This window comes from Lissotriton helveticus, chromosome 1_2 (genome assembly GCF_964261635.1).
Source record: "Lissotriton helveticus chromosome 1_2, aLisHel1.1, whole genome shotgun sequence".
Taxonomy (NCBI): Eukaryota; Metazoa; Chordata; class Amphibia; order Caudata; family Salamandridae; genus Lissotriton; species Lissotriton helveticus.
In genome coordinates this window covers 329,493,350-329,565,438 of record NC_136058.1, presented here as the reverse complement: position 1 = coordinate 329,565,438, position 72,089 = coordinate 329,493,350, and positions in this window count along the sequence as shown.

Below are 72,089 nucleotides of genomic sequence, written 5' to 3'. Positions count from 1 at the left end.
CAGATCCACACTGCTGGACGCTAGTACAAATTACTTTAATGAGAACTCTGGCACGGCCAGCTCCAGACAGATCGAGTGGGACGCCTTCAAGGCTACCATACGTGGAGTGGCGATGGGCACTAAAGTGGGCATTAAACACCTGGTGTTGGATAAGTTGCGGGCGGTGGAGGACAGCCTGTCAGCGCTGGAAAATGAAGCCGCGGGCACGGACGGCGCTCTCACGCAACTCCAGGAGGCCCATATACAACATGCGGAACTCTTGAAGGAACTGAGAGTACTGGACTATAGGGAATACACCACACGGCAACACACACAAGCAGATAGAGCGGGCGCGCTTTTGGCACTCCTGACACGAGATGCCCCGGTGAGTGCCCCTATCATAGAGGTGCGGAACGAGGCCGGGGAGCTACTTCAGGACCAGCGGGAGATCAACGCTGCGTTTCAACATTATTATTCTGTTTTATATGGTCCACACGCACCACTTTCGGACCAGGCTTTCGAGGAATTTTTCTCTGACATATGTGTCCCCCAACTGAGCGCGGCACAAAGTGCGAACCTTGCAAAGCCTATTTCACTGGCGGAAATCAGACTGGCCATTAGGGCACTGCCGAGAAACAAGGCGCCCGGGACCGACGGACTACCGGCAGAATTCTACCTGAGGTACATTGATCTCTTAGCCCCCCGCTTACACGCACTATACGGTGAGGCGATGAAGAACGGCGGTTTCCCGGGCACAACGCTACAGGCCCTAATATTATCACTTCTGAAGCCTGGGAGAGACGCTTTGCAGTTGGAAAACTACAGGCCCCTGTCGCTTTTAAATACAGATTCTAAAATCCTCAGTAAGATACTGGGGATGCGCCTCTCCGGCTATATCCCGGACATGATACACCCCGACCAATGCGGGTTTGTACCGGGCAGGAGCACGGCTCTGAACTTACGGAGACTCAGTCAACTGATGTCCCCGGACGATGAGGGTGGCGACGCAGAGGGTTGCATCTCTCTGTACCTCAGACAGGCCTTTGAATCCCTCCGGTGGGACTACATGTTTGCGGCTATGGCCAGATTTGGGATCCCGCCGGAATTCATAGCTTGGGTGTCCCTACTCTACCGGAAACCCACAGCGTGGGTTCGGACGAACAGATGCATATCGGACCTGATTGGGATAGCGAAAAGGCATGAGACAAGGGTGCCCGCTCTCACCCTTACTGTTTATACTTGCTCTAGAGCCTTTGATGGTGAAGGCACGATCAGTTGCTGCCACGGTGGGGATCACTAGACTCCGCACTCATCATGTCATATTGGCGTACGCCGACGATATATTGCTGTTCCTGAAGGATGTGGGTGGGTCGATGGCACCGCTACCGAAGATCTTTAGCGACTTCCGAGAATTGTCGGGCCTCGCGATTAACGAGGCGAAATCGTACGGGTTCGGTTTCCATGGTCCGGGGGTAGAGTCGCACGTCCAGTTCCCGCCGTACAGCTTCCAGGTGGCGCCCGCGACCTTTAAATATCTGGGTATCCAGGTGTACAGACCGACACAAGATCTGATGGACGGCAATCTGGGTAAGGCCCTGGCCAATCTGAAAAGGCAGGTACAGTTCTGGAACCCCCTGCCTTTGTCGGTGGCAGGCAGAGTGGCTATCTCGAAGATGGTGGTACTGCCGAGGCTGCTTTATTTTTTCACGAACTTACCGATCCTGGTGCCTATGCCCTTTTTTAAGACCCTGACCGCGCTGCTGACGGAACTGGTGTAGGTGAAAGGCAGATGACGTATAGGCATGGCCAAGCTGCAGCTCCCAACGGGTGAGGGCGGCCTGGGAGTGCCTGACCTGTTTGCCTATAGCTGTGCGTGCCAACTCCAGTGGCTGCCATACTGGATCGCGGGCCGCAACCTTCAAGAACTGAGTCTGACGGAGGCGGATCGGGACCGAGGAGTGATACATCGATTACTGCTTTCTAAGGCCAAAACACCGTCCACGGCCCCGCCCCTCCTTAAACTGGCAATCGCATACTGGAGGAGAGCGACCAGGTACACGAACGGGCGGACGGCGTATGCGCCTTCGATACCGCTACTGGGCATCCCACTGGGGACAGGCACGTTAACGGAGCGGAGTTTGCGGTCCTGGCACGATGCAGGGGTTGTACAAATCGGGGATTTTTTCTCAGACGGCAGGCTCCTAACGAACGCAGATTGCACCAGGTTACACTAGACACCGAGAGCATTATTTATACAACATGCGCAAGTAACTCATTACATAGGTACACACTGGGCGCCAGACGGAACGGAGCCTGACACAAATACGTTGATCACCATGCAATACCTTATGGGGACGGGTAGTCACCTGACGAGGTGGCTGACTAATGGTATCCGCACAGGCAGGGCTGTTTCTCTACAGCCCCTTAAATGGCAATGGGAAGAAGACATGGGGAGAGAGCTCAGCGATAAGGAGTGGGAAAAGGTGCTGAAGTTGACCAAAAAAGTGTCCCGTAACCCCAAGTTCAAATTCATCCAGCTCATGATTGTACATAGGGCATACTTAACCCCTCATAGACTACATGTCATGTTCCCAGATGCAGCTGACACCAGCCCCAGATGCCACCGGGAAGATGCGGGCCTATTACACATGTTCTGGGACTGCCCTAAATTGGGACATTATTGGGGAACGGTCCACCATATTCTGGATGCGATAGCACCGGGTAGGCCTTACACCACTGCATCCTACTGTCTACTGGGGTTGGGCCACAAAGAGAAGAAGAGGAGTGTGGCTACTAGATTTGTAGACCTGGTGTTGTTGTTGGCAAAGCGGGCGGTGGCTACGAGATGGAAATCGGCTAGACCACCAACGGTGGAGACTTGGAGTGGGGAAGTGGTGCGATGGGGTAAAGCGGAGGGGCAGGAACTACACAGAGAAGAGCGCAGAGGCCTTAGAAAGCCTCCCATTTCGTTAGATTGGAACGCACTTCTACTGGAGTTTGAGCAGGGGGTACAGGAACACAGCGATTAGATTTCATAGGATGGACTGTGCAGGGGGACACCATGCAGAACTGGAGGCGCCGCCTGCGCCGAGAGCCACACACGGATTCTGAGTCCGGAAAGACATGTCCCTTGTGCGAGATGCAGACCTTGATAACACTGTATGTTTTTTGATTATGTTTCAAAGTAGGGGGTCGAGAAACCCAATAGAAGCTATGTGAATCATTATGATTGGTTCAATGCCATTTTCAATGTTTTCAATTTATTGTACGGATTGAGAAAGTGCTGTGGGAGGGGGGGGAGGGAGCTTAGGAGTTGGGAGTTACACCATTTCACACGAAAACGGAAAATAGAAATGTTGGTACTATATTCTTGTGGACACCGTACTTATGTTATGATCAATATGCAATAAGACGTACGTTATATAAAGGTGAATTTTGAGCTGTCAATAAAGAAATATTCAACAAAAAAAAACTTCCATCCTAGAATTGCTGGTACAAAGTCCGTCCAGAGTGTGACCTGCTATATGCGTAGGGTCGCACACAATTTATTTTAATCCAAAACTAGCAAGGATATCTAAAAAGTGGATGGTGTCTGAGTTATTGGTATCCTCCAAATGAAAATTGAAGTCTCCAAGGATGGTAAAGCTATCAGTGTCCGTACAGGATTCTAGGAAAGTCTGAAGGGAAAGGAGAAACAAGGATCTGGGACCAGGGGGCCTATAAACCAACATACCAGCAAAGGTTTCTAAATTATTCGATTTTAATAAGAATGACATTGCTTCCGCGCCCACTAAGGACTCAGCAGTGATCATAACTGAGAAGAGGGCGCATTAGATTATCACTATTCCCCCCTCCTTCCCCCCTTTCCTGCCAATGTTGGCAATGACATAACCAGTAGGAACAGCGAGTTGCCAGTCAGGATCACTGCTTTCATTAGCCCAGGTTTCGGTAAGAAAAACAATATCAGGGTCCTCCACTTGGAAGAGACATTCTAGATAGTATTTATGTTTCACCATAGATCTAATATTGAGTAGGATACCCTTAATAGCCTTCATATTACAAGTTGAAGTAAAAGAGGCTCTTTCCGCATAAACCATAGGCTTATTGCTCATTTCCTGACGGTTGTTGTTACCGCTGCTTGTGGTGGTCATTTGTACGTCATTGCTAATGGAAGGTCAGCTCCTCGCCCCTCCAGATGCATCGATTACAGTGAAGGTACAAGGGAGGGGTAGAACTCAGCCGAACCTCATGAGAAGTACAAGTGCCAGAGTTAAGATGTAGTAGTTGATCTCATGTGAAACGGGCAGGGGTCCTGGCGCTGGGTGCATTTTGGGCTCATACGGGCTTGCCTTTGGTGCGCCACCAGCGCACCCGCTGCGCGGTCCCTGCATCCGGGTATTTATGCCGAGGGAGGGAGGGACACAACAACTAGAGCGCTAATCTTCAAGTGGGTCCGCACAAAATGGCCGGGCACCGCGTTAGCGTTCCAGGTAAGATAGCAAAATAGCAGAGTCACGCTTCAATTTAAAATAATGCAGGAACACCCACAAAATGATGAGTACAAAGTAAAAAATTCCCGATCAAAGCCTGTCAATGTACCCCACGCCCTCCTTGCAATTATAAATGCTCAAAAAAGTAAATAAATAGAACGCAAAGGCAGGCGGCCAGCTGCACATAATGCTGCATGGCTGAAGTACTTATGAAGTCCCAAAGGCGAGACCAATTGCATTGCAATTGCTTGTTCTTCTCTGAGGGTGGTTCTGTGGGGCCCAGGGGAGAGAAAACTTTACCTTCCATCCAGGAGGTCGTGGTCTTTGAATGAGTAATGGCTAGCAAAGGGGATAGATTAGGGGGATCTACTGTAAGCGCAGATGGAAGCTCAATAGGAGTGCGCTCACTTGAGAGGTCAAGAGCTCCCTGGTCCCCCATGGAGAGTCTGTGCTCTGCATTCTGAATCTCCTTGTCCAGGGCAGTAGAGGCCCTCATGACGAAAAAACCCAGTGTATTAGTGAGCTCACCTCCATGTGTTGTGATCTTCCGTTTCTCCATCTGCGAGTCAAACTGTGAGGCTGGGATTGGTCGTGTTAGAGGGGGGGCCCAGCCCAGCATCCGATGGGGGTTTATGGGCCTGGACTTTGCCGGGTGCGGCCCGCTCTGTGGGCCGATGACGTACTAATATGCAAGAGGGCTGGACGCAAGGGCTGGCGGGAATCAAAGTCTCCCAGTGGAGCCTCTCATCAGCAGGCTCAGCTTCCCCACCGACTTGCCAGGTACGAAGTCCGCCCGGTCAATTTCTAAAGGGATGTGGGGCTGGAAAGGAGGGGGTGGATCCAAGTGTAGAAAATGGGCTTGCGCACACAGGGCCTATATCGGCATATCAAGATCCCTCAAATCCCCCTGGGCAAGCGGTAAGCTGAGGAGATGCCATGACACGCGTTGTTGTTCGCCTGCCCATACTAGGGCAACCAGGGCAGTCTTTAAGCATCTGACAAACAGCACCATGAGAGGAATAGGTATGTTGAGAAAGATGATCTTCACTATAGCTATGTATCCCGCTAGGGACAGGGGCAACTTGGTCCACACTGTAAGTCTATCTTTAATCTATGCAAATGCCCGGCCGTAGTTGGCACATCAGAGTTCTTCAGGATCCCGGCTGAGCCAAATGCCCTGGTACCTCACCGGGTCAGTCACCCATTTGAGAGGGAATGCCGAGTGAAATGGTGGTGTGGCTTCCGTAAGAGGAAACGTGACCGATTTGGACCAATTAATCTGTATAACCGGATAACCACCGAAATACACCACCTCGCGTGTTAGGGGGATAAGGTTCTTCTGGAGGTCACAGAAATACAGAGTGATATCATCCAGGTACAGAAAGACTACCTGGCCTCTTGCTCACCGCCAGAGGCTCCATTGCAATCGCGAAAAGGGTGGTCAATGGCGGGCAACCTGTTGTGTACCTAATGTTGTGTACCTAATGAGATCATAAAAGGGTCTGACAGCAGCCAGTTCCAACAAATTTGCACGGTCGAAAGAGTGTAGAGGAGCTTAATGTGGCAAATGAAACGCTAACTGAGTCCAAGGTGTGAACGCTCCAGGGTATCAAATGTCTTAGTGGCACCAAGCAGGGCAGCTAATGTGGTAAATTGGGGGTCGAGGTGATGCATGTCCACGAAGATGGTGTGGAGGTTATGGGACTTTGAAAGGCCTGGAATGAAGCCGGAAGGGTCAGGCCGAACTATGTGGGGCAGAAGTGGCAGTAGTCAATTCACCTGAATTTTTAGCAAAGATTTTAGTATCCACATCAAGGAAAGACGTCTATAGGAATCACATTGTGTACCCAACTTGTCTAGTTTGAGAAACATTACAATGACTGCCTGTCTGAGCGAGGGGGGCCGGGAGAAGATCTCCAGGGAGTCCCCAAACATTGGCAAAAGATGCAGCGCTAGCATGGGGGCAAACTCCTTGTAAAAGGCAGCAGAAATGCCGTCTAACCTCAGAGACTTGTCTCTAGAAAAGCTGTGAATAACTTGGACTATCTCTTCAATGGTTAGTGGGGAGTCCAAGTAGACTCAGTCAAGCCATAGCAGCTACAGATTGTCCAGATACGCAGACAGCTCAGACAGGCCTAGGACAGGGGTGACGGAGCATAATTTGGAATAGAAATAGGATATCACATGAAAAGTTTGGAGGGGGAGAACAAATGGTTGTATTTTTTATCCAGCAGTTCCGTAACATTGGATGACGCCTGCGGCGAGCGGAGCAGGCCCGTAAGCTTCCTTCCCAGGTGATAACCCTCGCCATAGTCACGGGCCTGCACGTCACGGTGGAGGAAGGAGCTCTCCCTGTTAGCCTCCTCCATAAAATTGGTTACTGTGCTCCGAATGGTGACCAACAAGGCCTCATCATAAAACTGGAAGTGTACGGTTTCCAGGGCCCAAATGTCGCTTTTAAGCTTTGACTGCCTCCCTTGTATTGCTTTAAGCACACCCAATTGTTTCGTGACGCACGCCCCGCTTAAAGCTACCTTGAAAGCCTCCCAGAGCATGAAGGCTAACCAGACCAAGCCCTCATTGTGTGAAAAGTAATCCACTATCTCTCTGAGGATTTCCTCAGAGAATACCTGTAGGAAACTGGCTCTGTATATACTATACCAAAGTGAGGTATAGTGTGTACAGAGTCCAGTTGACCCCCAAAGATAGGCAGAGGTAAGAGTAGATAGCACCTTACTATTTGTGGTAGTGTGGTCGAGCTGTAAGGCTGTATCTGAGGGTAGTGCTAAGCATTTGTTGTACACACTCAATCAGCAAATAATATCACACACTCAAAGACTGAATTCAGACCAATGGGTTTTGTATAAAAATTTTCTTTTAGTTATTTTATTTTTCTAGAACCAAGCAAGCCTGGCACAGGTAAGCAATAAATACTTTACAGTAGTAATGCAGTTTGTCAACAGTTTGAATTGCAATTGTATGTGCACTTTGATTTGATTACAGTTGCGTTACTGGTAATGCAATGCTTTTGATATACTGTACATATTCTTTGTATAGGCTTTTTAGTAGAATGTCAAGTAGATTACTTTACAGATTACTTTTCTTACCCAGTGCAGTACATATGGATACTGCACTGGGACATTTCCTGTAAACAGGTAAGTAAAAGAGTTTTGGTTATTTAGTTACGGTTTTAAAGGTTTTCATAGATTTCACACTTTGAGAGGTCCGAAGTGAGCATGCTCTTGGTGACAGATGATGGGGTGGAAGAGGAGAGTGAACCTCCTGTCCACCAAAGAGCATGATGGGTCAGTGGAAGGCGTGATACTCTCCCATACACTGATCCCGGAGCAGCAGGGTGACTGTCACCAGTTGTTGGAACAGTTTGCCACACTGTTCTCTCTGACACTGGTGTTACTCACTGGTGTACCCATGATGTGGACACTGGTGACAGCCCTCCTGTAAAACACAAGATTTACAGGTTGACTGACCGGGTCAGAGCTAGCATCAAAGAGGAGGTCTCTAAGATGTTGGCATTAGGGGTGATAGAGCCCTCCAATAGTCCTTGGGTCAGCCCAGTGGTCTTGGACCCAAAGGCTGCTGCACCTAGTTCCACTCTCGAACTGCGGTTTTGTGTGGACTACCGTGTGCTCAATGCCATCACCAGGACTGACGCACACCCATCCCCAGAGCTGATGAGATAATTTATCGGTTGGGGGATGCCAAGTTCCTCAGCAAGTTTGATTTGATGTCTGTGTACTGGCAGATTGCCTTAACTGATGAAGCTCAAGGAGAGGTCAGCATTCTCAACCCCAGAAGGATATTACCAGTTCCGGGTGAAGACCTTTGGATTGAAGAATGCCCCTGCCACCTTTCAGAGGTTGGTCAACTAGGTGTTGGCCTGACTGGAGGATTTCAGAGCTGCATACCTGGATGACATTGCAGTGTTCAGTTCCAGCTGGGAAGAACACATGCAGCACTCTAGGAAGCGTTGAAGGCTCTGCAGAGGGCAGGCCTCATGATCAAGGCCAGTAAGTGCCAGATCGGGCAGGGTTCTTTGGTGTACTTGGGACACCAGGTAGGAAGTGGCCAGGTGGCGTCCCCACAGCCCAAGATTGACACCATTCTGGCTTGGGTACCCCCCAAGAATCAGACAGAGGTGAGAGCCTTTTTAGATCTCACCGGTCACTACAGGAGATTTGTTAAGGGCTATGGCACCAGTGTTGCTCCCTTAAGAGAGCTGACTTCCAGGAAGCAGCCCAAGAAGGTGATCTGGACTAGGTCCTCCCAGAAAGTTTTGATGCCTTGAAGGCAGCCATGTGCATGGCACCCGTGCTAAAGGGACCGACTTCTTCAATGAATTTTTTGTGCAGACTGACGCTTCAGAGCATGGTGTGGGAGCGGTACTCTCACAACTGAATGAAGAGGGCCTAGACCAGCCTGTATTCTTCCTTAGCAGGAGACTACTCCCCAGGGAACAAAGGTGGAGTGTTATAGAAAGAGAAGCTATTGCAGTGGTCTGGGCATTGAAGACGCTAAGAACCTGTTTTTGACTCACTTCTGAGCTCAGACAGACCACAGGCCCCTGAGATGTTTGATGCACATGAGGGGTGAGAATCCAAAACTGTTGAGTTGGTCCATCTCCCTACATGATTGGACTTTACAGTGGAACACCGCCCAGGCACAGAACACGCCAACGCATATGGTCTGTCCAGGTTCTTCCACCTTAGTGAAGAGAACTCCCAGGAGGCTGGGTAGGTCTCCCTACTTTCAGCTGGAGGGGACATGTGTTAGACTTGGCATCTTTTGCCATGTTTCCCCAGTCTTTTTGCTTTCTGACCTCCCAGTTTGGACTCTGTTTTTGTTGGTTTTGTGTCTCTGCGCACTTTCTCACTGCTGTGCAAGTGCTCCTGTTGTAAATTGTTATGAATTGGTGAGTTCATGATTGGGTATTTGATTTACTACTCAGTCCCTAGTACAGTGGACTGTGGGTGTCCAAGGGCCGGTAAATCAAATTCTGCTAGTGGGTTTACAGCACTGGTTGTACCACCTGCCCAAACAGCCCTTCAAAGGTAACTCAGATCTGTGGGCAGTCTAGTACTGCCATGTTGACTTGACAAGTGCACCCACTTGCCAGGCCCTCACCTTCCCTTTCCTTACACAGGAGTTACCCCTAAGGTAGGCACAAGGTACCCCTGTGGGCAGGGTGCAGTGTATTTGAAAGGTAGGACATGCCCTTGTGGAAAATGATTATTTCTCGTAGGTTATGTCCCATCATATACCCTCTTCAGTCACGTCCCCGAGTCCATCATGCCGGAACACGAGCACACGAGCACACGAGCACGAACCGATCACATGCTCACAAAGTTGCACACGCACTCTCCTTCCCCAAAAATTCAAAGGTACATCCTTATGGTCAAAGCAATTCCGAGAACCAGCTACCTCACTCAAACCGTACATTTCTGTGGTCAAGCCGATGCCGAGAACAAGACCCCCCCTTCGTAACCATTTCCCTATAATCGGGCCGATTCCGAGAAATGCGCCCCATTCTGTTAGACCACGACAACCAATTCCGAGAAGAAGAGCCCCCGAATGCTGAAACACGACAAACAGACATCCTGTCACGACCATCTCTCTCTTATCTAAGGAACCAGCCTAGTGTTACTTCTCCACATTTCTGTTTCTCTTGTGCTTCCTCATTCCAATCATAACGCAGCCTCTTTTTCTAGTCATGACTTCTGTTTTATTGCAACATATGATCCAGGCCTGCATTGAAGGGAAGCTCCTTCCTCTTTTCTGTATATAAATACTGTGTGTTCCGATAATAAAGTTAGAGATTCTTCCGATCCTCCTCAGGTGACGGAGCTCTCCCTTAACTCGAGTTACTGAATAAAGACCCTGAATTCGAACCACCACGGACTCTGCTCTTCATACTTAGCCTTATTGATATAGAAATTATGATCAAGGTAAATTACTAAAATATTTACCACTACAAATTGGCGCCCGAACAGGAACTTCCCTTTCTCCCCACACGCCGAGGATGCGGACCTAGACCGGTCTCTTCAAGACATCGACAGACTTCTACGTGCACACTGCAGGGTGTTCCTGCATGAACTCCTTCATGTCCAAGAGAGGCTGTACCAAGATCTGAGCATCCATACGAGGCGGTGAGGACGACAGCGGAAGTCTCGACCCAGAGCCCGAAAATCTGTGAAGCTTGCCGAGTCCGAGGTTGTCTGAAACCCGACCAGTCCCTGTCCACGAGCGCTGCGTAATCAAGTGTCCAGATCTTCAAGGTCTTCAAGTTCTCTGCACCTCGGTGAGTACTGCTGGGGGTGTATCAAGACGGGTTCTGATTTTCAGAGCACGGTCAAGACGGGTTCTGATCTATTCAGAGCACGGTAAAGACGGGTTCTAGGTTTTCTAGAAAACGGTATGTTTGTATTCTGATACTCAGAATATATCAAGTTTTTTCACGTGTAAGCTTTATTTGTATCTAATACAATGCCTTTGTTCTCTAAACTGTGTAAACTGGGACCGGGAAGGGGTTACTGGAACAAGCTGTACCAGTCCCCCCGAAGGATACTCCTGGTTACTTCATGTATACAAATATGGAATTGGTGCCATCTTGTATTTGGATCTTTGGGAAGGTTATACTAAAGATTTAGAGATTGCGGTTAGATGGCCAAAGAGTGGTACATGGGATTTGAATTGTATTATGGCCATAGAGAAGAAGTGTTGGGAAAGGAAAGCAAGACCCTCGATGTTAGAGAGTATAGAACTATGGCGAAAAGCAGCACATCAAAGGGAACAGAAAGAGCAAGGTAAAGTTGAGAAAGCACAGAGAATGTCAGAAGAAAGTAAGATGAAAAAGTTACAGGATCAGAATGATGAAATTTGTTTTGAACAAAAGAAAAGGGAGGTCTCGGCCTCAGTAACGGGTATATATCCTATCCTCTCACCAAAAATAGGGTCAGAGGCTAGCTCAGACTCTAGTACCCCTACAGCACCTCCACGTCCTAAGGTTCCTTCCGTACCCGGCGATTTTATTACTACCTACTTAATGGAACCTCCTCCCGCTTATACCAATCAGATAATAGCTAGACGAATAGTCGCCCAGACTGAACCCACCTCTGACACCCCAAGCGAAGTTCCACCCATGTTAGAGTGCGATTACGACCCAACTACAGGGGAAGGGTCACAAGCAAATATCTCCCTTCGCCTACGAGAGGCTCTAGAAGGTTTACAGGAGGTACCGAATGTCACAAATTGCCTAAATAAAATTTACGAGGCTCTTCGAACAGGAGAACATTTAGAAACCTTACAGGAAGCTATTAAAAATAGACCCATAGCACATAAAAAATGCCTCTCACGATTCATGATCACTTGTTTTATCTGAATGATAGCTAGCACAGGAAAAAGAGTCCCTGATGATTTACTACAATTAGATCAAGCAGTAGTCGCAGGAAATTACAATAAAATAAAAGAAATAGATCTTTTTATTCCACTCTTCACGAGCAAGGTTTCTGATTACCATTGAAAAGATGCCCATACCCGGGAAACCGAGAATGAGAGTACAAGCGAAGACAGGGAAGAAGGAACTACCTTTCATGGTGCAGTACGCTCCAGTATCCCTCGTTTTCAGAACAATGGACAATTCAAACTTAAAACTAAGAAATTGTCAGCCCCTACAGATAGGTTGTTCCAACGAACACAAGAAGCTCTAGATGATTGGATGGACGACGAGCCTCCACTCACCACACAAGAGCAGGAACTCGCTAGAACAAGCACCCATTTGGTATGTTAATACTCTATATATGGCCCTGATATAGTTGCTCAAATGTTTTTATCGATCCCTCTAGCATCTCAAAGGCTAGTTAGCATCTATATGGTTCAACACCTCATTACAATGTACGAAGACACTGGTTTTCCACCCAGAAAGTTACACTCTCTCTTACGAAACTGTTCAGAAGGGAGGTGGGTGGCCAGGGGACAAGAGTTTCTTAATACCTTCCTAGAACTACGACAGCGGTATATTCAATGTTTTACAGACAATTATGATGCAAATCCCCATCACTATGACCAAGGACAGTTCCCTCTCCGAGAAGTACACCCCGTTGCAGATTCCGCAGGAAAGTTACAACAAACCTTTGTTTACACTCCCCTGACAAAACTAGAAATACTAGAAATGAAGAAAATGGTCCATTCTCATGAAAAAGACCCCTCGGGTTTCCATAGGGAACTCAAGGATATTCTTCAAATGGGTTCCTTTACCTATAAAGACCTCAATATTCTCCTCAAGGTCCTGCTACCTCAAGGAACGTATGACAAGCTAAAGGGAAAGGATTGGGAGGTTGAAGGGAAAAAGGTAGCATGGGCAGATTTAGAGAAAGAAGACATTACTCGTAATCCTGGACAAGGCTTGGGACCTCTAGTTCAGGAACTCCCTCGCCTTCTCCCTAAAATACTATCCCAGTTGCTGACCACTAAGAAAGAAGATTGGGATGCTATCTCTGCATGCAAACAGAAACCAGATGAGGATATAGGGGACTATTATACAAGATTAGAGAAATGTTTTCTCATCAATAGCGGCCTCTCCTCAGGTGGAGACGCCTATAGTCAATTATTTGTCTCCAAACTCGAAGAAAATGCTTTGCCCACGATCAAAAATAGAGTACTGAAAGTAGAAAGTACTTCTCTTTTCTTCTCTTTTTTTTTTTTAAAGATTTTTATTGCAGATACACAAGGGGCCGATAAACAATCTGTCAGAGATAACAGTCATGCATCACAGTTGGTGCTACTCCCTGACAGGTAATGGATACACGGCCATTCAGCCCACATCCCGGAGGTCGGGCGGCAAGCATGATTAGTGCAGTATATTTACCAAGGTATTACCCAGATGCAAACATTCCATAGGCATTCCAAGTTTCTGCATTTTTGATTTTGAAACGGAAAACAACCCCCCCCCCCATCTCCCTGTGGTGAACAGTAGAAAACCCAAGGTAAGATCCTTCAAAAATACATACACAAAAATTGCATCAGTTACGCTTTCTTGTCCCTCCCCCTCCTCCCCAGTACCAGCCAAGGTCATTCACTGTTCAAGGCCCGTATCAACGGGTGACTCACGGCATCATATAGGATCAGCAGTACTAGTCGTATCCCTAACGTATACCCCAGTAGTCCCGGCGTCTTGTCCTACTCCCCCCCTTGCTAAACCCTTCTACAGCCCCCCATCCAGCCCATGATAATGTCTCCACTTTGACCAAACTCTACGGATTTTTTTCGGGCAACCCCTGGCCTTATAGGTGACCCTCTCCGCTGCCATATATAGGTCTAAACCTCTTCTCCACTCCTCCAGGTCTGGGGGCTCCGGTGTTCCCCAGTGTTTTGCAATGTCTCGTTTGGCAACAACTAATGCAAGGACCAGGAAAGTTAGTAGAGGGCGGGTCAGATCAACCTCGTTTGTCATTCTAAGCAGTGCCAGCTTGGGATCCCGAGGGATCGGAGCCTCGAGGACCTCCTCCAATTCCCAAATATCTGGGTCCAGTACCTCTGTATTACCTCACAAGTCCATACAGTATGAAAAAAATCTCCCTCTCCTTGAAGGCAACGAAGGCATCGTGGGTCCTCTAGCATCCCCATCTTGCACAGACGCACCCTGTCAAAGTATGTTCTATGGAGAAAGTTAAATTGAATAAGTCGTAATCTAGATTTGATTGCCACTTCCCGGGGATGCATCAAGACTATCTCCCAGTCCAGATCCTCCATTTCCCCCACTTCCGCCTCCCAGGTGTCTCTGAGTCTTGTCAAGTCACCTAGCATATGGTTAGTCAGTGTTTTATAAGTTAGGGAGACCGCCTTTCCCACCATCTACTCTTGAAGGAGCCTCCCTTCCAGTGGCACATACTCAGGGATATCTGTAAGCGTAATACTTTGGGCTATCCAAGCGTGCCGTAGTTGGACATATTTAAACTGCTGCGTGTTATTTAGCCCATACTCTGATTGAAGGACTTGGAACGATTTCAACTCCCCCCTGGCTATTACGTCACCTATGGTGGAGATGCCGATGTCGTCCCATCTCTGGAACCCACGTAGTTTATGTAACTCTGTCAACCATTGGCAGTGCCACAACGGTGTCTGCCGTGTGGGCTTCTTCTCCCAGCCCATGCGTTGTGTAGCCCTCGTCCACGCACTAAGCGTTATAGAGGTGGCAGGGAGGAGGAGCGCCCTTCCAGCGCTCCCATAAAGATACCCCAATATGTTCTTGGACTCCAGTTTAGTTCTTTCCAAAGTGTAAGTTGGGTGATCTGCCGGGGCATGTAACCAGTCATTAGTTGGAGTCAGATGTTCCGCCCAATAGTAAGCCTCTAAATTGGGGAGGGAGATCCCTCCACTATAGTGGTGCCTCTGAAGCGTGGACAGGGCCACCCTGGCCTGTTTGCCCAGCCAAAGGAAGGATCTCAGATCCGCGTGGATCCTGTTGAAGACCGCCACCGGTATTGGGTAATATTCGTTTTGTAGGGCTGTAGCAGGGTGGAGGGTTTCCCTGCTAATACGGACTGGTGGAATCCTAACGTTAACCACGCCTTCTTTGCCACAGACTACATGGGGACCGGAGACGGACGAATGGTGGACCCAGTAGGAGGACTGCGCCTTTAACCACGTCGATGATGTGTGGGAAGACACACCCCCCTATGACGTACTGGTGACCGTCGGCGAATGCGGTAGGGGACAAGTGGACACGCCTTCTAATGACGTGTGGCGAGGAGGAGACAACAAATAACCGGAAGGAGAAGGACGGGTGTGTCCCGACACCGCGAGGACGGAGACGAGAGGAGAGAACGACCCGAACGGAGAGGACCAACGTGGAGTAAGGACGGAGGAAGAAGACGCGAGGAATCCAGGAGGAGCGGCGCCAGGAGGCCCGCAATACCACGCTGCGCCCAGCCACACTCCAAGAGGAGGAGGAGTGTGGCTCTCACAGGTGCGTGATCGGATAGCAGGATGGTGGGGAAGGCGGGGAGCCGCCGTGTAAATAGTGTACAGTGTCACGACCCACTCCAAACACCCCTCCCCTTTATATAAAGCCCTGTGAACGTCCTCCCTCACGAAGACCCCTCACTCTTCCTGCACTTTACATAGAACTAGCACTCTCTCTCACTGGTGTCCTCACTAACCCTGGTACCCCAAGGGAACGCTTGATACAGGACCAGTAAACCTGAGAGCCTATCTCTTTTGTCTTCTATGTGGCAGTGGAACCCGGCCCGGGACAGAGACTCGGAGGAGGAAGACGGAAGATCCAGCCCCCGTAGAGCCCGCGACCTAGCTGCAACATTGGATCCAGCCACTCTAGCAAGGGAGAGGAGGTCCCAGCGCAAGACATTCATTAAAATAAAACCCCGTTTACCTCACCCTTCTGAACCGCCACAAGGGCGTAGAGGAATTTAGGCAGAGTGATCATTTTGTATATGGCCGCCCTGCCCAGGAGTGTCAATGGGAGCTGTCTCCAGCGGTCCATATCCGCCACCGCATTAGTTATGATCCGTTTCAAATTTCTTTGGAACGAGAGGGTCGCATCCGTAGTGATATAGATCCCAAGGTATTTGAAGCCCTCTGCTGTTGTCAGCAGTTCCTCTGGTAGTCTCCCCCATTGATTGCGTCCCCCCGGGTCGTAGAGTACTGATTTGTGCCAGTTTGTTTTGTGGCCCGCCATCCCTCCATACCGTTCTAGTTCCCGGAAGAGCTCCGGCACAGTGGTCTCTGGTTTAGTGATGTAGAGCAAGACATCGCCCGCGTAGAGCGAGACCTTTTCTGGATTCAGTGCAGTATCTCCACTAGTACAGCCATGAATGTCCTTATTGTGCCGGATTCTGGCCGCGAGCACCTCAATGGCGAGCGTGAAGAGGAGAGGGGACAGGGGACAGCCCTGTCTAGTGCCTCTCTGAATGAGGAACTCACGTGAGAGTATCCCGTTCACCCTCACTCTAGCCCTCGGGCCAGTATAAAGCAACCGGACCCATTTAATAAACTTTGGCCCGAAGCCAAACCTATGAAGCACTGCAAACAAAAAGGGCCAATGGACCGTGTCGAAGGCCTTTTCGGCATCCAGGGAGAGGAACCAGTGTGGGTCACTTCTCCCCCTCACCTCCTGTAGCCAGTTGTGGGTTCTCCTAAGATTAAGCTTCGTTGCTCTATCAGGTAAGAAGCCCGATTGGTCCAGCTGCACAAGGTCCGTAATGACCGCCCTCAAGCGGACAGCCAAGATGGTTGCCAATTATTTCACTTCCGTATTAAGTAGGGAGATCGGCCTGTAGGAGGCACAATTCTCTCGTGGTTTGCCCTCGTTATATATGGGAATTATCGTGGTCGTGGCGAGATCCGGAGGAAGCTCTCCCTCCTCGAAGACGCTAGCAAAGAGGCCCTTAAGATGGCGGGTCAGTAGGTCAGCCGTGCGCTTAAAAAGCTCTGCCGTAAAACCATTCGGGCCTGGGGTTTTGCCCGGTCTCAGCCTGGCAATGGCATCCGTGATGTCATCAGACGTTATGTCTGCTTCCAGAGCCTCCATGGCCTCTGTGGGGAGGACCGGTAGCGTTGTATCGTCTAGGTATTGGAGAGCCACCTCATGGGTAGCAAGGTCTCGGGCTGCGTAGAAAGTTTCATAATGGGTGGCAAAAACCTCTGCTATCTCGGCGTCGGTGTTGACCACAGTCCCCTCAGCCGTAGCGATACTGTCTATCCACCTCACCGCTAGCTCTTATTTTCTGAGCCATGCCAGGAGCCTCCCCGACTTGTCCTCCACGTCATATAATCTATGGAGGGTGGCGAGGGATTGGGTCTTGGCCTCATTGGTTACCAGTTCCCTATATTGTTTCTGGGCGTCAAGTAACCGCCGTAGGGTTTCGTTGGTCTTATGGGTTAAATATTCTCCCTCCCATCTCAGAATAGCCTGTTCCAGGGCTGCTACCTCGGCCCGGAGTCTCCGTCTTTCCTCGCCCAGTCTAGATCTAATCCTGTCACGTAGGACCGGCTTTAGGGCTTCCCATAAAGTGACTTTCGAGTCTACCGAGCCCTCATTTTCTGCAATATATATCTTAATGTCTGCCCTCACGCCCCTCAGAACCGCCGCATTTTGGAGATCCCAGGCCGTGAGGCGCCAGGAACCCGCATCCCTACCTCGGTCGTGTCCCACTTTCACGTATAACGGGGAGTGGTCGGAGATGCCCCTGGCCCTGTAGTCTGCGATATCCCCTGCTCTCAGACACTGTCGGGACATAAAAACATAATCGAGGCGCGAGAACGTCTTGTGAGCCCCGGAATAGTATGAGTAGGTGTGTTGTGTCGGGTGGAGCCATCGCCACACGTCTGTCAGGCCTATGGTGGTCATCAGGTTGAACAGCGCAGTCCGGTGCTCCCCCACTGTGCTTCCAGATCTATCTAGGTTTATGTTCATGACGTCGTTGAAATCTCCCCCACCACCTGTTCCGTGTCTGCTGTGTCTAAGAGTATGTTTGCAAGCGCTGTACTAGTGCGTGACTGTAGTTTAGGCGGTGCGTAGACCGAAATCAGGGTATACGTGTGTCTGTCCCAGGTGCCCTGCACTCCAGCGTACGTTCCCTGCGGGTCAATCCAAGTGCGAGTAGTGGAGAAGGGTGGGGATTTTTTAACAATAACTGCCACTCCCCTAGAGTCGGATGTGTATCCCGCATGAACCAATACCCTGTACCGACCTCTAGCGATGAAGGCACATTGGGTACCCTTGAGGTGCGTTTCCTGCAAGAAAATGATGTCTGGGTCGACCCTTTTTATATAAGCGTTCACTAGGCCCCTCTTAATCTTAGAGCCTAGTCCATTGACATTCCATGTCAGGACACTCAACCTTCTGCCTTTCTCCCTCGGAGTGTCTACGGTACCTGCCATTGGAAGATGGCTTAACTATGAACGACCTGACCCCAGCATGCGCAGGCGATGCGAAGGCGCAGTGTATGCAGCTGAAATCTTACCTGTGTTTTCCTTCCCCCCCCAACTGTTCCCACCCAGTCCCCTTCCCGAACAAACTTGAAAACCCCTTCCCCCCTCCCCCTCCCTACCTCCCTCCCCTTCCAGATGTGTCCCAAGACAGGACATGGCTTTCCGTAGGAGTAGGCCTGTCGCCCACCCACCAAACCCTCCCTATCAAACACTAAAAAACACCACAAACGTGTAAAACAAAACAGAAGGGCGTGCCAACTTGCGTGCTTCCCTGTGCCAGGCTGCCACTCCAGTTCTCCAAATCCACCAACTTTCAGAGCCTCTACCAGAGTGTCCCTGTACTAGGACTTGTCGCTTGCCCAGTGCTCTGGGCCCTTATCCATTAGGATTTGTAGTCTTGAGTCTCAGATTCAGGCGCACTGTGGTGTCCTGACAAGTCCTGTTCCAACACACGGATCAGGTGTACCAGCGGGTGGTCAGATTGTCTCTCTTCCTCTTCCTCCTCTCCGCCTGACGTGCGGCTATCGAGAGCCTCCTCGTCCTCGCCCTCCGAGCGTGCCGTGGTGCGCAAGGCTGCAAATCTCGACCCCGACTCGGCTGCGCCTTTTGGGGAGGCAGAGCGTCCTTTTCCCGCCAGCCCAGTGCCTCGACCTCTGTACGGCGTCGCGGGGGTTTGCCTCTTGGATCTCCTGGATTTCAGTCTCTGCGCCTTAGGGATTTCCCAGTGGGTTGCGTTCTTCAGGGATCTGTCTAGCAGATCTTGTCTGGCGATCTCTCTGCTGTTGAGGATCGGACGCTCCTCTAGCCATTGCCAGGCGTCCTCCGGGTGTGTGAAGAAGAGTGACTGGTCATTGTATATCACCTTGAGTTTCGCCGGAAACAGTAGCATGTATGCAATTTTCAAGTCTCTAAGTTTAGCCTTTACCGCATCAAAAGATCGTCTCTGTTTTTGTACCTCCTGACTGTAGTCTGGGAATATCATGATGTGTGAATTTTCCAGCCGGATCTCTCCCATCTTTCTCGCCTCTCTCAGTATCAAGTCTCTATCAGCAAAGTTTAGAAAGCGTGCAATAACCGGACGCGGTCTCGCCCCCAACGGCTGTTTTGCGAGGAGGGCCCTGTGCGCCCTCTCTATTGTGAAACATGGCAAAAATTGTGCCACAGGGAAGGTTTCCATTAACCACGCGTGGAGGAAGGACACCATATCAGCCTTCTCAATCCCCTCTCTATATCCGACAAAGCGCAGGTTGTTGCGCCGGGCCCTGTTTTCGGCGTCATCCACCTTCCAGAGCAGCTGTCGATGGGAGGCCTGAAGTTCCGCCATGTCTTTTCGGAGGGTCGTGATTGAATCTTCGGCCTCGCCCATCCGCGCCTCCGCGGAGGTGACCCTGTCGGACAAATTTCGAAAGTCCTGTCTCAGGAGTGTCACTTCCGAACCCACCTCGCCGATCTTGACCTCCAGGGCCGCCCTGGACTCCTGGATATCATTGCGCGAAGCCTGGATGGCCCCCATCAGTAGGTCAGTGTCCGAGCGTGGGCCCGGGGCAGCGGGAAGACAATCCACCACCTGGCGCGGCGCAGCGAAATTGTCCATCGGACCTTGTTTGGGCCCTTTAGGCTGGATATCCTTTTTCCCCATGTTCTGCAGAGGTGTCGCGACCTGACCACTCCGCAAGCAGTTTGCCCCCCTCCGCCCTGGCGCTGGACGTGGTCTCAAGGCGATCGCTTGCGTACCGGGGCCTCCGCAGCCCATACCCCGCCGTGGATGGCGATCAGGTCTCTGTCTGGAAGGGCCAGAGGGGGGGGACTGCCTGTCTCTCCCCTCTCGTCGTCTCTTCTCAGGCGTCGGGCCCCCGGACTCCCGGCTTGACACCGCAGCAGCGATGGCCACGCCCATGGCCCCGCACCTCTCAGTGGCTCCCTCAATCCACCCTATTTGTTAGGCAGGCCTATGGGTTTTCAAGCCCAGCCAGGAACGTTTCCAGGTCCGATATGCCATCCAGTCCGCCACCCAGGAGGGAATGGGGGGCTCGTGCTGCACCCTCACAGGTCCCGAGGGGGGCCCACACTTCCACCGAGCCCCCGGTCTCGCCAGCAGTCCCAGCGCCGCCACTCACCACCGTGACGTCTCACCAGCTCGGCGACAAAGTTCTCCCATCCGCTCAGGTCGCCACACTATCTTGCCACCGGTCTATCGGTGTGGGAGGGGGAGGGGGGAGGCTCTCCGGAGCCCCGGGGCCCAGATCAAGGGCTACCAGGGCCCGCTGTTATTGCCCCAAGTAGCGTGACCCTCGTCCGCTTGCCGGAGTTTGCAGCCGGACTATAGTACCCCGGTTCAGCTCCTTCGTCGGCGATCCTACACCGCGGCCGCCATCTTGTCCGCGGCTCGGCTCCCAGAGCGATGTCGAAAAAGAATCCGTGTTTGTGGCTTTGCGGACCATTGTTCCTTCCGGTTTTTTTCCGCCTACAGAGGACACAGAGCGTTTCCGCTCAGTCCAGAGTTGTCTGCGGCAATTTAGGAGATATTAAATCATCGGATTGTTAGGCAGCCCTCCGGAGCTCCGGAGCCGCACGTCTCAGCCCGCCATGGTGCTGGCCACGCCCCGAAAGTAGAAAGTACTTGGCAAGCAAGCTCCCCTTCACAAGCACTTCAGATGCTCCAATATCACCAAAATAGAATTAGGGACGAACAAGAACAAGAACAGAAAAGGACAAAAGATACTAAAATGAAGGTTTTGGTAGCACAAACTAATACGATCCAACAGAACCATAAACAACCCCAAATGTCACAGGAAAAAGTTACTTGTAATTATTGTAAAAAGCCAGGTCATTTTGTGCGTGACTGTCCAGTATTACAACATAATATTGCCACTGGGAAAACACAACCCCGTAACTATGCCCCTCGACCTTCTGTTCCCACGTCAGCTCCTCCAACTGATGCTAAACCTACCACCCAACTCTATCAGTACCCAGTGTCATCCTATCCTGAATTCCCCACGATTTCATGAGACAGCTGGGAGGAACAGGATAGTCGTCCACTGATCCCGGTCCCAGTTGATCAAGAGGGTCCCTATGTACATGCTAAACTCCTAGGTAAAGAAGCAAAATTTCTGATCGACAACGGGGCTAGTAGGACGACAGTACAACACAACGAAGTTCCCAAGGTACCCCTCTCTGGCTCAAATAGTATTTCCTTGGGTTTTTCAGGTACACCTGTCATCAACAAAGTTTCGGAACCAATATCACTTCAAGTTGGTCCTCTTACAACTTCCACCGACTTGGTGCTTACAAAGTCCTGTCCCGAAAATCTCCTTGGCATCCAGACACTAAAAGAACTAGGTGCTATAATATGTTGTTCCCCGGAAGGGGTCCGACTGTTTTTGCGAGATTTCAAAGGTCATTTCACCACACGAGAACTAGATGTCAGACTAAGAGACATTCCTGTTACGCTATGGGCTACTGATCCAACAGATGTAGGATTCATGGATATTACACCACACCTAGTAACATTGAAGGAAGGCGTTGTCCTACCCCGTGTCCGTCAATACAAATTACCTCCAGATGCAGACCAAGCCCTTATTCAGATTATCGATGATTTGATAACAAAAGGAGTAGTCAGAGAAGTACCTTCCAACATATGTAACTCGCCAGTTCTGCCAGTCCTAAAGAAAACTGATGATGGTGCGCCACCAGTCTACAGACTCGTGGTTGACTTACGCGAACTCAATAAATGTGTAGTACCACAATACCCCGTGGTCTCAGACATCAGTACTCTGTTAACAGCTATAGATCCTGAGGCCACAAACTTTACTGTAATCGATTTGAAGAATGCTTTCTTCAGTGTACCCATTCACCCAGACAGTCAGTACCTAGTCGGATTTTCCCTACAAGGTCGTAGCTTCTGTTTCACAAGAGCTCCACAAGGATATACATAAAGTCCCAGTATCTACAGTCAGGCACTCAAAAGACAGTTAGATGACATTGACCTGCCCGCCAATACGACATTGTTACAATATGTCGATGACTTGCTGATCACCGCACGCTCCGAACCAGAATGTGAGCAAGCATCACGAGTTGTCCTAATGTTATTTGCACAACATGGCCACAAGGTGTCACCCTCGAAGTTACAATTATGTTTACAGCAGGTGGCCTACCTAGGACATCTACTGTCAAAGGAGGGTAGGGCACTCACACCTGAAAGAATTCAACTCATTTTTAACATTCCTGTCCCCAAAACACAGAAAGAAGTCCGTGCCTTTATTGGCCTCACTTCCTACTGTAGACAATGGATTCCCCAGTTTGCATACTTGGCCAAACCCCTGATACAGCTAACGACCACATTCTCTTCCCCATTGCCATGGACACCTGATCATACTTTTTCTTTTGACACCCTCAAACAAGCATTATGCTCTGCACCTGTCCTAGCTACACCTGATTATGCCAAAACTTTTGTCCTCTTTGTCACAGAACAGGAAGGTACAGCCTTCTCAGTACTCACACAAACACAAGCCAACAAACATCGTCCCTGTGCTTATTTTTCTAGCACTCTTGACCCTGTTGCACAAGGTTTGCCTGCCTGCCTGAAATCTGTTGCAGCTACAGCTCTAGCAATACGACAAAGTGATTCCATAGTACTAGGACACTCTCTTGAAGTACAAGTTCCACATGCAGTAGAATTACTCTTAAATAGAACACAGACACAACACTTGACCATAGCTCGACTCACAGGTTATGAAGTCACTTCGTTCCAACCCCACATCATCATCAAAAGATGCAATATCCTCAACCCAGCTACGCTACTGCCTACTGTTCCAGTTGACAAGCAAATTCATGACTGCCTAGAGGTAGTCAAACTAGTCACAAAACCCCGGTCTGATCTTACAGATGTTCCTTTGAGTACACCAGAACACACAATGTTTGTAGACGGTTCCTGTATGCGCCTCCAAACAGGCGAACTTTCAGAAGCCTATGCTGTCACTACAGAGAACACAGTCCTTTTAGCCGCCAGAATATCTGTACATTCAGCACAAGCAGCAGAACTAATAGCCCTTACTCAAGCATGTGACTGGTCCAAAGGAAAACGAGTCAATATCTACACCGATTCGCAATACGCATTCGGGGTAGTCCATAACTTTGGCATCCTTTGGAGGGAGAGAGGTTTCCTAACCTCTCATGGTACCAAGATCCAACATGGAGATCTTATCCTCCAGCTACTAGAATCAATTCACAGACCCACAGATATAGCCATACTGAAATGCAAAGCACACACCAAGGTCACAGACTCTATCACTAGAGGTAATGCTCTGGCAGACGCCACAGCTAAACATGCTGCTCAGACAAAAACACTCAACACCGAAACCACCATTAGAACTATCTGTCCAGTTATCGATCCCACCAAAAATGTGGTAGACATCCAAAATCAAGCCACAGAGACCGAAAAGAGAAAATGGGAGGAGGAGGGAGGTTCACACACAGATCAAGGTTGGGTAACAAAGGACAAGTCCAAATGGTTTCTCCCTGACCTAATGGTTCCCATAATGATAGAAACTGCCCATGGTCCCGCACATCTAGGAGAGAAAGGAATGTTAGACAGTCTGAATCTGATATGGCACAACAAGCATCTGCGTGCAGCAGCCAAACAAAAAGTACGAACCTGTATGATTTGCTGTCAGTTCAATCCAGGGAAAAGTGTATCCGTTGGACAAGGAGGGTTCCATCCTCCAGATCACCCCTTCGAAGTCCTACAAATGGACTACATACAGATGGAGAGATGTCGGGGATATAAGTATGTCCTCGTAGTAGTCTGTACCTTAACTCGATGGACTGAAGCATACCCCGTCCCAGACTATGGGGCCGATTCACAGAATGAACTTAAGACTCAATCCTAAATGTACTACTATTTTGGTATTCACAGAATGAACTTACTACTTTTGGTATTCACAGAAGTTAGGATTTTGTCTTAAGTTTGTCTTAAGACAGACTTAAGACAGACTTAAGACAAAATCCTAATTTCTGTGGATACCAAAAGTAGTAAGTCCATCCTGTGAATACCAAAATAGTAGTAAGTTTAGGATTGAGTCTTAAGTTCATTCTGTGAATCGGGCCCATGGTGCCCAGATGACTGCCAAGCAATTGGTAAGAGAATTCTTCCCTCGCTATGGGTTGCCAAGAGTCATTTACTCTGACAACGGACAACCATTCTCCTCTAAATTGATGGAGGCTGTCGCCTTACTGCTAGGATACACCTGGAAGTTTCACTGTGTTAGGCATCCCCAAGCAGCAGGCCTAGTCGAACGACATAACCAGACATTAAAAACGAAGTTAGCAAAAATATGCGCTGACAAACAAATAGATTGGGTTACAGCTCTTCCGGTTGCCCTCTTCTATATGAGAATGGTGGCACATTCCCGGACGGGTCTGTCCCCTTACGAGATCACATTTGGGAGGCCTCCGAATATCTGGGGTGTCCCATCTCCTAAAAAACTAATTGACATGGATGCAAATGTACTGACAGATTACTTGGCTTCTTTGATGTCTGCACTACGTTCTTGCCGTTCACAGGTGGCTGCAGCCTTTCCAGACAAGACCACGCCCGACGAGCACTCCCTTCAGCCTGGCCAATGGGTGCTCGTCAGAAACTTTGACCGAACCAGCCCTCTGGAAAGAAGGTGGACGTCTCCCAAGCTGGTGCTGCTGACGTCGAGGACCGCCGTCAAAATTGGGGACGGAAAGGGTGGCTACACGTATCCCATTGTAAACCCTTCTACGGACCAACTCCTTTGGACGCTGTTGCTGATCCTGAGACCAGAGACATTGAGAAATCAGACTTTAAAGACATTGAAACGACAGACTTTATTTCACCCCTTCCAGAACTTTTACCCAAAGAAGAGTACATATCACGGCTGCGATCCTATCCCAAACAGACTTGAGACATTGCATCTGACCACGGCCTGCCAGTTGCTATTTAAGCCCAAGACGGACGCTTGGTGAAGCGGTTGCTGGGAAGAGTTCAGTCACTGGTGCATCTTTTACTCAAGACTAAGCAGCCGAAATCATGAAGATAAAGACTCATTGTGCGAAATTATTACAGAACAAAATTTCCCTTTTCCTTTCTATCATGATTCTTATTTTCTGCATCATGGCTTGTCTAGGTTGGTTCCTTCATCTAGCTTTCCCACCGTCTTCCCACACGCCTTTGAACAACACTGCTATCCATTCACACGTACATCTTCCTCCACATCTTAAGAACAGAAGAAAAGAGTTCTTCAATAACACATTCATCTCCACACTCCACCAACATCAATTGGTGATTAACAAACCAATTGTTGGGTCTGTGGTTTAATGCCACACTCTGTGCACGGAGGAATGCCTTTTATTCCTCTCCCTTTTGGCTATGCTGGATCTACCTATGCACTCTCTATGATATTTTCCGCCTCTGTTAGAAACATTCCTGAGACCCAGATCAAGAACGCTAGTACCTGGAACGAGATAAAAACAAAAACAGTACGAGCCGTCGAAAGGATGGTAACTTTCACAGCAACATGGGGACAAGCAGACATTAGTGAAAACACCAGTTATTCCCTCTTTAATGACACTACCTCCTTTAGGGAGATATTCTCAGTCCAGAAAAGACAGACAGACCAGGGAGGATGGGCCGTGCCCCACAAGGTCCTATTCTGCGTAAGAGGAAAGGGCAAGGGTCAGAAAATGGGAGATAGTGAATGTAACAAGACCTACACCCTACCTGATCCAAATTTCCCAACAATGGCCACTGCCCCCAACACCTACTTTATTTGTGGACCTCACGCCCGCACTTGGCTACCTCAAGGCTGGTCCGGAAAATGCTACATTGCATTTCTCCTGCCCCCTACCTACACCGCCCCAGCAGATTACCATCTCAGTGACCCTCCGACTGTAATTAATAGACGGCGAAGGGGGGCCAGAGATGCTCAAGATACAGCGGACCAAGAGACCGGCGACTTCTTTAAAGGAGCCATCCCATTATGGGGGCCTATGATCAACAGGCGCCACATAAGACAACGGACTCGTGTAGTCCAGGGAGCCATAAACGAAACAGCTGGTGCATTAAGTAACATCACCGCTGAGATGGCTGCCGACAGACTCATGACGTTACAGAACCGTATGGTCCTGGATATCATATTGGCTGACCGTGGTGGTGTATGTGAACTGATCGGGTCCAGCTGCTGTATATTTATCCCAGATAATGCACCCTCGGTGTATTCCGCTATTTTCCGCCTTCATATACTTTCCAGCAAACTAGATGCAGACACTGGTGCCTGGTCCCTGACGGGTTGGCTCTGGGGCCTCCTGTCCTCATGGGGATGGAAGGTGCTTACAGTCATAGGTCTTGCTCTAGCTATTCTCTTCACCTGCTGCCTCAGTATTCAGTGCGGTCCAGCACTCTGTAGTTTCTGTATCACTACCTGCATTCCCAAAACCCAGACCAGAAAGAAAGAAAAGGAAAGAATCATGTTACATGAACAAGTAAACGGCCTAATGAGTATAGAAATGGATTAAAAAAGGAAAAGAATTTTAGAAGGGTATATTATGGGACAAGGAGGGAATGTGGAAAATGATTATTTCTCGTAGGTTATGTCCCATCATACACCCTCTTCAGTCACATCCCCGAGTCCATCATGCCGGAACACGAGCACACGAGCACGAACCGATCAAGCGCTCACAAAGTTGCACACGCACTCTCCTTCCCCAAAAATTCAAAGGTACATCCTTATGGTCAAAGCAATTCCGAGAACCAGCTAGCTCACTCAAACCGTACATTTCTGTGGTCAAGCCGATGCCGAGAACAAGACCCCCAATTTGTAACCATTTCCCTATAATCGGGCCGATTCCGAGAAAATGGGCCCCATTCTGTTAGACCACGACAACCAATTCCGAGAAGAAGAGCCCCCGAATGCTGAAACACGACAAACAGACATCCTGTCACGACCATCTCTCTCTTATCTAAGGAACCAGCCTAGTGTTACTTCTCCACATTTCTGTTTCTCTTGTGCTTCCTCATTCCAATCATGACGCAGCCTCTTTTTCTAGTCATGACTTCTGTTTTATTGCAACATATGATCCGGGCCTGCATTGAAGGGAAGGTCCTTCCTCTTTTCTGTGTATAAATACTGTGTGTTCAGATAATAAAGTTAGAGATTCTTCCGATCCTCCTCAGGTGACGGAGCTCTCCCTTAACTCGAGTTACTGAATAAAGACCCTGAATTCGAACCACCACGGACTCTGCTCTTCATACTTAGCCTTATTGATATAGAAATTATGATCAAGGTAAATTACTAAAATATTTACCACACCCTGATGTGAGTGGCATGTTCTGTTAGTGAAATACTGCCAATTCATTTCTCACTATTGCAAGCCTACCTGTTCCCATAGAATAGAAAGGGGAGTTTGCTTATAACATTTAATAAACATAACTGCCCCTTTTGAACAAGGTAGGAAAATAAAGTTTAGTATGCCTGGACTCAGAACGTTAAAATGCATCTTTAAGTGAGGGTGATTTTTACATTCTGTGTTTGAAAATACCACTTTTAGAAAGTAGGTATTTTCCTGCTTAGCCATCCAGTGTGCCTCTCCTGGGTTTGTAGATTGACTGCCTGGCTCTGGAGTGACAGGGGCTGGGGAGGCGCCATGGTTCCAGAGAGTCCAGATGGGTCAGGGCTGGGCTGAATAGACCTGGGCTGCATTTAGAGTAGAGGGAGGAGATTTACTTTCACCTAAATGGGTCTCATCTGCCTCTGACAATGCGTTCTCCACCTCCTGCCAGAAAGCTGCACCAGGGAGGATAAGACTTGTTCTGGCTGGGTACAGACAATCTCTGCCTCCAGGGAACAAAGGATTTTGGGCTATAAAAAGTGGGGCCCAAACCCCTAAACTTTAGAACTCTTTTGGAACCAAGAAGACTGCCAAGAAGAAGAGCTGGAGAAGCTGTGAAGAGGGACTACCACTTTGCTGTGTGCTTTGCTGTGTTGGCCTACAGTGGCTGCTTCTGTCTTGGGCAATGAAAGGACTGGACTGAACTTTCTGCAACTTCCTTTTTGTGAGTTTCTCCAAGGGCTTGAGGTAGAGCTTGCCCCCTGTGCAAGAAGGCTCGGGAACAGCAAAGACTTTAAGTTCTTCTGCCATCAGCACTGGGGACGGTATGTTTTGTGATGCACCAGAAGAAAGCAACCTGATGCCATCTACGCTGCTGCGGCTGACTCAGTTTCCTGAAGGCACCGCAGAGGGCACCGCCGCTACGCTGCACGGCAACCCTGGACTCACCGACGATGCCACCTGATGCCGCCACTGAGCCGCTGCTTGCACCACAACTGGTGGGCACCGGACCCCGCACCACCTCACTTCACACCATTGCCTTGGTAACCCCGACACCGCTGCTTGCACTGTGGTTTGAAGGCACCACTCATAAATGACATAATGCACAGTCCTCATACTGCACCCCAGCCTTGGCCTACCAACGCCGGCGCCTTTGTTTCCAGTTCGTCAGCTGACGACTGCGCTTCAGCAATGACACCACTGCTTGCAACGTGACCTGCCAGCACCGCAGCGAGCACCTAATTACTTCGCACTGCAGCCCTGGTCTCACCGACGCCGCTGGATGACCATCACCGAGCCACTTCCTGCACAGCAACCTGAGGGCACCTCACGCCGCACCGCTGCACTTCACACCACAGCCCCAACACCTGCCAACACCGGCCCTCCCGACTTCAACCGCGAGGAGTTCGATCTGCAACATGTGTGACTTCAAGGGCCCGATGACTCCTGGACCAACCTCTGGTACCAACGCCTGCAGACACTGGCCTTTCGGGGCTCATCGAGCGGTTGCAGACGCCCTGTATTTCTAAAGGTACTGTTTTGCGGGTCTTCCCGACACCGTAGCTGGCCTGTGATGCCGCAGTCAGCCAGAACTTTTTGGATTTGTTGTTCACAATGCCGTGATAGCCCCAGACGGAGCTATTGACTTTAAAGAACTACATTTCAAGCCTATTTTGATTACTGAAGATTTCTGAGAACTGTATGGTGTATTTTTATCGTATTGGTTCTTGTTTTGGATATATAAAAATATTGGATATTTTTCTATATTGGTGTGGTGTCCTTTTGTAGTATCTTCACTGTATTACTATTGGCTATATGCAAATGCTTAACACACTGCCTCTAAGATAAGCCTGACTGCTCATGGCAAGCTACCAAGAGGGTGAGCAGGGGTTATTTTAGGTGTGTAACTCCCTTATCCTGACTCGGAAAAAGGTGCAGCCCCTTGCCAACTAGAGACCCCCCATTTCAAAAAGCCGGAAACCTCTGAATCATCATTGACAACAAGCTCACCATTGAGACCCCCATTTCTAAAAGCCGGAAACCTCTGAATCATCATTGACAACCAGCTCACCATGAAATCACAGACCAATGCCGTCTCATCAGCCTGTGGCATCACTCTGTGCACGTTACATAAGATCTTCAAGTGGCCATGCCTGTACACGAGACACACCGTGACAAAGACCCTCATCAACGACCGACTGGGTAATGGTAACACTCTCTACATAGGAATCACAGCACACCTCCTAGACAGACTTCCAACCATACAAAAAGCTGCAGACTGATTAATCATTGACCTCCTCAATGAATCCTCATTACACCCCACCTCAGGCAATTCCACTGGCTCCCCATGCAGAAGAGAAGCCAATTCAAACTGCTGATCCATGTATGCAAGGCTCTACACAACCAAGGGCCTGCCTACATTATCCAATGCCTGAACTTTTACCAACCGTCAAGAAGACTACGTTCTGCCTCCCTCTCACTTGCCTTACTCCCCTAAGATTTGAAGCTGAAGTGGAGGACGCCCTTTCACCCACATTTCAGCAAAGACCTAGAGCAGCCTCCCCACGCAGCTGCTGACCATCACCTTACTTCCTGAATTCTGAAGGGCCCTCAAGACGGCGAAGAGAATTAGTTCGAATGAGCCTTCTGGGATCTGCAAGCCCCTGGATACCTGATTAGGTATTAGCAGTACTATCTAAATCCTGAATGATTGATTGATTGATTAAAAGGTAGGAGTTAACAGGAAAAAAAACAATCCCCATAAATCTCCTTATATTCAGTGATTAGCACTCATGCGGCTCATTTAGCTGGATACTCCTCCGTCGTGTCTATGGCTATAAGGTCTACGCGAGGATGGCCTCTCTCTCAGTTTAACAGTCCCCTAGTATTCTGCAAAATGGCTGCCGTCGTTATAGCTCAGGGAAGGAGTGCCGTGGAGGAAAGGCTGGTCAGGAAGCCTTAAACTATAAACTGCTTTCTGTCTGAGACATCCTGCCTGCCATGTCGGCGGGTGCTGCCTCAGGGATGGTTGAAATTCCCCTGAGTGAGGAAAAGTGTTCTTCTGATCGGCATCATTTGTACCGGGACTCCATTGCTTTTTCATTGCCATCTCGTGTCAAACACTTCCACACGACCCACCTGGTCATTTCTCCTGATGCCTGAGGAAATTCTAACTGACACGACAAAAACCATCATGCAGCCTGCATTTCTGCCCAGTAACTGTCGCACACCCAACCCCACCCTGTTCTTTGCAGTTCACCAAAAAGCCACGAGACACTCACACCCTGTGTAAATGATTTGTTTTCCATCTCCTGCTCCCAGCCTGGTAAACATCCTTGACACCGTGATCAGGTTATCTGGACAATGGTCTGACTGCTGGGCCTTGATCAGGGTGATTAAACAATGACCTGCAAGACCGGGCTTTGATCAGGGTGATTGAACAATGACCTGAAAGACTGAGCCTTGATCAAGCCGAGTGAACAATGATTTGTGTACCAAGCCTTGACCAGGTCACCACCTACAAACATCGTCTGGATCTGGTTATCAACTGCAAACACTGCCCTGATTGAACAATGAACTAACAGCCAATAGGTCAGAATGAAAACGTATAAAAGGCTTGTAAGCTGCGGAGTAAAGCAGCAGCCTTCTCTGTCTTGGTTCTGACTAGCTTGGGACTCTGTTCCAAAGCCCGGGCTATTCGAATAAATCTGGGTTCCTCCTGCAGACGAAGGCTCCTGTGTCTCCTTTTACTACGTATGAAGGGTATGGAAGGCTTGGGCGGTTCCCCCACCGCCGAGACCCAGTAAGTGGGTTAATCCGGTTCTTCATGAGGAAGATCACACGAGGAGTCTAAGTCAAGAGCTCATCCATCAGACATCTTTCATGTCCAAGCCTAGGCCGCCTGCCTGTGGCTTTCTAAGGAATTCCAGTAGGATCCTGTAGGGGATAATTTGGTACACGTAAAGAGTTTAGACAGGGTTATAATTTTGAACACTGCAGACTAGTATAGTATAGCCGGTGCAGGGACCTCCAGTGCCTAACCTCATTCTTGAAGCTGTCCAAAATGGGGTATCTGTTGCATATACCCTATATATTTAGATCCCCCAGAACTATTGATATGGTTTCTTTGTACCTCATCCCCCAGGGCCAACCTGTTGATGGATGGAATAGGGATTTTCCTCAGTTGATGGTTTATCCTGACTATGTGCAGAAAATTTGAGGGAGCCTGGGAATTATGTCATTAGACGGAGCCTGGAAATTGTGTCATTAGACACGTATAAGAGGATATCATGAGCGTATAGTGAGATTCTTTCCTCCTAGTCTTCCTCTCCTTCCAGTCCTCAAGCCTTCCGGTCTTCCCTGATCCATCAAGCCAGGGGTTCTGGAAAACAGCAAATAGCATTGGGGATAGCGGCCATCCCTGCCTCGTACCCCTCTCCAACCCGAAAGGGGCATAATATAATAACATTTACTTTTACCCTCGCCATTAGTTGACCATAGAAGAACTTTATCCACCGTCAGAAGGAGGGGCTTATGCACAGTCTTTACAACACTCGATTCAGGTATGCGCACCGCACCTTAGAGTGGTGGAAGCTTTCGTGGAGTCAAAGGATACTACAGCTGTGTGATCTCTCAGTCTACACTGGCAGCCGTAGAGGCATCTGATATTCAGCGTAATTCTCCTATGAAGCCCAACTGGTCAGGATGACCCAGCTTAGAGATTTAGTTTTTTAAACATTATTTTATATCTTCCTAACATTTCTACATATATATTAAGCCATACTTTCAATATATTGCTTTCATTACTTCCCTATCAACAACTCTCCCAGTGCTCAACTTTTACTCCCTCAACTGTCCCAACCTTCAACCCGAGCCACATCATACAACATCAGTGTCCCGTCAACCACAGCAGATCATGGTCTGCAAGCCATTTCTCACCTACATTCATAGTTCCACATTATTAGGTAGCTTATTTTAACAATGTGTGTTAAGCGGTAATAAGTAATATCCTTCCTTTAATTCCCATCCCTTCCCTGTATTCCTGTAAGCAGTTATAAGCAATATCCTTCCATTAGTTCCCATCCCTTTACTGTGTTTCTGTATTCCTTCATGATGCCATTATCGATGGAGGGTTCGGAAACCTCATACAGTCCACCAAAGCCTCCCGCGTTTGTGCTTCCTCGAAGAAGCTGCAGCCTTGTTTAGCCTCTAAGAACAGCACTCAACTTTCATATCCTGCCCACCTCTCAAACTCACTGTGCCAGGCCTCTACTCTGTGCCCTTTGACTACCTTCCAATTCAGGTAATTTCCCACTTTGCCAGTATTAGAGCCAGGTCTAGAAATCTACTCATAACCTTAGTTTTAGCTGTGTGAGGGAACCAGGAAAGCAAGCAGAGACCCGGTGAACAATAGACCTCCACCTGCACAATATCCGCCACTGTAGTCATGACCTAAACCCAGTATTCCATTAGGGCTGGTCAGGATCCCACCATATGATATATATCTCTGACCCCACTGTTCCCCATCTGGGCCACACAGCTCCCGCTGCCTGAAAGAAACTGTAATGTAAACAGAAACATCCACCTATAGCATATTTGCCTTTTACGCATCTCAGAAGTTACTGAACATAGCATGCTTCATTTTTTCAAGGTCACTTCTGAAAGATCCTGGAAGAGATCTTAGAAAATTAGCTGATCTAATTTTCTGGTTTGTAGCATAATCATGTCCTTTAGGTGGGAGGCCTCTATCTTGACTATAATATCACACGGGTGGGCACCTAGCTCTTTCTGTGGTGGTCCCACTCAATGTGCCCAGATTTTGGGAATCTCATGCATTGTGCCCTCCTTAATTACAGATTGGGAAAGGGACTTACAGTCCAGGATTATGTCATTACTTTCCTCTGGTTTCGAAACTTTCCGGATCAGCACATCAATCAATCAAAAAATAAGTTTATTATGACCAATTGGTCTTTAAACTACACACACCATCATATCATAGTTAAAAATACAACTATAACATTTTTTTTCTTTTTCTTACAAGGGTCCTAAAACCAAATTGCATTATTTTCTCATAAAAGCTTGTTTTGTATTAACATACTATAAGACCGAATACTTAAAAATTCAATACAAAAAATAATTTGCCTCTGATTATCCCTCCTTGGTCCACCCATTTCCATATCCCATGAGAAATCTTGTACAAACTTCGCAAAGGCAATTGCAATGTCAAAGAACTGCATGTCAGTAAGAAGCTTAATTGCTTGCATCCTTGAGCTTATTCCATATTTTAAAAAGAGTGGCCTTAAAAGCATCCGCTACCGGAAGCAATTTTTGGCAATCCATTACAAAATTGACACTGGTACATTTTAAATCTAACCCGCATGTACATTTACCACAGTCATCCATTAATATGTTTTTTATTCTCTCATTTGAACAGGCGGGATTGATACCTATTCTCACTTTCAATAATTCCAACCTCGTCGCATGATTCGGTACAGTGTCTAGATACGGATACCAATTATCGTTACTCCAGGTATTTAGCATAAAATGCACAGACTCCTTTTAATTCAAGTAATCCATGTCAATCTGCCTAGATTTTTCATTTCCCGGGATTTTTAGAACACTCTTCCGTTCTTCAATACATAATGACTCTGGGTCCATTTTTACTTTTAAGGTTTCACAAATGGAGTGCAGTTTATTTCTGGTAGCTTTTGCCCACTTCAGTTCACTCTGTTGGATTTCCCTCCTACACCAACATGCCACTTTCTCCTCCTCTCCTGATCACCACCGTTTCCAAAATCTACACAGATTTACCTAGAATTGTATGTTCCATGCTGGCCAATCTAGTTCTAATCTAATGGCCTGTTACATTGAGGAGCTGGGTAAGGAAAGAAGAGTTTTTAAACATTTCCCTTCCTCCTTATCCCATGAACATTTCCCCCCAGCACAACATTTCTTAATTTCCAGAAAGGAACGTCTTTGTTTCTGAACTTTAGAAGTGAAGTCAGGGAAAAAGGTGATAATGGTGTTTTCAAAATTAAGAGGTGGGGCACTTCGGACCGTCTGAAGGATATGGTCTCGACCGCGGAAATTAAACACTCTCGCCAGGATAGGCCACAGGGGTGCCCCCGGTTTGGCCCCACCCCCTGGGATGCGATGGGCTCTCTCAATGGAGAAGTAGTTGGAAAGGTGTTTAGGCTGCAGATGTTTGGTCACAAGATCTTCAACGAAGAGGTCAGCGGCTGGGCACTTTGCCCTTTCCGGCACCCCAAGGATGCGTACGTTGTTGCGTCATGACCTTCCCTCGTAATCATCGAGCTGAGTCTCCATATACCCGGTCTTTTGTTGGAGAGCAGAGACTTGTTTTTTTCAATGTGGCCACGTCCACTCCTGTTTCGTGTGTGGTGTCTTCCACTTCTTTCATCCGCAAGTCCATTTTACGTAGGTCTGCTCTAAGGAGGGAGATGTCCATGGAAACCGAGTTGATATGACCCTTGAGTGATGTGCGGATCCCATTGATAGCCGCCAAGACATCTTGAAGCGTGGGTATTTCTTGTTCGTTCGTTTTCTGCTGGGGATCGTGCCCCGAACCAAGAGATGGATTTCCCCCTTCATGTATCCTTTGCACAGCAAACGCATCAATTTTTTGTTGGTGTACAGTTCGGTTGCCCTTATTTGCTGCCATTTTCGGGTTACGACCGTAGAGACCACAACCCAGGGGTACTCACTGCCACCTACCGCGTTGGTCAACGCATAGCCTGTCAGCCTCCTCCACCTGTCGCAGAACCACAGCCTCTCACAGTGCCCTCTCTGAGTGGCGATGCTCAGGTCTGGCTGATTAAAGCGTCTCTGTACACACGGTGATGGGTCAGTGTCTCTGGGCAATTATTGGCATCAACGTCAGTTCCACGGCCTCATTGAAGTAGGCTTCAGCCCTAAGTGCAACACTTTCAACTCCCGGGTCCGATGTAAGGCCCAGCAAGACCTCCGAGCCTCAATAGTGCTATGCGGGGCTCATAAGATCGTTTTGGCTAAGGTCGGCGCCTATACTTTTTTCTCCGACGATCCGTGTGTCGTAGGCACGACCGTAACTACCAGTATGGGGTATTAACCCCACAGCACTAGCAAAATGTCTGCCCTCCGTCTTGCAGCTACTATACAGGATTCCACTGGGGGAGAGGGGAGACAAGTCAGTCCAGCCAGAGGTTTCTACCTGGGGCGGTACTCCAATCAACGCCGCTTGTCCCCATGACAGCCCTCGGCATATATATGCGCTAAGTGCATTGCCGGCCGGGGGTCTGCTCTCTGGAGCTCCGCCAGCTCTCTTGTCAATGCAGGGCCAGGTGACTGCTCCGCTATGCCCTCGGGCCAGGCTTATTCATTTGTGTTGCTTGTGGGCCTCTCCTGCTGCAGAGGGTCACACCCGTCAGCAGCAGTGCAACGCACCCGCGGATAACTGGGCCGGACCCAGCTTCTCGTAGCCGGGTGCCAGATTCACGTAAGTTCGCGACCGACTTGCCGCGTCAGGCCATACCCGCATCGGCTGGTCCCACCGACTCTGTGGATGTTCCGGGAGGCTAATACGCTTCCCAGTCGCCACCGGGAACAGCTCTGCTGGAATAGAGCTCCTGTGTCCGGATAAAAGACAGGATAGATGCGAAATTAAGGGCAGACGGCACCGGAGCCGCTCTAACTAGCCGCCATCTTCATCGGCTCTTGGCCACGCCCCCTGGTAATACAGTATTTGAGCCCCTTGAAGAGACCAATCCGTGATCAGATTCAGAGTCTCGAGTACCATCTTCCTTCATTATCGCTGAGGGGCTCTCTCCTGATCTGCTCATCACTGCCACCATTTCCACAGCTCGCAAATGTGCATGCTGGACCTCCACCCTTGAAGGGGCTGCCTTGTTGAGGCTCCATGCCAGTTGCCTTGTGTCAAGGGAGCTGAGCTACTCTCAGAGGGTGGGCGCTGATCTATTTATTTAATCTCACACTTGTTGCGGTGATCTGAATAACTGCTTCCCTTCTCCACTGTTGATTCCATTTTCTCATCCTCCATATTGAGGAGATAGCCTACCCACTGGCTTGAAGGCTCCCTAGTATACGAGCTCCGAGGTTATGGTACCCACATTTTCTTCAATGTATCGGACAGTGGCTGTTCTCAACTCCTCAGTGATGCTTCTATCTTTCATTTACCATGGGTCTAGAGTCTAGGCCCATCCCTATCCGCATACTGGCCCTGGAGCTTGGTCCACATCTGCAAGTGATCTGATATTCCTCTCGCCATTGGTCTAGTGTTAGCTTATCTCCCAACCTAGCCACATTGGGTAAGAAAATAATCTATACGTGATGAACTGTTGTGTGACCTGGAGTGGAAAGTGTATTGTCGTGCTCTGGGGTGATGTTCTCCAAATGTCAGAAAGGCTGGTTACCCTTAGGAATCCCCCCAAAGGAGTTTGCCCTGATCTTCCCTATTATGGTGGGTATCTGTCATTCCCCCGAACTGACCACTAGATTTAAGCCTGCACCTAAAATTGGCACCCTTCTCAGGCAGGCACTGTCCAGAATCCCCAAGGTCTCTGCATAGAATTTAGGTAGGAATATGGAGCAGAGGTTGATTTCTATGCCATCCCAGCAGCCCAACTGTGCAACATATCTCCCTTGAATGTGGAGTTTATGAGCACTGACTTCTTAATTAGCAGTCCTACTCACTTTGTGTCAGGTGTGTATCAGCAATGGGCCAGCTCCCTTTTCCATTGTTAAGCTGAAATAACGAGTGTCGTATCACGCTTGCCGTTTTTATAACAATGTAGCTTTTTAACCGTAATTCAAATCTTTTTTTAAATATTGACTGTGTTGGAATTGTATGCTGACTCTGGCCTGAATTTGAAAGTGTTCCTTGTGCACTCACCACTTTGAAGGTCTGGATCTACACCTCTCTTCCTGATGGATCCCGGAGCTGACAAATTAGAGATGCCATTTTTAGGCAGTGCGTGTTCTAGTTGTTCTAGGGGTTTGGCCTCCAATATGCGCGCTGCGCGGAAGCGCCACTGGTGCGCCTAAGGCAAGCCCGTCTGCGCCCCGGAATCAACCAGCACCATGCTGTTCATTTTGGGTCTTTTTCCCCTGTCCCTGGCCTATTCTACAGCCGTAAGGAGCTGCTCCTGCTCCGTCCGCAACGCTGTAAGTGGGCTTATCTGTGGGAGGTTCTAGATAATCTTACCATGACATGTGAGAGCTGTAACTTCCATTTATGTCCCAGACTTGCCGACCCTTCCCTACCAGATATCCGCACTCAAACCACCTCAAAGGGGCATTGCATACAGGCAGCCTTGATTAATCCACACTCGTTAGCTAGACACTCCCAGGATATTTTCGATCTCCTTTTGGATGAGTCACTTGATCTGCTATTTTTAACAGAGACTTGGTTGAATGAGTTTTCTAACCCAGTTATTGAACTGGGCATTCCGGGGGGGTACAAAGTCTCCTGAGTGGATCGCAATACGGCAAGAGGCCGAACGTTTTTCCCTGCTCTCCATTAATAAGCGAGCAAGAGATTCTCCGTCTAAACCATGGTTTTCTAAAAGCTTAAGTAGCAAAAACAGCACTTAAAAAACTGGAACGCTACTGGAGACTGGTCTACTGTCCACAGGCCAGAGTGGCATTAAGGAAGGCACAGAAAGTTTATTATGCTTTCATTCGACAGGCTAAAAGCCATTACTATGTGGAGCGCATATCTCTCTCTAAAAACAGTGCTAAATAAAAATGGTCTCAATTGTGCAGAGCTTCTTAGCCCTAAGTGCTGAATGTATCGCCTCTCCTACCTCGGACACCTGGTGCGAGAAATCGTCTAGCTTCTTTATTGACAAGATACAGGCGATTCAGGCAAGTTTTGGGCCTTGTACCCTCACTCAGGTTGGGAACCCCCTCCAGACAATAGGCACAGTTAGCTCACCCTGACTATCTTCCCTAACGGCATTCTCCCCTATTGCCTCACAAGACTCACTTACAATTCTTAAATCATTGAAATTTTGCTCCTCGTCAGACCCTTGTTTGGCAGGCTGTTAGCCTCAGTTGCTGAGGCAGTAAATCCAAAACTTAATACCCTCATTAATGTGTCCCTTCAGACTGCCACTGTTCCTCTCGAATGGAAGCAGGCCAACCTGTTGCCTTTATTAAAAAAGCCATCCTTCCACTCCAGCCAGCTATCGCCCTATCTCCCTTCTTCCTGCTGTGGTGAAGGTGTGCGAGAAAGCTGGTAATAAACAGCTCTCTAATTTTGTTGAAACATCTGGCTTGCTTCATCCAGCTCAATCAGGTTTTAGGACCACCTATAGTACAGAGACGGCTCTTGTTGAACTCTCAGAAGCAATTAGAGAGTGTTTGGACGCAGGTGGCAGAGCAGCTCTTATTCTATCAGACCTCTCTGCCGCCTTTGATACAGTGCCACCCTCTCAGCTACTGACCCGTCTTCTGGACATAGGTGTGCCTGGACAAGCCTGGACCTGGCTAAAATCATTCTTAGAAGATAGATCGCAGCAAGTGTGGCTGCCTCCGTCTTCTTTGACTCTCACAAAGGTGACTACTGGAGTGCCCAAGGGCTCTACTTTGAGCCCTCTCCTCTTCAATATATACATTACGCCTCTGATCTATTTGGCGGAGGAGCTGGCAGCTAACATCATCCTTTATGCGGATGATACCCAGCTCCTCTTTACTTGGGGAAAAATTATTTATCTCCGACGGCGCTAAAGCTTGTATTACAGCCGTTTTCAAATGAATTTCAGCTGAGCAGCTCAAGCGTAATGAGGACAAGTCGGAAATTCTTCTATAAGGGCCTTTCCCTCCTCAGTTTAAGGAATCACTTTGGCCGGGCAGATTATCCTCTACCTAATTCTGAGGGTAAAAAACCTGAAGATCTGATTTAATGAAGATCTGCTCTTCTCGAATCAGATAAAGAAAATAGCAGGGCAGTGATTCGGCACATTGAAATCTCTCAGAAAGTTTTTTCCCCTTTTACCCAGGGCAGCCAAGGAAATGGTTACTCGTGCCCTGATCCTCTCCCACTTAGATCACGCTATCGCTCTTTACATTGGCCTGCCAGGGTACCAGTTGAAGAAACTGCAGGTTATACAAAATGCTGCCTTCCAGGGCTTTGCTCAATATCCCAGGAAGATCAAGCATAAAGCAACATCTGCTTGACTTACACTGGCTTCCCATGGTCCAAAGAGTTACATTTAAAGCACTCACTCCCATGCTGCCCTGTACGAATCTGGCCCGCTTTATCTGAGGAAGCTCTTTAGCTTCTACGTGCCACAGAGACACCTGTGTTCAGCTGCACAATGTCTGGCTGTGATTCCCCGTCTCCATCTCTCAAGAATGGGGGGTAGCTCCCTGACCTACAAGGCAGCAGAGGCTTGGAACTCCATTCCACAGGAATTGCGTGGTATTCAAGATCCTAAACAGTTTGGGAAACGGCTGAAAACTTTGCTTTCCACCTAATTCACAGTTCTTTCATTCATGCTTCATTCTGGCTTCCGCACCGGGACACTCTTGAGTAGCCACGTGCGATAGAAATGTCTTTAACGTAACCTCACAGTGCCTCACAATTGTTTACCGCCATGCGTGTCTCCTGTTACATCACTACATCGGGTCTGTGGCATCTGAAATTCTGTCCCACGGTCTTTCTTCTTTTTGCTCCCCAGTCCATTAATCTTCTAGGACAAGCCTGTTCATTTGCTCTCCCCCCACCAGCATGCTTTGCACCGATATGTAGTGAGATGATGTGGACTGGGGGTTGGTGCGGACCGGAATAACAGGCGTGGAGGCCGGATATACTTGGCTATGGTAGCTGTCTTTATTGTAGGGTTAACATTCGGGATGGGAAAAGGGTTGAAGACCGGAAGCTGTAGAATCTGTTTTCTTTGCTTCAGCCGGCAAATGGATCTTCCCGACGTCTTCAGGTCTTTCCGGGGAAGCTCCGGTGTAACCTCGGAGGGAAACAGAGAGGCAAAGGGGTTTAGTCCTTTTTAGCACGGACTTATGGAGTACTAGCACCAACACCGGGTCGTGTGGGGACAAGAACGAACGTGAGGACGGGGACGGAAGGGAGGGTTCAGACGGGGGGGGGGAAGAGTTGTGGGAACGGGGAGAAGATGTGCGCCCGAGTGAGGGAGGGGGGGTTTAGGGCTATGTTATATGATAGAAGTGCAGTGACACTATTAGATATATATATACAGTGCAAGGGTGATCTATCCGTGGTTTCTACTTTTATACAGGTATTTACATATATCTACAGGGGGGGGGACACGGAGACGGTAACAAGGTACTCACGCGCCCAGCCGCAACTCTCCAGCGAGTCACGGACGCTCTCCAGCCACCTCCAGAGGACTCCACCACTCCTTGGTCCAGACGTCCTCCACTTCCTCGTCGTTGCTCCTCTCACTCCGTCCACTCTCCTTCGCTGGTCCACTACGCGCTGTCTCCTGCCACGAGTCGGCTACCTGGAACGCTCTCCTCACTTCGTCGCCGGCTTTTCTGCTTCTCGGACTGTTGTTGGGGGCGGGACTTCCGGGTTCACGGCAGGTCACTTCCGGGTCGGCACTTCCGGGGTCTTTGGGCCGTGGGAAGCCGCATCCGGGTTAGTGTTCTGTCCTGTCGGCCGGTCTGGTTCCTGCAGGGAGAAAAAGAAAGGAGGAGTCCTGGTCGTCAGGGACGCAGGAGGGTTAGTGTTCCTGGTATCCCCGTTCGGGGGCCGCCCATTCGCGGTGAGTGACGCTCCCCTTCCACATCCCCTTTCCCTAGCTGTCTTTCTTGTGGGGGAGGCAGGTGGGGGATAACGAGACAGATAATCAGCGTTGCCCTGTTCAACCCCCTTCCGGTGTAAGGTTTTGAATCGGTATGGTTGCAGGGATAGGAACCACCTAAGCACCCGGTCATTGTGACCCCGATTCCGAGCCATCCACTCCAGGGGGGCGTGGTCTGTGTATAGAAGAAACTCACGCCCCTCTAGATAATAACGGAGGCTCTCTATGGCCCATTTTATGGCCAGTGCTTCTTTTCGACTACCGCGTACATCATTTCCCGAGGGAAGAGTTTTCTGCTGAGGTATAGTATAGGCCTCTCAACCCCTGCCTGGTCTTTTTGGGAAAGGACAGCTCCCAGTCCCTGATCAGAGGCATCTGTTTGCAGGATAAAAGGTTGGGTGTAGTCAGGGCTGATCAGGACTGGCTCTGACACTAGGAGTTGCTTGAGGTCTTGAAAGGCCTTCCACATCTGTGGTGAGGGGTTTTTCAACATGGCCTCGGTTCAGGTGTTTTTCTTTAGGAGGTCTGTCAAGGGGACAGCAGTTTGTGAGAAGTTGGGGATGAACCTCCGATAGTATCCTAGTAGTCCAAGGAAGGCACGGAGGTCTTGTTTGGTTTGGGGAAAGGGAATGGACTGAATGGCCTTTATTTTGTTGTCCGGAGGTCGGATGACACCCTCCCCAAGTAGGTACCCCAGGTATTTCACGGACTGCGCAGCTAGCACGGTCTTAGCAGGATTGATAGTGAATCCATATTCCCCCAGGGAGGTGATAACCCGCTTCAGGTGGGACAGGTGCATTTGCCAATCATTGCTGTAAATGACTATGTCATCCAGGTACGCTCCCGCGTATTGGGCATGGGTTTGTAAGACTATGTTCATGGCCCGCTGGAATGTCGCCGGGGCCCCATGAAGCCCAAAGGGCATGACTTTAAATTGAAACAGGCCGTCTGGTGTGGAGAACGCTGTTTTTTTCTTATCTTCGTTCCTCAGGGGGATCTGCCAGTATCCTTTGCAGAGATCCAGCGTGCTAATGTAGCTGGCTCGACCTATGCGTTCTATCATCTCGTCTACTCTTGGCAACGGATAAGTGTCAAAACTCGAGACTTTATTGACTTCGCGAAAGTCGATACAAAATCTCGTGGAGCCATCAGGTTTGGGGACAAGAACGATGGGCGAATTCCAGCAACTGATAGATGGCTCTATGATGCCCATTTGCAACATTTGTTTGGTCTCCTCCTGAATGACTGTTCGGCGTGCATCTGGGATCCGATAGGGGCGTTGTCTCACGATCTTTCCGGGTTCTGTGTGTATTGCATGCTCGATGACCGTGGTGTGCCCAGGCAGGGAGGAGAATACCGTCTGCAGCGGTAATAGGGTAGACCGTAGATCTTGTCGCTTGCTTGTGGGTAGTTCCGGGTCCACACAACCCTCGAAGCACGGGTTTCTTGGGCATGGTACACTGGATAGCACCGGCTGGGGGCCCTCCCACCTCTTCAGGAGGTTTACGTGGTATATTTGTCTCTGGTTACGAGTGTGGTCTAATTCGATTTCGTAGGTGACAGGAGTCACTTGTCTTGTTATCGGATATGGCCCTTGCCACTGGCCTAACAATTTGTGATCGGAAGAGGGTATGAGTAGCAGTACTAGGTCACCGGGAACAAAGGTTCTGGCCTTGGCTCCTCGGTCGTACTGGCGTTTTTGTGTGGCCTGGGCAGTCAGCATATTTTGTCTCACTATCTCCCGGATTTGATCCAGGTGGGTCTTAAGATTGGCGACATATTCAGGCAGAGGACGGGTACGATCAGGCTCGGCCTCCCAGGCCTCGCGGGTCATGTCTAAGAGTGTCCTGGGGGCCCTCCCGTATAGGAGTTCGTAGGGAGAATACCCGGTGCTGCTCTGCACCTTGCATCGTATAGCGAATATCGCTAAAGGCAACATTTCCTCCCATCGACGGCTCTCTAGTCCCAACAACTTCTTTAGGGTGGTTTTTAGGGTGGCGTTATACCGCTCCACCAGCCCGTCGGTCTTGGGGTGGTAGGCAGAGGTCCTTAATTGTTTAATGCCTAACTGGGTACACACCTGACGCATAAGGGATGAGACAAAGGGGGTGCCTTGGTCCGTCAATATCTCCCGGGGAAAACCCACCCGAGTGAAGATGGTTACCAGGGCCCTCGCTATGTTCTGAGTGGTTGGGTGTCGTAATGGAACGGCCTCGGGAAACCGGGTAGCGTAATCCACAAGGACGAGAGCGTACCTACACCCTGTCCTTGAGGGTAACATGGGGCCTATCAGGTCCATCCCCACCCTACTGAAAGGGACATCGATGAGAGGGAGTGGCTGGAGGGGTACTCTTGGGGGCCGGTACCGACTGTTCTTCTGACATACAGGACACTCTTTGCAGTATTGGCTCACTTGTTTATACACCCCTGGCCAGTAGAACTTGTCCAGAATGGTCTGTCCTGTTTTGTCGTCTCCAAAATGACCCCCTAACAAATGGCTATGAGCCAGGAATAGTACCTTATCGCGAAAGGGACCAGGAACAAGTAGTTGAGAGTCTTGTTGGGGTCCACCTTTCCTATACAACAGCCCGTTCCTTTTGAAGAAATAGGGACATACGTGTAAAGGATCTTCGTTTTCTAGGGCACGCCCCCAGGCGTCCTGTAGTACCGGGTCCTCTTGCTGGGCAGCACGAAACTCCCGATCGGATTCCCACGGATGGTCTTCCACCTGGACAGGATAGGCTGTAGCATGTGTCCTTTTTTCCTTCTTCCTTTGCCCCCTCGTCTTCAGGATTCTGGTTGTTGGGGCTACGGGAGGAGAGTTCCGGGAAAAGGGAGCCTCGGACCACCACCTTTCCAGGGAGTCAGTAGCGTCCTGTAGCAGACGGGGCAGGCCATTATAATCGCTACCCAGGATCACCTGTTCCGGTAGGTTCGGTACCAGGCCTACAGTAAGGGGGCTTCTTTCACCCGAGGTGTGCTGTACTTGGACACAGGTGGTGGGATACCTCTTTGTATCGCCGTGTACGCACTGAATGTCCACTACACCGGTCACAGGCCCCACTGGTCTGGGCATTTCCTGTGGCCTTAGTACACTTTGTCTGCAGCCGGAGTCGGCGAGGGCCATCATTGGGTGACCGTCAATCCTCACCGGACACCGGAAAGGAGGAGGGCTGGCATCCGGGGTAAGACATACATAGTTCCTAGCCAGTCCGACCTCCATAGGTTCTTCCTTCTGGGGACAGAACCGGGCGATATGTCCATATCCTCCGCAGTGGTAGCACTGGGGACCAGGGAGACCGGGTCTTGGTGACACCGGGAACGGAAACAAGGGGACGGGCTCTGGTTTTCGGGGTGCTGCCAGCCTTTGGGCTCGAGGTTGACTTCCATGGGGCATCCTGGTAGGGTGTTCGTCTTTTTTCTGGAAGTCTTGGGCTCGGCTGAAGGCACTTGCGATCTCTACGGCAGTTTCCAGGGTTAGACGGGCGTGCTGACGCACCCATTTCTGGGTGGCGGGGTGGAGTGAGGCTAGGAACTGTTCCAAGTAGATCTTGGACAGGATCTCTTCTTTGGTGGCCGTGGCAGGCTTCAGCCAGCGGTTGGTCAGGTCTTGGATGCAAAAGGACAACGCTCGGGGTGTTTCTTGGGGTCCTTCACGGGCCTGTCGCAGTCGCACTCTGTAGGTCTCGTCGTCGATCCCTAGCCTCTCTAGGATACAGGTCTTGATGTCCTGATACGGTGTCTGCCCCTGTATGTTGGCCTGTTGGTAGGCCGCCTGTAGTTCTCCCGTCAACAGAGGCCCCAAGTAGTGACCCCAGCGGTCAGCCGGCCATGCTGCCGCTTGAGCCAAGCGCTCGAAGTTCGTAAAGAAGAAGTCCGGGTCTTCTCCCGGAACATATTTCTGTAGGACCACCGAGGGCAAAGAAGTCGTTGGTCTCTGCTGACCCATGACGTCAGCTAGTTTCCCAAGGGCTCGGTCTTGTACGGAGCCCTGGTCCTTTAGGACATCGTGGAGTTGGCCCCGATCATCCTCGGCCGTTTTGAGGAAGCGCTCCATCATCTTCCCGAGGAGCTCCTGGCTTTCTGCGAGTTGTTTCACAGCGCCCTCCATGCTTCCGGATCCCACTTCTGACACCAAGTGTGGACTGGGGGTTGGTGCGGACCGGAATAACAGGCGTGGAGGCCGGATATACTTGGCTATGGTAGCTGTCTTTATTGTAGGGTTAAAATTCGGGATGGGAAAAGGGTTGAAGACCGGAAGCTGTAGAATCTGTTTTCTTTGCTTCAGCCGGCAAATGGATCTTCCCGACGTCTTCAGGTCTTTCCGGGGAAGCTCCGGTGTAACCTCGGAGGGAAACAGAGAGGCAAAGGGGTTTAGTCCTTTTTAGCACGGACTTATGGAGTACTAGCACCAACACCGGGTCGTGTGGGGACAAGAACGAACGTGAGGACGGGGACGGATGGGAGGGTTCAGACGGGGGGGGGGGGAAGAGTTGTGGGAACGGGGAGAAGACGTGCGCCCGAGTGAGTGAGGGGGGGTTTAGGGCTATGTTATATGATAGAAGTGCAGTGACACTATTAGATATATATATATATACAGTGCAAGGGTGATCTATCCGTGGTTTCTACTTCTATACAGGTATTTACATATATCTACAGGGGGGGGGACACGGAGACGGTAACAAGGTACTCATGCGCCCCGCCGCAACTCTCCAGCGAGTCACGGCCGCTCTCCAGCCACCTCCAGAGGACTCCACCACTCCTCGGTCCAGACGTCCTCCACTTCCTCGTCGTCGCTCCTCTCACTCCGTCCACTCTCCTTCGCTGGTCCACTACGCGCTGTCTCCTGCCACGAGTTGGCTACCTGGAACGCTCTCCTCACTTCGTCGCCGGCTTTTCTGCTTCTCGGACTGTTGTTGGGGGCGGGACTTCCGGGTTCACGGCAGGTCACTTCCGGGTCGGCACTTCCGGGGTCTCGGGGTCCGTGGGAAGCCGCATCCGGGTTAGTGTTCTGTCCTGTCGACCGGTCTGGTTCCTGCAGGGAGAAAAAGAAAGGAGGAGTCCTGGTCGTCAGGGACGCAGGAGGGTTAGTGTTCCTGGTATCCCCATTCGGGGGCCGCCCATTCGCGGTGAGTGACGCTCCCCTTCCACAGATGAATTGCTTTATTCTTGATCCACTTGATTGCCTGGCTTCCCATGTCTCCTGGGTTACCTGAGACACCGGAGTGGATTCTGTCAGCTGTGACCAATGACAGGGGCTATGTGAATAACCCCCCCCTCCTTGAACCTCCCGAACTCCAACCTCCCTCTCTCCTACCCTGCATCCTAGCCTTAAATCTATTTGGCCTCCCCAAGTCACAGAGCACCAGTCACTGCCCATACAACTTTCCGCAACTTCATCAGCTCTCCGCAGCTCAAAGAGCACTGTGTCCCCTCAGACCTTAGAAGCTGTACTTGGAACCCATTCCCAGCAATATCACCATTGAACGCTCCACCGGTTCCACCAGCAGAGCAGATCCATGTATCCAAGTGACGGCCCTTACCATGTTCAGTGGGGAGCTTAATATTGGTCTTCTCCAGGGCATCTTTCTGTCCTTAGCATTTCTAGGACCGCTCTTTACCACTTATCAGGAAGTTCCCTCTTTTTAACCGGTTGCTGCTGTCAAGCTTGTTTCATGTGGCCGTGGTTTTCAATGCCCACCTGAGTGAGGAATTCTACATTAGGGTCTCCCCCATCATTCAGCAAACCTAGTTCTTGGTGTGGTCTTGGTCTAGTGCTTTTTTGCCAACTGGCTCATGGTTGGTCTCCATCCTTTGATTCAGTGCCTGACCTCCTCTGGTGTAGCAAAAAGCCAAGACATCCCTTCTTCTATGAAGCTCAACTTAGCCGGATACATCATCATGTCTTTAAGGTATTTTTCCCTGAAGACTTGCTTGAACTTGTTGAAATTTGGCTCCAGAGTGACTTCCGGGAAGAGGGTGACATCTACGTTCATTTTCTCCATATACCTGGAAGCCTGTAATATAGAATCCCTGTCTCAGTAGTTGAAGATCCTTGCAATGATTGTCTGCTGTGGAGCACCTGGCTGGGGAGGTAGGACGTGGACTCTATGGGATTAGCCTGTGGTTTGCAAAGTGTTGAGGTGTTCCTAGAACAGTTCCATGCCAGGTTCCTTGGCTCATTCTGCTACCCCATTACTCTAATATTGTTTTTTGAAAATGTCCATAGGGACACAACACAGAATCAGCCTCACATCTCACCACAAGTATCCCGATATTCTGATTTCAATCTTGTCCCAATTCCCCCTCCTCTGCCTTCTCCCAACTTAGGCCAGTATAACACTGCCCCACAGAGGGGTTTGATTTGTTAATGCCTCCTCCGATTCCAGGTATCAAGTGGCATCCTTCCATGCTCCAATCACAAACCCAGAATGTGCCGGCAGGCCTGCCCTTGTCTCACATCCATGCAAGCAATGAGGAGGGTGATCTCTCAGCTCAAAATATTTTTATTCTTGAATGCATTGAAATTGTTTTGATGAACAACATTTTTTTATTTAATAAAGACTTGTTTTGTCAAATGAAAGGCACGAGCATGGGAGGCACATGTGCTCCCAGCTTAGCTTGCCTATATGTAGGAAATTTTGAAAAACAACACATTTATAATGAAGTCAGTCCCTTCTATGAGAATATCAAACACTGGTCTAGATTTATAGACGACGTGTTTTTTATTTGGGAAGGAAGTGAAAACGATTTAAATGCATTCCTTGAATGCTTAAACTGTGGGGACTTGAACTTAAAATTTACAGCTAACAAGAGTCAAGTGGCAGTTGACTTCTTGGATATTAAGATCAAGGCAGTGGAAGGGAAACTGTGTGTTGAGTTATTTGTGAAACCATCTGACAGAAATACGTCGCTCCATCACACTAGTTACCATCCAAAATGTCAGAAGGATAGAATCCCCTATAGCCAATTCATTAGAATCCGACGCAATTGCACAGATAAGAAAACATTTGAGAAACATGCTAAAAATGTAAAAGATAAACTACTAGAGAGGGGCTACCCAAAAAGACTGATCAGGGATAGCTACAAAAGAGCTAAATACCAGAACAGGGAAATCTTGTTTGAACAAAAATCTAAGGGACAGCAACAAGACCCAGGGATTGTGATGGTATCTGATTATAATGGTATGAGTTTTAAACTGAAAAACCTTATCAACAAAAACTGGTCTATTTTGAACAAAACAGGAGAGAACCCATTACCAAAAACCTTTTTCTTATATAGGCGGAACAAAACAATCCGAAATAGTTTGGTTCAGTCATATAGGGAACCTAGAATGGGTCCTCAGCTGAGCATTGATCAAGGGAGACCGATCCGTGGCAATTTACCATGTGGCACTTGTACCCATTGTAATTCAATTGTGAAGACAGACAAAATTGATTTGGGAGGTTTTTCACATTGGATGAATGAACATGTGAATTATAGAACATCCAATGTTGTATACCTTTTAATGTGCCCTTGTCAAAAGGGCTACGTCGGTGAAACTGGCGGAGAGATGCGATTGCGCTTAACTGAGCATAGATCATCTTTAAAGAATCATTAAAAAAACGCCCCATTGGTGGAACATTGGATGGCGGAAAATCACAAAGTAGATGAACTTAGGTGGTTTATCTTAGAAAAAATTAAGACATCCCAAAGAGGGGGTGACTCTGAAAAAAGACGTAAACAGAGAGAGCAATTCTTTATGTCCAAATTCAGAACATACACTCATGGGTTAAATAGCAGAGAAGAGTGGGAAAGGATCATTAGATAAATATATCTGTATAGATACTCTCTGTGTTAAAACCATCCTAAGAGACGTGATTAAGTTAAGGGTAAGAGTGCACATAAGATATGTGGGCAATGCACTATTATGTTTAATTGTATAAAAATGATGTTGTATAGAGTAAGGTCATAATTTTATAGAAGGATAAATAACAATATGCATATAGAACCCATATGTTAGTTATCGAGGGGGGTAACTAAACACTGATTTAAAGGAATAATAATATGCTTGAATATGTTTTTTTAGTAATATATATAAAATGTGATGTGATGGGTGAAAAAACATGACATGTAATTCCACGTGTTGGAAAAAGTGAGAGAAAAAAACAACTTTTGTGTACACCAAATTATATCATGTGACTACAGATCTTGACGGAACATGTGTAGAGACTAATATTCGCTTACTCAAATATTGTTTTGGTTTGTGGAATATTCGGACCATGTTATAAATGAGTATTGTGGAGGATTATTAGTGAACATTTCGCTATAAAACGCAGAGTATTTTGCTTAACCGAATGTTATCATACATTAGCTCTCGATGAAAATGAATAAAAGAACTTTTATTCAATGTAAGATGAGTACATGATTATGCGGGTTTTGATACGATTAGAGAAGTCTCTTTAATAGAAACGCTGTGGCATGCCATGTTTTAAACATTAAATCTCTCTATGGCCAAAATACGGTTGATCAGTACAAAAAGTACGGCTTATCAATATAGAAAATAGGAAACATAGGATTGTTGTTCGAGTAAAAACTACAAATATGGCGGCGGTTTTTCTACATAAATAATACTCAACAAACTATACACTTATACCAATAGGCTTGGTGAGATTGGATGAAGTTAGGGTCTAATTCTCATGTTATTAAGTTAGACACTAAATATTATAACCCAACTAATTTGGAAAGCCATATCGAGCTTTTTGTTAAACCCGATGCCCTAGTCCGTCTTTGAATGAAAACACACGGCCAAAACTACCGCAGTAAGATGGCGTCAACAAAGGGAAATACGCTATGGAACAGTCACCTGTTTCCCATTAACAAAATGACCGAGAGGTTGAATCGGTATATAAACGCGGTTGGTCCAAACCAGTTTATCGTGCTCCGGGAACCAGTGAGACCGGGACGGGGAACCGCTGCTATACGGTTTAAAGGTAAGGGAAATATGACAAGCTAGCTTGCGCCGAATACGGGGGTTGCGAACTACTCGCGAGTACTGTTAGATAATGTGGACAATCTATCTTATTCGCGGTCTTGATGGGGAGGCTCCGAAATAAGTGAGAATTAGATACTTGCGATATATTCCCCGTTTTTTAAAGAATTTGGACGGGTAATATTCGCATTAATAAATCTTTTTGGAGCAGAAACCCCTAACGATAGACCTCGAGACTATTATAAAACGAATAGCGTGAAGATATATGCGTTTCTTTGCATTATTCCATGTAACAGGATCGGCATAGTACAATGAGATAAGGTTACATTGGTCGAACCCATGAATAAAATAAGGGTTACTTATCGGATTATTCACAAATTTGGAGATAATGAAAGATTTGTAGAAGTATATAGGAGCATGACATATACTTCTGTCATTGCTGACTAGATCCAATATCGTAAAAGCATAGGGAACTGCAATTTACAATTGTAACCATAAGGAGTAGATACTACCGTGATGATATTATCTATCTTATGATTTAGGCACAGAGGATCCAACAAAGGCCACAAAGAGGGATCCATTTGGGACATGACAGAGGAGGCATAATACCCCCCTGCCAGCAAAGGTGGAAATTGATAAAGCCTGAGAGTCCTATGACCGGTGCAAATCATAGTAAAGCACGGCAATCCATGCATCCAGTAAGTGTATATCTGGTCCTATAGTCTTACTATTAAAATAAAATGATAAACTTTATGAATAAAACTGAACAATATTTTTATACAGAATTTTGGATGACATAGACAATTGAAATTGATGTTCTTCGTCTAATGTGACCCCAGGGATACTCATCTGGTACCCATAAAATCAAACTTAATAAGAAGTAAGATCTGTTTATGACCTTCAATTTGATCAGCCCGCTAGATTGTTAATAATGACTAAAAATTGTGTAATGATATTAATTGTATGTATCTTTTTTAGAAAGAAGACTCTTTGTTTTTATATGATTCGGTCCTGAGGAAGGTGTACCTTAATAAACGAAGCACCGAAACGCGTCGACACACGGACTATTTTTATGTATAAAATTAGAAGGAAAAATATTTCAATAGTTGTATATTGTGGAATATGTATTTGTATGCAATGTTATTGTAATTAATGGATGTAATCAAAAACTTTTTATTGTCTGACAAACAAACATGTATTTATTTTAGGTCTGTTTTAATATAAAATAAATGATTACTAAGATACACACATGCTTATGGTATAATCATATCTTTATATAGGGCTCTGTATAATTACGAAACTTGTCTAAACAAATGGTTTTTTGTAGTTAATTCACATATAAGAGTCTAAAAACACACTGAAAGGAATTTCTCTTTTTTACTTGTCTCACATCCATACAGAGATAATGGGTAGCCCCTCTCTCCCATAACCACTATATCTGCTATAAGGGATAGGTTAGATGGCACCCATGGCAGAGCCTGTGTAGAAAGTTGGCATTTTATTTGATATACCAATAGTTGGTTATATTCATATGAAGAGTCCAGAGATTCCCCCAGAAGTGTACCGGGCTCAATGCAAACCCAAAGTGCTCTATTTGTGGTAGTGTGGTCAAGCAGCTTTAGGCTTAACACAGAGGAATGTAACACATTTGTTATACACACAGCGACTAATAAATGACACACAACTCAAAAAGGAGATCCACAGTAATTTTTAAAAAAAAGCCTCTTTCTAGATTTATTTTAAGACTAAGATGTACATTGAAAAGTAAGTAAGTTTTTCAATAAAAATACCTTTCACTTTAAAAAGTAGACACTGTAATTTTTCAGTTCAGCAATGTTAACCTATGGGAGGAAAACAACAATGCAGTTTTGAAGATAAATACACAACTTACAAATTCTGTCTTTGGGGTCTGTGGTCAACACCAGGTAAGGTTCAAGTTAGCACCAAGACTATACCACCAGCCACACGGGGGGCCGGGAGCCAAGGTCAAATTCAGAGTCAGTGCCCAATGTTAACCAATGTAGATTGGTGGTGATTGAAGATGCGCTGCTCACGGTTAAGTAAAGCGGTGTCAGTGGTCAATCTGTGGGAGTTAAGGTAACTCTGAGGCAGCCACAAGACAACACCAAACGTACACCCTCAGTGGCACAGTGGTGGCCGATGCAAAGTTCCAACACAGAATCGGGTGCCCAATGCAAATCAATAGGGGAGATCGGTTTTGAAGAAAGGCTGCAAGCTCTGACCCAAAGGCTGAATGAAGAAAACCCACAGCTGCCCAGGTAAGTTCTGATACTAGGGGACATTGAGAGACTGTTGTTCAAACTCCCCAAGGCCCAATGTCTTCGGACGCAGAGGTTGGCATCGGGAAGAGCTTGCCGGGCATGTCGCAGTTGTAGTGGGTCGTCACACAGAGGTTGCAGGGATAAACGTGGAGTCCGACAGGGGTCAACCCACAATTGACTCTTGCTCAGAATTGCTGGGGAACCTTTGCAGTATTATTTAGTCACTTGGGGTCTGCAATGGGTGTCGGGTGCAAAGGTGGGTCCAGTAGGCAGTTTCACTGCTCCTCAGGACAGAGTTCTTGTTCTTTAAAGTTGGTTACTTCTGGACAGGTCCACTATCCAGAGGAGATCGTGATCTTTATTGAAGGCAATGATTCAGAAAAGGGGGTGGTGATGAACAGAGTGTCTGAATTAAGCAGACCACTCTTACCCAGTCCAAAGATCAGGGCTTGATCCATCACCGTTATTTAGCTCACTGCCCCATCCCAGCTCAGAACCTGGCTATATTCCTTCCCAGTGTAAGAATTGGCTTGGTAGTTTGGTTTGCCCTGTTCCCATCATGCACTTGGACAGGAACAGACTAATTTGCATATAGCCAGGTTCTGAACTGGGATGGTGCAGTGAGCTAAAAAACGGTGTTGGATCTAGCCCTGATCTCTTGACTGGGTGAGAGTATTCTGCTTAATTCAGAAACTCTGTCCATCACCACCCCTTGTTGTTAAATATTTTGTCCACCCTAAGCGTGAAAGGGTATACTCAGATGTGAGTCCCTTGCTCATTGCACCATCAGGATTCAAGCAAGCCAGGCCGACGACGGCTGAAATGCCAGAAACCGGTCCCCGGAAGCTTGTTTCCTTCCCAGTGTAAGAATTGGCTTGGTAGTTTGGTTTGCCCTGTTCCCATCATGCACTGGGACAAGAACAGACTAATTTGCATATAGCCAGGTTCTGAACTGGGATGGTGCAGTGAGCTAAAAAACGGTGTTGGATTTAGCCCTGATCTCTTGACTGGGTGAGAGTATTCTGCTTAATTCAGAAACTCTGTCCATCACCACCCCTTGTTGTTAAATATTTTGTCCACCCTAAGCGTGAAAGGGTATACTCAGATGTGAGTCCCTTGCTCATTGCACCATCAGGATTCAAGCAAGCCGGGCCGACGACGGCTGAAATGCCAGAAACCGGTCCCCGGAAGCTTGTTTCCTTCCCAGTGTAAGAATTGGCTTGGTAGTTTGGTTTGCCCTGTTCCCATCATGCACTGGGACAGGAACGGACTAATTTGCATATAGCCAGGTTCTGAACTGGGATGGTGCAGTGAGCTAAAAAACAGTGTTGGATCTAGCCCTGATCTCTTGACTGGGTGAGAGTATTCTGCTTAATTCAGAAACTCTGTCCATCACCACCCCTTGTTGTTAAATATTTTGTCCACCCTAAGCGTGAAAGGGTATACTCAGATGTGAGTCCCTTGCTCATTGCACCATCAGGATTCAAGCAAGCCGGGCCGACGACGGCTGAAATGCCAGAAACCGGTCCCCGGAAGCTTGTTTCCTTCCCAGTGTAAGAATTGGCTTGGTAGTTTGGTTTGCCCTGTTCCCATCATGCACTGGGACAGGAACAGACTAATTTGCATATAGCCAGGTTCTGAACTGGGATGGTGCAGTGAGCTAAAAAACTGTGTTGGATCTAGCCCTGATCTCTTGACTGGGTGAGAGTATTCTGCTTAATTCAGAAACTCTGTCCATCACCACCCCTTGTTGTTAAATATTTTGTCCACCCTAAGCGTGAAAGGGTATACTCAGATGTGAGTCCCTTGCTCATTGCACCATCAGGATTCAAGCAAGCCGGGCCGACGATGGCTGAAATGCCAGAAACCGGTCCCCGGAAGCTTGTTTCCTTCCCAATGTAAGAATTGGCTTGATAGTTTGGTTTGCCCTGTTCCCATCATGCACTGGGACAGGAACAGACTAATTTGCATATAGCCAGGTTCTGAACTGGGATGGTGCAGTGAGCTAAAAAACGGTGTTGGATCTCGCCCTGATCTCTTGACTGGGTGAGAGTATTCTGCTTAATTCAGAAACTCTGTCCATCACCACCCCTTGTTGTTAAATATTTTGTCCACCCTAAGCGTGAAAGGGTATACTCAGATGTGAGTCCCTTGCTCATTGCACCATCAGGATTCAAGCAAGCCGGGCCGACGACGGCTGAAATGCCAGAAACCGGTCCCCGGAAGCTTGTTTCCTTCCCAGTGTAAGAATTGGCTTGGTAGTTTGGTTTGCCCTGTTCCCATCATGCACTGGGACAGGAACAGACTAATTTGCATATAGCCAGGTTCTGAACTGGGATGGTGCAGTGAGCTAAAAAACGGTGTTGGATCTAGCCCTGATCTCTTGACTGGGTGAGAGTATTCTGCTTAATTCAGAAACTCTGTCCATCACCACCCCTTGTTGTTAAATATTTTGTCCACCCTAAGCGTGAAAGGGTATACTCAGATGTGAGTCCCTTGCTCATTGCACCATCAGGATTCAAGCAAGCCGGGCCGACGACGGCTGAAATGCCAGAAACCGGTCCCCGGAAGCTTGTTTCCTTCCCAGTGTAAGAATTGGCTTGGTAGTTTGGTTTGCCCTGTTCCCATCATGCACTGGGACAGGAACAGACTAATTTGCATATAGCCAGGTTCTGAACTGGGATGGTGCAGTGAGCTAAAAAAACGGTGTTGAATCTAGACCTGATCTCTTGACTGGGTGAGAGTATTCTGCTTAATTCAGAAACTCTGTCCATCACCACCCCTTGTTGTTAAATATTTTGTCCACCCTAAGCGTGAAAGGGTATACTCAGATGTGAGTCCCTGGCTCATTGCACCATCAGGATTCAAGCAAGCCGGGCCGACGACGGCTGAAATGCCAGAAACCGGTCCCCGGAAGCTTGTTTCCTTCCCAGTGTAAGAATTGGCTTGGTAGTTTGGTTTGCCCTGTTCCCATCATGCACTGGGACAGGAACAGACTAATTTGCATATAGCCAGGTTCTGAACTGGGATGGTGCAGTGAGCTAAAAAACGGTGTTGGATCTCGCCCTGATCTCTTGACTGGGTGAGAGTATTCTGCTTAATTCAGAAACTCTGTCCATCACCACCCCTTGTTGTTAAATATTTTGTCCACCCTAAGCGTGAAAGGGTATACTCAGATGTGAGTCCCTTGCTCATTGCACCATCAGGATTCAAGCAAGCCGGGCCGACGACGGCTGAAATGCCAGAAACCGGTCCCCGGAAGCTTGTTTCCTTCCCAGTGTAAGAATTGGCTTGGTAGTTTGGTTTGCCCTGTTCCCATCATGCACTGGGACAGGAACAGACTAATTTGCATATAGCCAGGTTCTGAACTGGGATGGTGCAGTGAGCTAAAAAACGGTGTTGGATCTAGCCCTGATCTCTTGACTGGGTGAGAGTATTCTGCTTAATTCAGAAACTCTGTCCATCACCACCCCTTGTTGTTAAATATTTTGTCCACCCTAAGCGTGAAAGGGTATACTCAGATGTGAGTCCCTTGCTCATTGCACCATCAGGATTCAAGCAAGCCGGGCCGACGACGGCTGAAATGCCAGAAACCGGTCCCCGGAAGCTTGTTTCCTTCCCAGTGTAAGAATTGGCTTGGTAGTTTGGTTTGCCCTGTTCCCATCATGCACTGGGACAGGAACAGACTAATTTGCATATAGCCAGGTTCTGAACTGGGATGGTGCAGTGAGCTAAAAAAACGGTGTTGAATCTAGACCTGATCTCTTGACTGGGTGAGAGTATTCTGCTTAATTCAGAAACTCTGTCCATCACCACCCCTTGTTGTTAAATATTTTGTCCACCCTAAGCGTGAAAGGGTATACTCAGATGTGAGTCCCTGGCTCATTGCACCATCAGGATTCAAGCAAGCCGGGCCGACGACGGCTGAAATGCCAGAAACCGGTCCCCGGAAGCTTGTTTCCTTCCCAGTGTAAGAATTGGCTTGGTAGTTTGGTTTGCCCTGTTCCCATCATGCACTGGGACAGGAACAGACTAATTTGCATATAGCCAGGTTCTGAACTGGGATGGTGCAGTGAGCTAAAAAACGGTGTTGGATCTAGCCCTGATCTCTTGACTGGGTGAGAGTATTCTGCTTAATTCAGAAACTCTGTCCATCACCACCCCTTGTTGTTAAATATTTTGTCCACCCTAAGCGTGAAAGGGTATACTCAGATGTGAGTCCCTTGCTCATTGCACCATCAGGATTCAAGCAAGCCGGGCCGACGACGGCTGAAATGCCAGAAACCGGTCCCCGGAAGCTTGTTTCCTTCCCAGTGTAAGAATTGGCTTGGTAGTTTGGTTTGCCCTGTTCCCATCATGCACTGGGACAGGAACAGACTAATTTGCATATAGCCAGGTTCTGAACTGGGATGGTGCAGTGAGCTAAAAAACGGTGTTGGATCTAGCCCTGATCTCTTGACTGGGTGAGAGTATTCTGCTTAATTCAGAAACTCTGTCCATCACCACCCCTTGTTGTTAAATATTTTGTCCACCCTAAGCGTGAAAGGGTATACTCAGATGTGAGTCCCTTGCTCATTGCACCATCAGGATTCAAGCAAGCCGGGCCGACGACGGCTGAAATGCCAGAAACCGGTCCCCGGAAGCTTGTTTCCTTCCCAGTGTAAGAATTGGCTTGGTAGTTTGGTTTGCCCTGTTCCCATCATGAACTGGGACAGGAACAGACTAATTTGCATATAGCCAGGTTCTGAACTGGGATGGTGCAGTGAGCTAAAAAACGGTGTTGGATCTAGCCCTGATCTCTTGACTGGGTGAGAGTATTCTGCTTAATTCAGAAACTCTGTCCATCACCACCCCTTGTTGTTAAAGATTTTGTCCACCCTAAGCGTGAAAGGGTATACTCAGATGTGAGTCCCTTGCTCATTGCACCATCAGGATTCAAGCAAGCCGGGCCGACGACGGCTGAAATGCCAGAAACCGGTCCCCGGAAGCTTGTTTCCTTCCCAGTGTAAGAATTGGCTTGGTAGTTTGGTTTGCCCTGTTCCCATCATGCACTGGGACAGGAACAGACTAATTTGCATATAGCCAGGTTCTGAACTGGGATGGTGCAGTGAGCTAAAAAACGGTGTTGGATCTAGCCCTGATCTCTTGACTGGGTGAGAGTATTCTGCTTAATTCAGGAACTCTGTCCATCACCACCCCTTGTTGTTAAATATTTTGTCCACCCTAAGCGTGAAAGGGTATACTCAGATGTGAGTCCCTTGCTCATTGCACCATCAGGATTCGGTCAAGCCGGGCCGACGACGGCTGAAATGCCAGAAACCAGTCCCCGGACGCTTGTTTCCTTCCCAGTGTAAGAATTGGCTTGGTAGTTTGGTTTGCCCTGTTCCCATCATGCACTGGGACAGGAACAGACTAATTTGCATATAGCCAGGTTCTGAACTGGGATGGTGCAGTGAGCTAAAAAACGGTGTTGGATCTAGCCCTGATCTCTTGACTGGGTGAGAGTATTCTGCTTAATTCAGAAACTCTGTCCATCACCACCCCTTGTTGTTAAATATTTTGTCCACCCTAAGCGTGAAAGGGTATACTCAGATGTGAGTCCCTTGCTCATTGCACCATCAGGATTCAAGCAAGCCGGGCCGACGACGGCTGAAATGCCAGAAACCGGTCCCCGGAAGCTTGTTTCCTTCCCAGTGTAAGAATTGGCTTGGTAGTTTGGTTTGCCCTGTTCCCATCATGCACTGGGACAGGAACAGATTAATTTGCATATAGCCAGGTTCTGAACTGGGATGGTGCAGTGAGCTAAAAAAACGGTGTTGAATCTAGACCTGATCTCTTGACTGGGTGAGAGTATTCTGCTTAATTCAGAAACTCTGTCCATCACCACCCCTTGTTGTTAAATATTTTGTCCACCCTAAGCGTGAAAGGGTATACTCAGATGTGAGTCCCTGGCTCATTGCACCATCAGGATTCAAGCAAGCCGGGCCGACGACGGCTGAAATGCCAGAAACCGGTCCCCGGAAGCTTGTTTCCTTCCCAGTGTAAGAATTGGCTTGGTAGTTTGGTTTGCCCTGTTCCCATCATGCACTGGGACAGGAACAGACTAATTTGCATATAGCCAGGTTCTGAACTGGGATGGTGCAGTGAGCTAAAAAACGGTGTTGGATCTCGCCCTGATCTCTTGACTGGGTGAGAGTATTCTGCTTAATTCAGAAACTCTGTCCATCACCACCCCTTGTTGTTAAATATTTTGTCCACCCTAAGCGTGAAAGGGTATACTCAGATGTGAGTCCCTTGCTCATTGCACCATCAGGATTCAAGCAAGCCGGGCCGACGACGGCTGAAATGCCAGAAACCGGTCCCCGGAAGCTTGTTTCCTTCCCAGTGTAAGAATTGGCTTGGTAGTTTGGTTTGCCCTGTTCCCATCATGCACTGGGACAGGAACAGACTAATTTGCATATAGCCAGGTTCTGAACTGGGATGGTGCAGTGAGCTAAAAAACGGTGTTGGATCTAGCCCTGATCTCTTGACTGGGTGAGAGTATTCTGCTTAATTCAGAAACTCTGTCCATCACCACCCCTTGTTGTTAAATATTTTGTCCACCCTAAGCGTGAAAGGGTATACTCAGATGTGAGTCCCTTGCTCATTGCACCATCAGGATTCAAGCAAGCCGGGCCGACGACGGCTGAAATGCCAGAAACCGGTCCCCGGAAGCTTGTTTCCTTCCCAGTGTAAGAATTGGCTTGGTAGTTTGGTTTGCCCTGTTCCCATCATGCACTGGGACAGGAACAGACTAATTTGCATATAGCCAGGTTCTGAACTGGGATGGTGCAGTGAGCTAAAAAAACGGTGTTGAATCTAGACCTGATCTCTTGACTGGGTGAGAGTATTCTGCTTAATTCAGAAACTCTGTCCATCACCACCCCTTGTTGTTAAATATTTTGTCCACCCTAAGCGTGAAAGGGTATACTCAGATGTGAGTCCCTGGCTCATTGCACCATCAGGATTCAAGCAAGCCGGGCCGACGACGGCTGAAATGCCAGAAACCGGTCCCCGGAAGCTTGTTTCCTTCCCAGTGTAAGAATTGGCTTGGTAGTTTGGTTTGCCCTGTTCCCATCATGCACTGGGACAGGAACAGACTAATTTGCATATAGCCAGGTTCTGAACTGGGATGGTGCAGTGAGCTAAAAAACGGTGTTGGATCTAGCCCTGATCTCTTGACTGGGTGAGAGTATTCTGCTTAATTCAGAAACTCTGTCCATCACCACCCCTTGTTGTTAAATATTTTGTCCACCCTAAGCGTGAAAGGGTATACTCAGATGTGAGTCCCTTGCTCATTGCACCATCAGGATTCAAGCAAGCCGGGCCGACGACGGCTGAAATGCCAGAAACCGGTCCCCGGAAGCTTGTTTCCTTCCCAGTGTAAGAATTGGCTTGGTAGTTTGGTTTGCCCTGTTCCCATCATGCACTGGGACAGGAACAGACTAATTTGCATATAGCCAGGTTCTGAACTGGGATGGTGCAGTGAGCTAAAAAACGGTGTTGGATCTAGCCCTGATCTCTTGACTGGGTGAGAGTATTCTGCTTAATTCAGAAACTCTGTCCATCACCACCCCTTGTTGTTAAATATTTTGTCCACCCTAAGCGTGAAAGGGTATACTCAGATGTGAGTCCCTTGCTCATTGCACCATCAGGATTCAAGCAAGCCGGGCCGACGACGGCTGAAATGCCAGAAACCGGTCCCCGGAAGCTTGTTTCCTTCCCAGTGTAAGAATTGGCTTGGTAGTTTGGTTTGCCCTGTTCCCATCATGAACTGGGACAGGAACAGACTAATTTGCATATAGCCAGGTTCTGAACTGGGATGGTGCAGTGAGCTAAAAAACGGTGTTGGATCTAGCCCTGATCTCTTGACTGGGTGAGAGTATTCTGCTTAATTCAGAAACTCTGTCCATCACCACCCCTTGTTGTTAAAGATTTTGTCCACCCTAAGCGTGAAAGGGTATACTCAGATGTGAGTCCCTTGCTCATTGCACCATCAGGATTCAAGCAAGCCGGGCCGACGACGGCTGAAATGCCAGAAACCGGTCCCCGGAAGCTTGTTTCCTTCCCAGTGTAAGAATTGGCTTGGTAGTTTGGTTTGCCCTGTTCCCATCATGCACTGGGACAGGAACAGACTAATTTGCATATAGCCAGGTTCTGAACTGGGATGGTGCAGTGAGCTAAAAAACGGTGTTGGATCTAGCCCTGATCTCTTGACTGGGTGAGAGTATTCTGCTTAATTCAGGAACTCTGTCCATCACCACCCCTTGTTGTTAAATATTTTGTCCACCCTAAGCGTGAAAGGGTATACTCAGATGTGAGTCCCTTGCTCATTGCACCATCAGGATTCGGTCAAGCCGGGCCGACGACGGCTGAAATGCCAGAAACCAGTCCCCGGACGCTTGTTTCCTTCCCAGTGTAAGAATTGGCTTGGTAGTTTGGTTTGCCCTGTTCCCATCATGCACTGGGACAGGAACAGACTAATTTGCATATAGCCAGGTTCTGAACTGGGATGGTGCAGTGAGCTAAAAAACGGTGTTGGATCTAGCCCTGATCTCTTGACTGGGTGAGAGTATTCTGCTTAATTCAGAAACTCTGTCCATCACCACCCCTTGTTGTTAAATATTTTGTCCACCCTAAGCGTGAAAGGGTATACTCAGATGTGAGTCCCTTGCTCATTGCACCATCAGGATTCAAGCAAGCCGGGCCGACGACGGCTGAAATGCCAGAAACCGGTCCCCGGAAGCTTGTTTCCTTCCCAGTGTAAGAATTGGCTTGGTAGTTTGGTTTGCCCTGTTCCCATCATGCACTGGGACAGGAACAGATTAATTTGCATATAGCCAGGTTCTGAACTGGGATGGTGCAGTGAGCTAAAAAAACGGTGTTGGATCTAGCCCTGATCTCTTGACTGGGTGAGAGTATTCTGCTTAATTCAGAAACTCTGTCCATCACCACCCCTTGTTGTTAAATATTTTGTCCACCCTAAGCGTGAAAGGGTATACTCAGATGTGAGTCCCTTGCTCATTGCACCATCAGGATTCAAGCAAGCCGGGCCGACGACGGCTGAAATGCCAGAAACCGGTCCCCGGAAGCTTGTTTCCTTCCCAGTGTATGAATTGGCTTGGTAGTTTGGTTTGCCCTGTTCCCATCATGCACTGGGACAGGAACAGACTAATTTGCATATAGCCAGGTTCTGAACTGGGATGGTGCAGTGAGCTAAAAAACGGTGTTGGATCTAGCCCTGATCTCTTGACTGGGTGAGAGTATTCTGCTTAATTCAGAAACTCTGTCCATCACCACCCCTTGTTGTTAAATATTTTGTCCACCCTGAGCGTGAAAGGGTATACTCAGATGTGAGTCCCTTGCTCATTGCACCATCAGGATTCAAGCAAGCCGGGCCGACGACGGCTGAAATGCCAGAAACCGGTCCCCGGAAGCTTGTTTCCTTCCCAGTGTAAGAATTGGCTTGGTAGTTTGGTTTGCCCTGTTCCCATCATGCATTGGGACAGGAACAGACTAATTTGCATATAGCCAGGTTCTGAACTGGGATGGTGCAGTGAGCTAAAAAACGGTGTTGGATCTAGCCCTGATCTCTTGACTGGGTGAGAGTATTCTGCTTAATTCAGAAACTCTGTCCATCACCACCCCTTGTTGTTAAATATTTTCTCCACCCTAAGCGTGAAAGGGTATACTCAGATGTGAGTCCCTTGCTCATTGCACCATCAGGATTCAAGCAAGCCGGGCCGACGACGGCTGAAATGCCAGAAACCGGTCCCCGGAAGCTTGTTTCCTTCCCAGTGTAAGAATTGGCTTGGTAGTTTGGTTTGCCCTGTTCCCATCATGCACTGGGACAGGAACAGACTAATTTGCATATAGCCAGGTTCTGAACTGGGATGGTGCAGTGAGCTAAAAAACGGTGTTGGATCTAGCCCTGATCTCTTGACTGGGTGAGAGTATTCTGCTTATTCAGAGACTCTGTCCATCACCACCCCTTGTTGTTAAATATTTTGTCCACCCTAAGCGTGAAAGGGTATACTCAGATGTGAGTCCCTTGCTCATTGCACCATCAGGATTCAAGCAAGCCGGGCCGACGACGGCTGAAATGCCAGAAATCGGTCCCCGGAAGCTTGTTTCCTTCCCAGTGTAAGAATTGGCTTGGTAGTTTGGTTTTCCCTGTTCCCATCATGCACTGGGACAGGAACAGACTAATTTGCATATAGCCAGGTTCTGAACAGCGATGGTGCAGTGAGCTAAAAAACGGTGTTGGATCTAGCCCTGATCTCTTGACTGGGTGAGAGTATTCTGCTTAATTCAGAAACTCTGTCCATCACCACCCCTTGTTGTTAAATATTTTGTCCACCCTAAGCGTGAAAGGGTATACTCAGATGTGAGTCCCTTGCTCATTGCACCATCAGGATTCAAGCAAGCCGGGCCGACGACAGCTGAAATGCCAGAAACCGGTCCCCGGAAGCTTGTTTCCTTCCCAGTGTAAGAATTGGCTTGGTAGTTTGGTTTGCCCTGTTCCCATCATGCACTGGGACAGGAACAGACTAATTTGCATATAGCCAGGTTCTGAACTGGGATGGTGCAGTGAGCTAAAAAACGTTGTTGGATCTAGCCCTGATCTCTTGACTGGGTGAGAGTATTCTGCTTAATTCAGAAACTCTGTCCATCACCACCCCTTGTTGTTAAATATTTTGTCCACCCTAAGCGTGAAAGGGTATACTCAGATGTGAGTCCCTTGCTCATTGCACCATCAGGATTCAAGCAAGCCGGGCCGACGACAGCTGAAATGCCAGAAACCGGTCCCCGGAAGCTTGTTTCCTTCCCAGTGTAAGAATTGGCTTGGTAGTTTGGTTTGCCCTGTTCCCATCATGCATTGGGACAGGAACAGACTAATTTGCATATAGCCAGGTTCTGAACTGGGATGGTGCAGTGAGCTAAAAAACGGTGTTGGATCTAGCCCTGATCTCTTGACTGGGTGAGAGTATTCTGCTTAATTCAGAAACTCTGTCCATCACCACCCCTTGTTGTTAAATATTTTCTCCACCCTAAGCGTGAAAGGGTATACTCAGATGTGAGTCCCTTGCTCATTGCACCATCAGGATTCAAGCAAGCCGGGCCGACGACGGCTGAAAAGCCAGAAACCGGTCCCCGGAAGCTTGTTTCCTTCCCAGTGTAAGAATTGGCTTGGTAGTTTGGTTTGCCCTGTTCCCATCATGCACTGAGACAGGAACAGACTAATTTGCATATAGCCAGGTTCTGAACTGGGATGGTGCAGTGAGCTAAAAAACGGTGTTGGATCTAGCCCTGATCTCTTGACTGGGTGAGAGTATTCTGCTTATTCAGAGACTCTGTCCATCACCACCCCTTGTTGTTAAATATTTTGTCCACCCTAAGCGTGAAAGGGTATACTCAGATGTGAGTCCCTTGCTCATTGCACCATCAGGATTCAAGCAAGCCGGGCCGACGACGGCTGAAATGCCAGAAATCGGTCCCCGGAAGCTTGTTTCCTTCCCAGTGTAAGAATTGGCTTGGTAGTTTGGTTTTCCCTGTTCCCATCATGCACTGGGACAGGAACAGACTAATTTGCATATAGCCAGGTTCTGAACAGCGATGGTGCAGTGAGCTAAAAAACGGTGTTGGATCTAGCCCTGATCTCTTGACTGGGTGAGAGTATTCTGCTTAATTCAGAAACTCTGTCCATCACCACCCCTTGTTGTTAAATATTTTGTCCACCCTAAGCGTGAAAGGGTATACTCAGATGTGAGTCGCCTGCTCATTGCACCATCAGGATTCAAGCAAGCCGGGCCGACGATGGCTGAAATGCCAGAAACCGGTCCCCGGAAGCTTGTTTCCTTCCCAGTGTAAGCATTGGCTTGGTAGTTTGGTTTGCCCTGTTCCCATCATGCACTGGGACAGGAACAGACTAATTTGCATATAGCCAGGTTCTGAACTGGGATGGTGCAGTGAGCTAAAAAACGGTGTTGGATCTAGCCCTGATCTCTTGACTGGGTGAGAGTATTCTGCTTAATTCAGAAACTCTGTCCATCACCACCCCTTGTTGTTAAATATTTTGTCCACCCTAAGCGTGAAAGGGTATACTCAGATGTGAGTCCCTTGCTCATTGCACCATCAGGATTCAAGCAAGCCGGGCCGACGACAGCTGAAATGCCAGAAACCGGACCCCGGAAGCTTGTTTCCTTCCCAGTGTAAGAATTGGCTTGGTAGTTTGGTTTGCCCTGTTCCCATCATGCATTGGGACAGGAACAGACTAATTTGCATATAGCCAGGTTCTGAACTGGGATGGTGCAGTGAGCTAAAAAACGGTGTTGGATCTAGCCCTGATCTCTTGACTGGGTGAGAGTATTCTGCTTAATTCAGAAACTCTGTCCATCACCACCCCTTGTTGTTAAATATTTTGTCCACCCTAAGCGTGAAAGGGTATACTCAGATGTGAGTCCCTTGCTCATTGCACCATCAGGATTCAAGCAAGCCGGGCCGACGACGGCTGAAATGCCAGAAACCGGTCCCCGGAAGCTTGTTTCCTTCCCAGTGTAAGAATTGGCTTGGTAGTTTGGTTTGCCCTGTTCCCATCATGCACTGGGACAGGAACAGACTAATTTGCATATAGCCAGGTTCTGAACTGGGATGGTGCAGTGAGCTAAAAAACGGTGTTGGATCTAGCCCTGATCTCTTGACTGGGTGAGAGTATTCTGCCTAATTCAGAAACTCTGTCCATCACCACCCCTTGTTGTTAAATATTTTGTCCACCCTAAGCGTGAAAGGGTATACTCAGATGTGAGTCCCTTGCTCATTGCACCATCAGGATTCAAGCAAGCCGGGCCGACGACGGCTGAAATGCCAGAAACCGGTCCCCGGAAGCTTGTTTCCTTCCCAGTGTAAGAATTGGCTTGGTAGTTTGGTTTGCCCTGTTCCCATCATGCACTGGGACAGGAACAGACTAATTTGCATATAGCCAGGTTCTGAACTGGGATGGTGCAGTGAGCTAAAAAACGGTGTTGGATCTAGCCCTGATCTCTTGACTGGGTGAGAGTATTCTGCTTAATTCAGAAACTCTGTCCATCACCGCCCCTTGTTGTTAAATATTTTGTCCACCCTAAGCGTGAAAGGGTATACTCAGATGTGAGTCCCTTGCTCATTGCACCATCAGGATTCAAGCAAGCCGGGCCGACGACGGCTGAAATGCCAGAAACCGGTCCCCGGAAGCTTGTTTCCTTCCCAGTGTAAGAATTGGCTTGGTAGTTTGGTTTGCCCTGTTCCCATCATGCACTGGGACAGGAACAGACTAATTTGCATATAGCCAGGTTCTGAACTGGGATGGTGCAGTGAGCTAAAAAACGGTGTTGGATCTAGCCCTGATCTCTTGACTGGGTGAGAGTATTCTGCTTAATTCAGAAACTCTGTCCATCACCACCCCTTGTTGTTAAATATTTTGTCCACCCTAAGCGTGAAAGGGTATACTCAGATGTGAGTCCCTTGCTCATTGCACCATCAGGATTCAAGCAAGCCGGGCCGACGACGGCTGAAATGCCAGAAACCGGTCCCCGGAAGCTTGTCTCCTTGCCAGTGTAAGAATTGGCTTGGTAGTTTGGTTTGCCCTGTTCCCATCATGAACTGGGACAGGAACAGACTAATTTTCATATAGCCAGGTTCTGAACTGGGATGGTGCAGTGAGCTAAAAAACGGTGTTGGATCTAGCCCTGATCTCTTGACTGGGTGAGAGTATTCTGCTTAATTCAGAAACTCTGTCCATCACCACCCCTTGTTGTTAAAGATTTTGTCCACCCTAAGCGTGAAAGGGTATACTCAGATGTGAGTCCCTTGCTCATTGCACCATCAGGATTCAAGCAAGCCGGGCCGACGACGGCTGAAATGCCAGAAACCGGTCCCCGGAAGCTTGTTTCCTTCCCAGTGTAAGAATTGGCTTGGTAGTTTGGTTTGCCCTGTTCCCATCATGCACTGGGACAGGAACAGACTAATTTGCATATAGCCAGGTTCTGAACTGGGATGGTGCAGTGAGCTAAAAAACGGTGTTGGATCTAGCCCTGATCTCTTGACTGGGTGAGAGTATTCTGCTTAATTCAGGAACTCTGTCCATCACTACCCCTTGTTGTTAAATATTTTGTCCACCCTAAGCGTGAAAGGGTATACTCAGATGTGAGTCCCTTGCTCATTGCACCATCAGGATTCAAGCAAGCCGGGCCGACGACGGCTGAAATGCCAGAAACCGGTCCCCGGAAGCTTGTTTCCTTCCCAGTGTAAGAATTGGCTTGGTAGTTTGGTTTGCCCTGTTCCCATCATGCACTGGGACAGGAACAGACTAATTTGCATATAGCCAGGTTCTGAACTGGGATGGTGCAGTGAGCTAAAAAAACGGTGTTGGATCTAGCCCTGAACTCTTGACTGGGTGAGAGTATTCTGCTTAATTCAGAAACTCTGTCCATCACCACCCCTTGTTGTTAAATATTTTGTCCACCCTAAGCGTGAAAGGGTATACTCAGATGTGAGTCCCTTGCTCATTGCACCATCAGGATTCAAGCAAGCCGGGCCGACGACGGCTGAAATGCCAGAAACCGGTCCCCGGAAGCTTGTTTCCTTCCCAGTGTATGAATTGGCTTGGTAGTTTGGTTTGCCCTGTTCCCATCATGCACTGGGACAGGAACAGACTAATTTGCATATAGCCAGGTTCTGAACTGGGATGGTGCAGTGAGCTAAAAAACGGTGTTGGATCTAGCCCTGATCTCTTGACTGGGTGAGAGTATTCTGCTTAATTCAGAAACTCTGTCCATCACCACCCCTTGTTGTTAAATATTTTGTCCACCCTGAGCGTGAAAGGGTATACTCAGATGTGAGTCCCTTGCTCATTGCACCATCAGGATTCAAGCAAGCCGGGCCGACGACGGCTGAAATGCCAGAAACCGGTCCCCGGAAGCTTGTTTCCTTCCCAGTGTAAGAATTGGCTTGGTAGTTTGGTTTGCCCTGTTCCCATCATGCATTGGGACAGGAACAGACTAATTTGCATATAGCCAGGTTCTGAACTGGGATGGTGCAGTGAGCTAAAAAACGGTGTTGGATCTAGCCCTGATCTCTTGACTGGGTGAGAGTATTCTGCTTAATTCAGAAACTCTGTCCATCACCACCCCTTGTTGTTAAATATTTTGTCCACCCTAAGCGTGAAAGGGTATACTCAGATGTGAGTCCCTTGCTCATTGCACCATCAGGATTCAAGCAAGCCGGGCCGACGACGGCTGAAATGCCAGAAACCGGTCCCCGGAAGCTTGTTTCCTTCCCAGTGTAAGAATTGGCTTGGTAGTTTGGTTTGCCCTGTTCCCATCATGCATTGGGACAGGAACAGACTAATTTGCATATAGCCAGGTTCTGAACTGGGATGGTGCAGTGAGCTAAAAAACGGTGTTGGATCTAGCCCTGATCTCTTGACTGGGTGAGAGTATTCTGCTTAATTCAGAAACTCTGTCCATCACCACCCCTTGTTGTTAAATATTTTCTCCACCCTAAGCGTGAAAGGGTATACTCAGATGTGAGTCCCTTGCTCATTGCACCATCAGGATTCAAGCAAGCCGGGCCGACAACGGCTGAAATGCCAGAAACCGGTCCCCGGAATCTTGTTTCCTTCCCAGTGTAAGAATTGGCTTGGTAGTTTGGTTTGCCCTGTTCCCATCATGCACTGGGACAGGAACAGACTAATTTGCATATAGCCAGGTTCTGAACTGGGATGGTGCAGTGAGCTAAAAAACGGTGTTGGATCTAGCCCTGATCTCTTGACTGGGTGAGAGTATTCTGCTTATTCAGAGACTCTGTCCATCACCACCCCTTGTTGTTAAATATTTTGTCCACCCTAAGCGTGAAAGGGTATACTCAGATGTGAGTCCCTTGCTCATTGCACCATCAGGATTCAAGCAAGCCGGGCCGACGACGGCTGAAATGCCAGAAATCGGTCCCCGGAAGCTTGTTTCCTTCCCAGTGTAAGAATTGGCTTGGTAGTTTGGTTTTCCCTGTTCCCATCATGCACTGGGACAGGAACAGACTAATTTGCATATAGCCAGGTTCTGAACAGCGATGGTGCAGTGAGCTAAAAAACGGTGTTGGATCTAGCCCTGATCTCTTGACTGGGTGAGAGTATTCTGCTTAATTCAGAAACTCTGTCCATCACCACCCCTTGTTGTTAAATATTTTGTCCACCCTAAGCGTGAAAGGGTATACTCAGATGTGAGTCCCTTGCTCATTGCACCATCAGGATTCAAGCAAGCCGGGCCGACGACGGCTGAAATGCCAGAAACCGTTCCCCGGAAGCTTGTTTCCTTCCCAGTGTAAGAATTGGCTTGGTAGTTTGGTTTGCCCTGTTCCCATCATGCACTGGGACAGGAACAGACTAATTTGCATATAGCCAGGTTCTGAACTGGGATGGTGCAGTGAGCTAAAAAACGTTGTTGGATCTAGCCCTGATCTCTTGACTGGGTGAGAGTATTCTGCTTAATTCAGAAACTCTGTCCATCACCACCCCTTGTTGTTAAATATTTTGTCCACCCTAAGCGTGAAAGGGTATACTCAGATGTGAGTCCCTTGCTCATTGCACCATCAGGATTCAAGCAAGCCGGGCCGACGACAGCTGAAATGCCAGAAACCGGTCCCCGGAAGCTTGTTTCCTTCCCAGTGTAAGAATTGGCTTGGTAGTTTGGTTTGCCCTGTTCCCATCATGCATTGGGACAGGAACAGACTAATTTGCATATAGCCAGGTTCTGAACTGGGATGGTGCAGTGAGCTAAAAAACGGTGTTGGATCTAGCCCTGATCTCTTGACTGGGTGAGAGTATTCTGCTTAATTCAGAAACTCTGTCCATCACCACCCCTTGTTGTTAAATATTTTCTCCACCCTAAGCGTGAAAGGGTATACTCAGATGTGAGTCCCTTGCTCATTGCACCATCAGGATTCAAGCAAGCCGGGCCGACGACGGCTGAAATGCCAGAAACCGGTCCCCGGAAGCTTGTTTCCTTCCCAGTGTAAGAATTGGCTTGGTAGTTTGGTTTGCCCTGTTCCCATCATGCACTGGGACAGGAACAGACTAATTTGCATATAGCCAGGTTCTGAACAGCGATAGTGCAGTGAGCTAAAAAACGGTGTTGGATCTAGCCCTGATCTCTTGACTGGGTGAGAGTATTCTGCTTAATTCAGAAACTCTGTCCATCACCACCCCTTGTTGTTAAATATTTTGTCCACCCTAAGCGTGAAAGGGTATACTCATATGTGAGTCCCTTGCTCATTGCACCATCAGGATTCAAGCAAGCCGGGCCGACGACGGCTGAAATGCCAGAAACCGGTCCCCGGAAGCTTGTTTCCTTCCCAGTGTAAGAATTGGCTTGGTAGTTTGGTTTGCCCTGTTCCCATCATGCACTGGGACAGGAACAGACTAATTTGCATATAGCCAGGTTCTGAACTGGGATGGTGCAGTGAGCTAAAAAACGGTGTTGGATCTAGCCCTGATCTCTTGACTGGGTGAGAGTATTCTGCTTAATTCAGAAACTCTGTCCATCACCACCCCTTGTTGTTAAATATTTTGTCCACCCTAAGCGTGAAAGGGTATACTCAGATGTGAGTCCCTTGCTCATTGCACCATCAGGATTCAAGCAAGCCGGGCCGACGACAGCTGAAATGCCAGAAACCGGTCCCCGGAAGCTTGTTTCCTTCCCAGTGTAAGAATTGGCTTGGTAGTTTGGTTTGCCCTGTTCCCATCATGCATTGGGACAGGAACAGACTAATTTGCATATAGCCAGGTTCTGAACTGGGATGGTGCAGTGAGCTAAAAAACGGTGTTGGATCTAGCCCTGATCTCTTGACTGGGTGAGAGTATTCTGCTTAATTCAGAAACTCTGTCCATCACCACCCCTTGTTGTTAAATATTTTCTCCACCCTAAGTGTGAAAGGGTATACTCAGATGTGAGTCCCTTGCTCATTGCACCATCAGGATTCAAGCAAGCCGGGCCGACGACGGCTGAAATGCCAGAAACCGGTCCCCGGAAGCTTGTTTCCTTCCCAGTGTAAGAATTGGCTTGGTAGTTTGGTTTGCCCTGTTCCCATCATGCACTGGGACAGGAACAGACTAATTTGCATATAGCCAGGTTCTGAACTGGGATGGTGCAGTGAGCTAAAAAACGGTGTTGGATCTAGCCCTGATCTCTTGACTGGGTGAGAGTATTCTGCTTAATTCAGAAACTCTGTCCATCACCACCCCTTGTTGTTAAATATTTTGTCCACCCTGAGCGTGAAAGGGTATACTCAGATGTGAGTCCCTTGCTCATTGCACCATCAGGATTCAAGCAAGCCGGGCCGACGACGGCTGAAATGCCAGAAACCGGTCCCCGGAAGCTTGTTTCCTTCCCAGTGTAAGAATTGGCTTGGTAGTTTGGTTTGCCCTGTTCCCATCATGCACTGGGACAGGAACAGACTAATTTGCATATAGCCAGGTTCTGAACTGGGATGGTGCAGTGAGCTAAAAAACGGTGTTGGATCTAGCCCTGATCTCTTGACTGGGTGAGAGTATTCTGCCTAATTCAGAAACTCTGTCCATCACCACCCCTTGTTGTTAAATATTTTGTCCACCCTAAGCGTGAAAGGGTATACTCAGATGTGAGTCCCTTGCTCATTGCACCATCAGGATTCAAGCAAGCCGGGCCGACGACGGCTGAAATGCCAGAAACCGGTCCCCGGAAGCTTGTTTCCTTCCCAGTGTAAGAATTGGCTTGGTAGTTTGGTTTGCCCTGTTCCCATCATGCACTGGGACAGGAACAGACTAATTTGCATATAGCCAGGTTCTGAACTGGGATGGTGCAGTGAGCTAAAAAATGGTGTTGGATCTAGCCCTGATCTCTTGACTGGGTGAGAGTATTCTGCTTAATTCAGAAACTCTGTCCATCACCACCCCTTGTTGTTAAATATTTTGTCCACCCTAAGCGTGACATGGTATACTCAGATGTGAGTCCCTTGCTCATTGCACCATCAGGATTCAAGCAAGCTGGGCCGACGACGGCTGAAATGCCAGAAACCGGTCCCCGGAAGCTTGTTTCCTTCCCAGTGTAAGAATTGGCTTGGTAGTTTGGTTTGCCCTGTTCCCATCATGCACTGGGACAGGAACAGACTAATTTGCATATAGCCAGGTTCTGAACTGGGATGGTGC